The following is a 72,089-nucleotide window of genomic DNA, read 5'->3' as shown; positions in this document are numbered from 1 at the left end:
GAGGATTGAAGATTGAATATTGATGATTGAAGATTGAGGATTGAGGATTGAGTGTTGTGGATTCAGGACGAGGACTGAGGGTTGAGTATTGATGTTTGAGTTCTGAGGATTGAGGATTGAACATTGAGGATTCAGGATTGAGGATTGAGGATTGAGGATTGAAGATTGAGGATTGAGTATTGAGGGCTGTGGATTGAGGACGAGGACTGAGGGTTGAGTATTGATGTTTGAGGTCTGATGATTGAGGATTGAGGATTGAGGATCGGGGATTGAAGATTGAGTATTGAGGATTGAAGATTGAGTATTGAGGATTGAAGATTGAGGATTGAAGATTGAGGATTGAGGATTGAGGATGAGGGCTGATGGCTGAGGATTGAGGTTTACGGACTGAGGACTGAGGGTTGAGGGTTGAGAATTGAGGATTGAGGATTGAGGATTGAAGACTGAGGATTGGGTATTGAGGATTGAAGAATGAGGATTGAACATTGAGGATTGAGGATTGAGGATTGAGTATTGAGGATTGAGGATTGAAGATTGAATATTGATGATTGAAGATTAAGGATTGAGGATTGAGGATTGAGGACTGAGGATTGAAGATTGAGTATTGAGGATTGACGATTGAGGATTGAGGATTGAGGATTGAGGATTGAGGATTGAGGATTGAAGATTGAGGATTAGGGACTCAGGATTGAAGATAAAGGATTGGGGACTGAGGATTGAGGATTGAAGATTAGGTATTGAGGATTGAAGATTGAGGATTGAGGATTGAGGATTGAGGATTGAGGATTGAGGATTGAAGATTGAGGATTGAGTATTGAGGGCTGTGGATTGAGGACGAGGACTGAGTGTTGAGTATTGATGTTTGAGGTCTGATGATTGAGGATTGAGGATTGAGGATCGGGGATTGAAGATTGAGTATTGAGGATTGAAGATTGAGTATTGAGGATTGAAGATTGAGGATTGAACATTGAGGATTGAGGATTGAGGACGAGGGCTGATGGCTGAGGATTGAGGTTTAAGGACTGAGGACTGAGGGTTGAGGGTTGAGAATTGAGGATTGAGGATTGAGGATTGAAGATTGAGGATTGGGTATAGAGGATTGAAGAATGAGGATTGAGGATTGAAGATTGAGGATTGAGGGTTGAAGATTGTGTATTGAGGATAGAATGATGACGATTGAGGATTGAGGATTGATGATTGAGGATTGAGGATTGAGGATTGAAGATTGAGTATTGAGGATTGAAGATTGAAGATTGACGATTGAGGATTGAGGATTGAGGATTGAAGATTGAGGATTGGGGACTGAGCGTTGAGGGTAGAGTGATGAGAATTGATGTTTGTGGATAGAGATTTGAGGATTGCAGATTGAGTATTGAGTATTGAATACTATGAATTGAGGATATTCTGTTGGTGACTGAGGATTGACAACTGATTGTTGAGGACTCAGGGCTGAAGATTGAGGATTCAGGATTGAGGATTAAGGATTGAGGATTGAGGATTGAGGATTGAGGATTGATGATTGAGGATTGAGGATTGAGGATTGAAGATTGAGGATTGCGTATTGAGGATTGAACATTGAGGATTGAGGATTGAGGATTGAGGATTGAGGATTGAGGATTGAATATTGAATATTGATGCTTGAAGATTGAGGATTGAGTATTGAGGGTTGTGGACTGAGGACGAGGACTGAGGTTTGAGTATTAATGTTTGCGGTCTGAGGGTTGAGGATTGAGGATTGAGAATTGAGGATTGAGGATTGAGGATTGAAGATTGTGGATTGGGTATTGAGAATTGAAGAATGAGGATTGAGGATTGAGGATTGAGAATTGAGTATTGAGGATTGAAGATTGAGGATTGAGAATTGAGGATTGAAGATTGAGGATTGAGGATTGAGGATTGGGGATTGAAGATTGAGGATTGAGGATGAGGGCTGAGGGTTGAGGATTGAGGTTTGAGGTGCTGATGATTGAGGATTGAGGATTGAGAATTGAGGATTGAGGATTGTGGATTGAGGATTGAAGATTGTGTATTGAGGATTGATGATTGAGGATTGAGGATTGAGGATTAAGGATTGAGGATTGAGGATTGAGGATTGAGGATTGAGGATTGAGGATTGAGGATTGAAGATTGAGGATTGGGTATTGAGGATTAAACATTGAGGATTGTGTATTGAGGATTGATGATTGAGGATTGAGGATTGAGGATTAAGGATTGAGGATTGAAGATTGAGGATTGAGGATTGAGGATTGAGTATTGAGGATTGAGGATTGAAGATTGAGGATTGGGTATTGAGGATTGAACATTGAGGATTGAGCATTGAGGATTGAGTATTGAGTATTGAGGATTGAAGATTGAATATTGATGATTGAAGATTAAGGATTGAGGATTGAGGGTTGTGGATTGAGGACGAGGGCTGAGGTTTGAGTATTAATGTTTGCGGTCTGAGGGTTGAGGATTGAGGATTGAGAATTGAGGATTGAGGACTGAGGATTGAAGACTGTGGATTGGGTATTGAGGATTGAAGAATGAGGATTGAGGATTGAGGATTGAGGATTGAGTATTGAAGATTGAGTATGGAGGATTGAAGATTGAGCATTGAGGATTGAGGATCGAGGATTGAGGGTTGAGTATTCAGGATTGAAGATTGAGTATTGAGGATTGAATATTGAATATTGAGGATCGAGGATTGAGGATTGAGGATTGAGAATTGAGGATTGAAGATTGAGGATTGGGGTCTGAGGATTGAAGATTGAGTATTGAGGATTGAAGATTGAAGATTGACGATTGAGGATTGAGGATTGAGGATTGAAGATTGAGGATTGGGGACTGAGCGTTGAGGGTTGAGTGATGAGAATTGATGTTTGTGGATAGAGATTTGAGGATTGCAGATTTAGTATTGAGTATTGAAAACTGTGAATTGAGGATATTCTGTTGGTAACTGAGGATTGACAACTGACTGTTGAGGACTCAGGGCTGAAGATTGAGGATTCAGGATTGAGGATTAAGGATTGAGGATTGAGGATTGAGGATTGAGGATTGAGGATTGACGATTGAAGATTGAGGATTGGGTATTGAGGATTGAACATTGAGGATTGAGGATTGAGGATTGAGGACTGAGGATTGAGGATTGAGGATTGAATATTGAATATTGATGCTTGAAGATTGAGGATTGAGTATTGAGGGTTGTGGACTGAGGACGAGGACTGAGGTTTGAGCATTAATGTTTGCGGTCTGAGGGTTGAGGGTTGAGGATTGAGAATTGAGGATTGAGGATTGAGGATTGAAGATTGTGGATTTGGTATTGAGAATTGAAGAGTGAGGATTGAGGATTGAGGATTGAGGATTGAGTATTGAGGATTGAAGATTGAGGATTGAGAATTGAGGATTGAAGATTGGGGATTGAGGATTGAGGATTGAGGATTGAGGATTGAGGATTGAGAATTGAGGATTGAGGATTGTGGATTGAGGATTGAAGATTGTGCATTGAGGATTAATGATTGATGATTGAGGATTGAGGATTAAGGATGGAGGATTGAGGATTGAGGGTTGAGGATTGAGGATTGAGGATTGAGGATTGTGGATTGAGGATTGAAGATTGTGTATTGAGGATTGATGATTGAGGATTGAGGATTGAGGATTAAGGATTGAGGATTGTGGATTGAGGATTGAGGATTGAGGATTGAGGATTGAGGATTGAAGATTGAGGATTGGGTATTGAGGATTGAACATTGAGGATTGTGTATTGAGGATTGATGATTGAGGATTGAGGATTGAGGATTAAGGATTGAGGATTGAGGATTGAGGATTGAGGATTGAGGATTGAGGATTGAGGATTGAGGATTGAGGACTGAAGATTGAGGATTGGGGACTGAGCGTTGAGGGTTGAGTTATGAGAATTGATGTTTGTGGATATAGATTTGAGGATTGCAGATTGAGTATTGAGGATTGAAGGTTGAGGATTGAGGATTGAGGATTGAGGATTGAGGATGAGGGCCGAGGGCTGAGGATTGAGGCTTAAGGACTGAGGACTGAGGGTTGAGGATTGAGAATTGAGGATTGAGGATTGAGGATTGAAGATTGAGGATTGGGAATTGAGGATTGTAGAATGAGGATTGAGGATTGAGGATTGAGGATTGAGGATTGAAGATTGAGTATTGAGGATTGAAGACTGACCATTGAGGATTGAGGATTGATGATTGAGGATTGAGGATTAAGGATTGAAGATTGTGTATTGAGGATTGAAGATTGAAGATTGACGATTGAGGATTGAGGATTGAGGGTTGAAGACTGAGGATTGGGGACCGAGCGTTGAGGGTTGAGTGATGAGAATTGATGTTTGTGGATAGAGATTTGAGGATTGCAGATTGAGTATTGAGTACTGAAAACTGTGAATTGAGGATATTCTGTTGAGGACTGAGGATTGACAACTGACTGTTGAGGACTCAGGGCTGAAGATTGAGGTTTCAGGATTGAGGATTCAGGATTGAGGTTTGAGGACTGAGGATTGAGGATTGAGGATTGAGGATTGAGGATGGAAGATTGAGGATTGGGTATTGAGGATTGAACATTGAGGATTGGGGATTGAGTATTGAGGATTGAGGATTGAAGATTGAATATTGATGATTGAAGATTAAGGATTGAGGATTGAGGGTTGTGGATTGAGGACTGAGGATTGAAGATTGTGGATTGGGTATTGAGGATTGAGGATTGAAGATTGTGTATTGAGGATCGAAGGTTGAGAATTGAGGACTGAGGATTGAGGATTGAGGATTGAGGATTGAGGATTGAGGATAGAAGATTGAGTATTGAGGATTGTAGATTGAGGATTGGGGATTGAGGGTTGACGATTAAGGATTGAGTATAGAGGATTGAGAATTGAGGATTGAGGATTGAAGATTGAGTATTGAGGATTGAAGATTGAGGATTGAGGATTGAGGTTTGAGGATTGAGGATTGAGGATTGAGGACTGAGGATTGAAGATTGAGTATTGAGGATTGAAGATTGAGGATTGAGGATTGAGGATTGAGGATTGAGGATTGAGGATTGAAGATTGAGGATTAGGGACTGAGGATTGAAGATAAAGGATTGGGGACTGAGGATTGAGGATTGAAGATTAGGTATTGAGGATTGAAGATTGAGGATTGAGGATTGTGGATTGAGGATTGAGGATTGAGGATTGAAGATTGAGGATTGAGTATTGAGGGCTGTGGATTGAGGACGAGGACTGAGTGTTGAGTATTGATGTTTGAGGTCTGATGATTGAGGATTGAGGATTGAGGATCGGGGATTGAAGATTGAGTATTGAGGATTGAAGATTGAGTATTGAGGATTGAAGATTGAGGATTGAACATTGAGGATCGAGGATTGAGGATGAGGGCTGATGGCTGAGGATTGAGTTTTAAGGACTGAGGACTGAGGGTTGAGGGTTGAGAATTGAGGATTGAGGATTGAGGATTGAAGATTGAGGATTGGGTATTGAGGATTGAAGAATGAGGATTGAGGATTGAGGATTGAGGATTGAGGGTTGAAGATTGAGTATTGAGGATTGAAGGATGACGATTGAGGATTGAGGATTGATGATTGAGGATTGAGGATTGAGGATTGAAGATTGAGTGTTGAGGATTGAAGATTGAAGATTGACGATTGAGGATTGAGGATTGAGGATTGAAGATTGAGGATTGGGGACTGAGCGTTGAGGGTTGAGTGATGAGAATTGATGTTTGTGGATAGAGATTTGAGGATTGCAGATTGAGTATTGAGTACTGAAAACTGTGAATTGAGGATATTCTGTTGGTGACTGAGGATTGACAACTGATTGTTGAGGACTCAGGGCTGAAGATTGAGGATTCAGGATTGAGGATTAAGGATTGAGGATTGAGGATTGAGGATTGAGGATTGATGATTGAGGATTGAGGATTGAGGATTGAAGATTGAGGATTGGGTATTGAGGATTGAACATTGAGGATTGAGGATTTGGGATTGAGGATTGTGGATTGAGGATTGAAGATTGTGCATTGAGGATTGATGATTGATGATTTAGGATTGAGGATTAAGGATGGAGGATTGAGGATTGAGGATTGAGGATTGAGGATTGAGGATTGAGGATTGTGGATTGAGGATAGAAGATTGTGTATTGAGGATTGATGATTGAGGATTGAGGATTGAGGATTAAGGATTGAGGATTGAGGATTGAGGATTGAGGATTGAGGATTGAGGATTGAGGATTGAAGATTGAGGATTGGGTATTGAGGATTGAATCCTCAATCCTCAATATTCAATATTCAATCCTCAATACTCAATCTTCAATCCTGAATACTCAACCCTCAATCCTCGATCCTCAATCCTCAATCCTCAATCTTCAATCCTCCATACTCAATCTTCAATACTCAATCCTCAATCCTCAATCCTCAATACTCAATCCTCAATCCTCAATCTTCAATCCTCAATACTCAATCTGCAATCCTCAATCCTCAATCCTCAATCCTCAATCCCCATTCTTCAATCCTCAATACCGAATCCCCAATCTTCAATCCTCAATCCTCAATCCTCAATTCTCACTACTCAATCTTCAATCATCAATATTGAATCTTCAATCCTCAATCCTCGATCCTCAATCCTCAATGCTCAGCCCTCAATGTTCAATCCGCAATAACTAATCCTCAAATTTCAATCCTCAATCCACAATCCTCAATCCTCAATCCTCAATCCTCAATCCTCAGCCCTCAAACCTCAATCCTGAATCCTCAATCCTGAATCCTCAATACCCAATCTTTAATCCTCAATCCTCAGTCCTCAAACCACAATTCTGAAACCTCAATCCTGGATCCTCAATCTTCAATCCTCAATGTCCAACCCTCAATCTTCAATCCTCAATCCTCAATCCTCAATCCTCAATCCTCAATCTTCAATCCTCAATACTCAATATTCAATCCTCTATCCTCAATCCTCAATCCTCAATCCTCAATCCTCAATCCTCAATCCTCAATTTTCAATCCTCAATACTCAATCTGCAATCCTCAATCCTCAATACCTCAATCCTCAATCCTGATTCTTCAATCCTCAGTACCGAATCCACAATCTTCAATCCTGAATCCTCAATCCTCAATTCTCAGTCCTGAATCCTCAATCCTGAATCCTCAAGCTTCAGCCCTCAGTCCTCAACAATCAGTTGTCAATCCCCAATCGTCAATAGAATATCCTCAATTCACAGTTTTCAATACTCATTACTCAATTTGCAATCTTCAGATCTCTATCCACAAACATCAATTCTCATCACTCAACCCTCAATACTCAGTCACCAATCCTCAAGCTTCAAACCTAAATCCCCAATCCTCAATCATCAGTCCTCAATCTTCAATCCTCAATACTCAATCTTCAATCCTCAACCCTCAATCCTCAATCCTCAATCACCAATCCTCAATCCTCAATCCTCAATCCTCAATCGTCAATCTTCAATCCTCAATCCTCAATCCTCAATCCTCAGTCCCCAAACCTCAATCCTGAATCCTCAATCCTGAATCCTCAATCTTCGGCCCTCAGTCCTCAACAATCAGTTGTCAATCCTCAATCCTCAATAGAATATCCTCAGTTCAGAGCTTTCAATTCGCAATACTCAATCTGCAATCTTCAAATCTCTATCCACAAACTACAATTCACATCACTCAACACTCAACACTCAGTCCCCAATCCTGAATCTTCAATCCTCAATCCTCAATCCTCAATTCTCAATCCTCAACCCTCAGTCCTCAGTCCTTAAGCCTCAATCCTCAGCCCTCGGCCCTCATCCTCAATCCTCAATCCTCAATCCTCAATCCTCAACCTTCAATCCTCAATACTCAATCTGCAATCCTCAAATCTCTATCCACAAACATCAATTCTCATCACTCAACCCTCAACGCTCAGTCCCCAATCCTCAATCTTCAGTCCTCAATCCTCAATCCTCAATCGTCAATCTTCAACCTTCAATCCTCAATACTCAATCTTCAATCGTCAATCCTCAATACTCAATCTTCAATCCTCAAATCTCAACCCTCAATCCTCGATCCTGAACCCTCAATCCTCAATCTTCAATCCTCAATACTCAATCTTCAACCCTCAATCCTCAATCCTCAATCCTAAATCCTCATTCTTCAATCCTCAATACCCAATCCTCAATCTTCAATACTCAATCCTCAATCCTCAATCCTCAATCCTCAATCCTCAATCCTCAATCCTCAATCCTCAATCCTTAATACTCAATCCTCAATCCTCAATCATCAATACTCAATACTCAATCTTCAATCCTCAATCCTCAATCCTCAATTCTCAATCCTCAATCCTCAATTCTCAGAACTCAAACATCAATACTCAACCCTCAGTCCTCGTCCTGAATCCACAACACTCAATCCTCAATCCTCAATCTTCAATCATCAATATTCAATCTTCAACACTCAATCCTCAATCCTCAATCCTCAATCCTGAACCTTCAATCCTCAATACTCAATCTTCAATCCTCAATCCTCAGTCCTCAAACCTCAACTCTGAATCCTCAACCCTGAATCCTCAATCTTCAGCCCTGAGTCCTCAACAAACAGTTGTCAATCCTCAGTCCTCAACAGAATATCATCAATTCACAGTTTTCAATACTCAATACTCAATCTGCAATCCTCAAATCTCTATCCACAAACATCAATTCTCATCACTCAACCCTCAACGCTCAGTCCCCAATCCTCAATCTTCAATCCTCAATCCCCAATCCTCAATCGTCAATCTTCAATACTCAATCCTCAATCCTCAATCTTCAATCCTCAATACTCAATCCTCAATCCTCAATCCTCAATCCTCATTCTTCAATTCTCAATACCCAATCCACAATCTTCAATCCTCAATCCTCAATCCTCAATTCTCAATCCTCAACCCTCAACCCTCAGACCGCAAACATTAATACTCACACCTCAGTCCTCGTCCTCAGTCCACAACCCTCAATACTCAATCCTCAATCTTCAAGCATCAATATTCAATATTCAATCCTCAATCCTCAATCCTCAATCCTCAATCCTCAATCCTCAATGTTCAATCCTCAATACCCAATCCTCAATCTTCAATCGTCAATCCTCAATCCTCAATCCTCAATCCTCAATCCTCAATCCTTAATCCTCAATCCTGTATCCTCAATCTTCAGCCCTGAGTCCTCAACAGTCAGTTGTCAATCCTCAGTTACCAACAGAATATCCTCAATTCACAGTTTTCAATACTCAATACTCAATCTGCAATCCTCAAATCTCTATCCACAAACATCAATTCTCATCACTCAACCCTCAACGCTCAGTCCCCAATCCTCAATCTTCAATCCTCAATCCTCAATCCTCAATCGTCAATCTTCAACCTTCAATCCTCAATACTCAATCTTCAATCCTCAGACCCCAATCCTCAATCCTCGATCCTCAATCCTCAATCCTCAATCTTCAACCTCAATATTCAATCTTCAATACTCAATCCTCAATCCTCAATCCTCAATCCTCATTCTTCAATCCTCAATACCCAATCCACAATCTTCAATCCTCAGTCCTCAATCCTCAATTCTCAATCCTCAATCCTCAACCCTCAGACCGCAAACATTAATACTCAAACCTCAGCCCTCGTCCTCAATCCACAACCCTCAATCCTCAATCCTTAATCTTCAATCATCAATATTCAATCTTCAATCCTCAATCCTCAATACTCAATCCTCAATGCTCAATCCTCAATGTTCAATCCTCAATACCCAATCCTGAATCTTCAATCCTCAATCCTCAATCCTCAATCCTCAATCCTCAATCCTCAATCCTCAATCCTTAATCCTCAATCCTCAATCCTCAATCATCAATCCTCAATACACAATCCTCAATGTTCAATCCTCAATACCCAATCCTCAATCTTCAATCCTCAATCCTCAATCCTCAATCCTCAATCCTCAATCCTCAATCCTCAATCCTCAATCTTTAATCCTCAATCCTCAATCCTCAATCATCAATCCTCAATACACAATCTTCAATCCTCAATCCACAATCCTCAAACCTCAATTCTCAATCCTCAATCCTCAATCATCAGACCTCAAACCTCAATCCTCAACCCTCAGCCCTCATCCTCAATCCTCAATCTTCAATCCTCAATCCTCAATCCTCAATCCTCAATCTTCAATCCTCAATTCTCAATCCTCAATCTTCAATCCTCAATACTCAATCCTCAATCCTCAATCCTCAATCCTCATTCTTCAATTCTCAATACCCAATCCACAATCTTCAATCCTGAATCCTCAATCCTCAATTCTCAATCCTCAATCCTCAACCCTCAGACCGCAAACATTAATACTCAAACCTCAGTCCTCGTCCTCAGACCACAACCCTCAATACTCAATCCTCAATCTTCAAGCATCAATATTCAATATTCAATCCTCAATCCTCAATCCTCAATCCCCAATCCTCAATCCTCAATGTTCAATCCTCAATACCCAATCCTCAACCTTCAATCCTCAATCCTCAATCCTCAATCATCAATCCTCAATCCTCAATCCTCAATCCTCAATCCTTAATCCTCAATCCTGAATCCTCAACCTTCAGCCCTGAGTCCTCAACAATCAGTTGTCAATCCTCAGTCACCAACAGAATATCCTCAATTCACAGTTTTCAGTACTCAATACTCAATCTGCAATCCTCAAATCTCTATCCACAAACATCAATTCTCATCACTCAACCCTCAACGCTCAGTCCCCAATCCTCAATCTTCAATCCTCAATCCTCAATCCTCAATCGTCAATCTTCAATCTTCAATCCTCAATACTCAATCTTCAATCCTCAATCCTCAATCCTCAATCATCAATCCTCAATCCTCAATCGTCATCCTTCAATCCTCAATACTCAATCTTCAACCCTCAATCCTCAATCCTCAATCCTCAATCCTCATTCTTCAATCCTCAATACCCAATCCTCAATCTTCAATCCTCAATCCTTAATCCTCAATTCTCAAACCTCAATTCTCAATCCTCAATCCTCAATCATCAGACCTCAAACCTCAATCCTCAACCCTCAGCCCTCATCCTCAATCCTCAATCTTCAATCCTCAATCCTCAATCCTCAATCCTCAATCTTCAATCCTCAATTCTCAATCCTCAATCTTCAATCCTCAATACTCAATCCTCAATCCTCAATCCTCAATCCTCATTCTTCAATTCTCAATACCCAATCCACAATCTTCAATCCTCAATCCTCAATCCTCAATCCTCAATCCTCAATCCTCATTCTACAATCCTCAATTCCCAATCCTCAATCTTCAATCCTCAATCCTCAATCCTCAATTCTCAGTCCTCAACCCTCAGTCCTCAGTCCTTAAGCCTCAATCCTCAGCCCTCGGCCCTCATCCTCAATCCTCAATCCTCAATCCTCAATCCTCAACCTTCAATCCTCAATACTCAATCTGCAATCCTCAAATCTCTATCCACAAACATCAATTCTCATAACTCAACCCTCAACGCTCAGTCCCCAATCATCAATCTTCAGTCCTCAATCCTCAATCCTCAATCCTCAATCCTCAATCCTCAATCCTCAATCCTCAATCCTTAATCCTCAATCCTCAATCATCAATCATCAATCCTCAATACACAATCCTCAATGTTCAATCCTCAATACCCAATCCTCAATCTTCAATCCTCAATCCTCAATCCTCAATCCTCAATCCTCAATCCTCAATCCTCAATCCTTAATCCTCAATCCTCAATCCTCAATCATCAATCCTCAATACACAATCTTCAATCCTCAATCCACAATCCTCAATCCTCAATCCTCAATCCTCAATCCTCAATCCTCCATCCTTAATCCTCAATCCTCAATCATCAATCATCAATCCTCAATGCACAATCTTCAATCCTCAATCCACAATCCTCAATCCCCAATCCTCAATCCACAATGTTCAATCCTCAATCCTCAATCGTCATCCTTCAATCCTCAATACTCAATCTTCAACACTCAATCCTCAATCCTCAATCCTCAATCCTCATTCTTCAATCCTCAATACCCAATCCTCAATCTTCAATCCTCAATCCTCAATCCTCAATTCTCAATCCTCAATCCTCAACCCTCAGACCGCAAACATTAATACTCAAACCTCAGCCCTCGTCCTCAATCCACAACCCTCAATCCTCAATCCTTAATCTTCAATCATCAATATTCAATCTTCAATCCTCAATCCTCAATACTCAATCCCCAATCCTCAATGTTCAATCCTCAATACCCAATCCTCAATCTTCCATCCTCAATCCTCAATCCTCAATCCTCAATCCTCAGTCCTCAAACCTCAATCCTGAATCCTCAATCCTGAAACCTCAATCTTCAGCCCTGAGTCCTCAACAGTCAGTTGTCAATCCTCAGTCCTCAACAGAATATCCTAAATTCACAGTTTTCAATACTCAATACTCAATCGGCAATCCTCAAATCTCTATCCACAAACATAAATTCTCATCACTCAACCCTCAACGCTCGGTCCCCAATCCTCAGTCTTCAACCCTCAATCCTCAATCCTCAATCGTCAATCTTCAATCTTCAATCCTCAATACACAATCTTCAATCCTTAATCCTCAATCCTCAATCATCAATCCTCAATCCTCAATGGTCAGTCTTCAATCCTCAATACTCAATCTTCAATCCTCAATCCTCAATCCTCAATCCTCAATCCTCATTCTACAATCCTCAATTCCCAATCCTCAATCTTCAATCCTCAATCCTCAATCCTCAATTCTCAGTCCTCAACCCTCAGTCCTCAGTCCTTAAGCCTCAATCCTCAGCCCTCGGCCCTCATCCTCAATCCTCAATCCTCAATCCTCAATCCTCAACCTTCAATCCTCAATACTCAATCTGCAATCCTCAAATCTCTATCCACAAACATCAATTCTCATAACTCAACCCTCAACGCTCAGTCCCCAATCCTCAATCTTCAGTCCTCAATCCTCAATCCTCAATCCTCAATCCTCAATCCTCAATCCTCAATCCTCAATCCTTAATCCTCAATCCTCAATACTCAATCATCAATCCTCAATACACAATCCTCAATGTTCAATTGAGGATTGAGGATTGAGAATTGAGGATTGAAGATTGAGGATTGGGGTCTGAGGATTGAAGATTGAGTATTGAGGATTGAAGATTGAAGATTGACGATTGAGGATTGAGGATTGAGGATTGAATATTGAGGATTGGGGACTGAGCGTTGAGGGTTGAGTGATGAGAATTGATGTTTGTGGATAGAGATTTGAGGATTGCAGATTTAGTATTGAGTATTGAAAACTGTGAATTGAGGATATTCTGTTGGTAACTGAGGATTGACAACTGACTGTTGAGGACTCAGGGCTGAAGATTGAGGATTCAGGATTGAGGATTAAGGATTGAGGATTGAGGATTGAGGATTGAGGATTGAGGATTGACGATTGAAGATTGAGGATTGGGTATTGAGGATTGAACATTGAGGATTGAGGATTGAGGATTGAGGATTGAGGATTGAGGATTGAATATTGAATATTGATGCTTGAAGATTGAGGATTGAGTATTGAGGGTTGTGGGCTGAGGACGAGGATTGAGGTTTGAGTATTAATGTTTGCGGTCTGAGGGTTGAGGGTTGAGGATTGAGAATTGGGGATTGAGGATTGAGGATTGAAGATTGTGGATTGGGTATTGAGAATTGAAGAGTGAGGATTGAGGATTGATGATTGAGGATTGAGTATTGAGGATTGAAGATTGAGGATTGAGAATTGAGGATTGAAGATTGGGGATTGAGGATTGAGGATTGAGGATTGAGGATTGAGGATTGAGAATTGAGGATTGAGGATTGTGGATTGAGGATTGAAGATTGTGCATTGAGGATTAATGATTGATGATTGAGGATTGAGGATTAAGGATGGAGGATTGATGATTGAGGATTGAGGATTGAGGATTGAGGATTGAGGATTGTGGATTGAGGATTGAAGATTGTGTATTGAGGATTGATGATTGAGGATTGAGGATTGAGGATTAAGGATTGAGGATTGAGGATTGAGGATTGAGGATTGAGGATTAAGGATTGAGGATTGAAGATTGAGGATTGGGTATTGAGGATTGAACATTGAGGATTGTGTATTGAGGATTGATGATTGAGGATTGAGGATTGAGGATTAAGGATTGAGGATTGAGGATTGAGGATTGAGGATTGAGGATTGAGGATTGAGGATTGAGGACTGAAGATTGAGGATTGGGGACTGAGCGTTGAGGGTTGAGTTATGAGAATTGATGTGTGTGGATAGAGATTTGAGGATTGCAGATTGAGTATTGAGGATTGAAGGTTGAGGGTTGAGGATTGAGGATTGAGGATTGAGGATGAGGGCCGAGGGCTGAGGATTGAGGCTTAAGGACTGAGGACTGAGGGTTGAGGATTGAGAATTGAGGATTGAGGATTGAGGATTGAAGATTGAGGATTGGGAATTGAGGATTGTAGAATGAGGATTGAGGATTGAGGATTGAGGATTGAGGATTGAAGATTGAGTATTGAGGATTGAAGACTGACCATTGAGGATTGAGGATTGATGATTGAGGATTGAGGATTAAGGATTGAAGATTGTGTATTGAGGATTGAAGATTGAAGATTGACGATTGAGGATTGAGGATTGAGGGTTGAAGACTGAGGATTGGTGACCGAGCGTTGAGGGTTGAGTGATGAGAATTGATGTTTGTGGATAGAGATTTGAGGATTGCAGATTGAGTATTGAGTATTGAAAACTGTGAATTGAGGATATTCTGTTGAGGACTGAGGATTGACAACTGACTGTTGAGGACTCAGGGCTGAAGATTGAGGTTTCAGGATTGAGGATTCAGGATTGAGGTTTGAGGACTGAGGATTGAGGATTGAGGGTTGAGGATTGAGGATGGAAGATTGAGGATTGGGTATTGAGGATTGAACATTGAGGATTGGGGTTGAGTATTGAGGATTGAGGATTGAAGATTGAATATTGATGATTGAAGATTAAGGATTGAGGATTGAGGGTTGTGGATTGAGGACGAGGGCTGAGGTTTGAGTATTAATGTTTGCGGTCTGAGGGTTGAGGATTGCGGATTGAGAATTGAGGATTGAGGACTGAGGATTGAAGATTGTGGATTGGGTATTGCGGATTGAGGATTGAAGATTGTGTATTGAGGATCGAAGGTTGAGAACTGAGGACTGAGGATTGAGGATTGAGGATTGAGGATTGAGGATTGAGGATAGAAGATTGAGTATTGAGGATTGTAGATTGAGGATTGGGGATTGAGGGTTGACGATTAAGGATTGAGTATTGAGGATTGAGAATTGACGATTGAGGATTGAAGATTGAGTATTGAGGATTGAAGATTGAGGATTGAGGATTGAGGTTTGAGGATTGAGGATTGAGGATTGAGGACTGAGGATTGAAGATTGAGTATTGAGGATTGAAGATTGAGGATTGAGGATTGAGGATTGAGGATTGAGGATTGAGGATTGAAGATTGAGGATTAGGGACTGAGGATTGAAGATAAAGGATTGGGAACTGAGGATTGAGGATTGAAGATTAGGTATTGAGGATTGAAGATTGAGGATTGAGGATTGTGGATTGAGGATTGAGGATTCAGGATTGAAGATTGAGGATTGAGTATTGAGGGCTGTGGATTGAGGACGAGGACTGAGTGTTGAGTATTGATGTTTGAGGTCTGATGATTGAGGATTGAGGATTGAGGATCGGGGATTGAAGATTGAGTATTGAGGATTGAAGATTGAGTATTGAGGATTGAAGACTGAGGATTGAACATTGAGGATTGAGGATTGAGGATGAGGGCTGATGGCTGAGGATTGAGTTTTAAGGACTGAGGACTGAGGGTTGAGGGTTGAGAATTGAGGATTGAGGATTGAGGATTGAAGATTGAGGATTGGGTATTGAGGATTGAAGAATGAGGATTGAGGATTGAGGATTGAGGATTGAGGGTTGAAGATTGAGTATTGAGGATTGTAGGATGACGATTGAGGATTGAGGATTGATGATTGAGGATTGAGGATTGAGGATTGAAGATTGAGTATTGAGGATTGAAGATTGAAGATTGACGATTGAGGATTGAGGATTGAGGATTGAAGATTGAGGATTGGGGACTGAGCGTTGAGGGTTGAGTGATGAGAATTGATGTTTGTGGATAGAGATTTGAGGATTGCAGATTGAGTATTGAGTACTGAAAACTGTGAATTGAGGATATTCTGTTGGTGACTGAGGATTGACAACTGATTGTTGAGGACTCAGGGCTGAAGATTGAGGATTCAGGATTGAGGATTAAGGATTGAGGATTGAGGATTGAGGATTGAGGATTGATGATTGAGGATTGAGGATTGAGGATTGAAGATTGAGGATTGGGTATTGAGGATTGAACATTGAGGATTGAGGATTGGGGATTGAGGATTGTGGATTGAGGATTGAAGATTGTGCATTGAGGATTGATGATTGATGATTGAGGATTGAGGATTAAGGATGGAGGATTGAGGATTGAGGATTGAGGATTGAGGATTGAGGATTGAGGATTGAGGATTGTGGATTGAGGATTGAAGATTGTGTATTGAGGATTGATGATTGAGGATTGAGGATTGAGGATTAAGGATTGAGGATTGAGGATTGAGGACTGAGGATTGAGGATTGAGGATTGAGGATTGAGGATTGAGGATTGGGTATTGAGGATTGAACATTGAGGATTGTGTATTGAGGATTGATGATTGAGGATTGAGGATTCAGGATTAAGGATTGAGGATTGAGGATTGAGGATTGAGGATTGAGGATTGAGGATTGAGGATTGAGGACTGAAGATTGAGGATTGGGGACTGAGCGTTGAGGGTTGAGTTATGAGAATTGATGTTTGTGGATAGAGATTTGAGGATTGCAGATTGAGTATTGAGGATTGAAGGTTGAGGATTGAGGATTGAGGATTGAGGATTGAGGATGAGGGCCGATGGCTGAGGATTGAGGCTTAAGGACTGAGGACTGAGGGTTGAGGACTGAGAATTGAGGATTGATCATTGAGGAGTGAAGATTGAGGATTGGGAATTGAGGATTGTAGAATGAGGATTGAGGATTGAGGATTGAGGATTGAGGATTGAGGATTGAAGATTGAGTATTGAGGATTGAAGACTGACCATTGAGGATTGAGGATTGATGATTGAGGATTGAGGATTAAGGATTGAAGATTGTGTATTGAGGATTGAAGATTGAAGATTGACGATTGAGGATTGAGGATTGAGGGTTGAAGACTGAGGATTGGGGACCGAGCGTTGAGGGTTGAGTGATGAGAATTGATGTTTGTGGATAGAGATTTGAGGATTGCCGATTGAGTATTGAGTATTGAAAACTGTGAATTGAGGATATTCTGTTGAGGACTGAGGATTGACAACTGACTGTTGAGGACTCAGGGCTGAAGATTGAGGTTTCAGGTTTGAGGATTCAGGATTGAGGTTTGAGGACTGAGGATTGAGGATTGAGGATTGAGGATTGAGGATGGAAGATTGAGGATTGGGTATTGAGGATTGAACATTGAGGATTGGGGATTGAGTATTGAGGATTGAGGATTGAAGATTGAATATTGATGATTGAAGATTAAGGATTGAGGATTGAGCGTTGTGGATTGAGGACGAGGGCTGAGGTTTGAGTATTAATGTTTGCGGTCTGAGGGTTGAGGATTGCGGATTGAGAATTGAGGATTGAGGACTGAGGATTGAAGATTGTGGATTGGGTATTGAGGATTGAGGATTGAAGATTGTGTATTGAGGATCGAAGGTTAAGAATTGAGGGCTGAGGATTGAGGATTGAGGATTGAGGATTGAGGATTGAGGATAGAAGATTGAGTATTGAGGATTGTAGATTGAGGATTGGGGATTGAGGGTTGACGATTAAGGATTGAGTATTGAGGATTGAGAATTGAGGATTGAGGATTGAAGATTGAGTATTGAGGATTGAAGATTGAGGATTGAGGATTGAGGTTTGAGGATTGAGGATTGAGTATTGAGGACTGAGGATTGATGATTGAGTATTGAGGATTGAAGATTGAGGATTGAGGATTGAGGATTGAGGATTGAGGATTGAGGATTGAAGATTGAGGATTAGGGACTGAGGATTGAAGATAAAGGACTGGGGACTGAGGATTGAGGATTGAAGATTAGGTAATGAGGATTGAAGATTGAGGATTGAGGATTGTGGATTGAGGATTCAGGATTGAGGATTGAAGATTGAGGATTGAGTATTGAGGGCTGTGGATTGAGGACGAGGACTGAGTGTTGAGTATTGATGTTTGAGGTCTGATGATTGAGGATTGAGGATTGAGGATCGGGGATTGAAGATTGAGTATTGAGGATTGAAGATTGAGTATTGAGGATTGAAGATTGAGGATTGAACATTGAGGATTGAGGATTGAGGATGAGGGCTGATGTCTGAGGATTGAGTTTTAAGGACTGAGGACTGAGGGTTGAGGGTTGAGAATTGAGGATTGAGGATTGAGGACTGAAGATTGAGGATTGTGTATTGAGGATTGAAGAATGAGGATTGAGGATTGAGGATTGAGGATTGAGGGTTGAAGATTGAGTATTGAGGATTGAAGGATGACGATTGAGGATTGAGGATTGATGATTGAGGATTGAGGATTGAGGATTGAAGATTGAGTATTGAGGATTGAAGATTGAAGATTGACGATTGAGGATTGAGGATTGAGGATTGAAGATTGAGGATTGGGGACTGAGCGTTGAGGGTTGAGTGATGAGAATTGATGTTTGTGGATAGAGATTTGAGGATTGCAGATTGAGTATTGAGAACTGAAAACTGTGAATTGAGGATATTCTGTTGGTGACTGAGGATTGACAACTGATTGTTGAGGACTCAGGGCTGAAGGCTGAGGATTCAGGATTGAGGATTAAGGATTGAGGATTGAGGATTGAGGATTGAGGATTGATGATTGAGGATTGAGGATTGAGGATTGAAGATTGAGGATTGGGTATTGAGGATTGAACATTGAGGATTGAGGATTGGGGATTGAGGATTGATGATTGAGGATTGAATATTGAATATTGATGCTTGAAGATTGAGGATTGAGTATTGAGGGTTGTGGACTGAGGACGAGGACTGAGGTTTGAGTATTAATGTTTGCGGTCTGAGGGTTGAGGATTGAGGATTGAGAATTGAGGATTGAGGATTGAGGATTGAAGATTGTGGATTGGGTATTGAGAATTGAAGAATGAGGATTGAGGATTGAGGATTGAGGATTGAGTATTGAGGATTGAAGATTGAGGATTGAGAATTGAGGATTGAAGATTGAGGATTGAGGATTGAGGATTGAGGATTGAAGATTGAGGATTGAGGATGAGGGCTGAGGGTTGAGGATTGAGGTTTGAGGTCTGATGATTGAGGATTGAGGATTGAGAAATGAGGTTTGAGGATTGTGGATTGAGGATTGAAGATTGTGTATTGAGGATTGATGATTGAGGATTGAGGATTGAGGATTAAGGATTGAGGATTGAGGATTGAGGATTGAGGATTGAGGATTGAGGATTGAGGATTGAAGATTGAGGATTGGGTATTGAGGATTGAACATTGAGGATTGTGTATTGAGGATTGATGATTGAGGCTTGAGGATTGAAGATTAAGGATTGAGGATTGAGGATTGAGGATTGAGGATTGAGGATTGAGGATTGAGGATTGAAGATTGAGGATTGGGTATTGAGGATTGAACATTGAGGATTGAGCATTGAGGATTGGTATTGAGGATTGAGGATTGAAGATTGAATATTGATGATTGAAGATTAAGGATTGAGGATTGAGGGTTGTGGATTGAGGACGAGGGCTGAGGTTTGAGTATTAATGTTTGCGGTCTGAGGGTTGAGGATTGAGGATTGAGAATTGAGGATTGAGGACTGAGGATTGAAGATTGTGGATTGGGTATTGAGGATTGAAGAATGAGGATTGAGGATTGAGGATTGAGGATTGAGTATTGAAGATTGAGTATTGAGGATTGAAGATTGAGGATTGAGGATTGAGGATCGAGGATTGAGGGTTGAGGATTCAGGATTGAAGATTGAGTATTGAGGATTGAATATTGAATATTGAGGATTGAGGATTGAGGATTGAGGATTGAGAATTGAGGATTGAAGATTGAGGATTGGGGTCTGAGGATTGAAGATTGAGTATTGAGGATTGAAGATTGAAGATTGACGATTGAGGATTGAGGATTGAGGATTGAAGACTGAGGATTGGGGACTGAGCGTTGAGGGTTGAGTGATGAGAATTGATGTTTGTGGATAGAGATTTGAGGATTGCAGATTGAGTATTGAGTATTGAAAACTGTGAATTGAGGATATTCTGTTGGTAACTGAGGATTGACAACTGACTGTTGAGGACTCAGGGCTGAAGATTGAGGATTCAGGATTGACGATTAAGGATTGAGGATTGAGGATTGAGGATTGAGGATTGAGGATTGAGGATTGACGATTGAAGATTGAGGATTGGGTATTGAGGATTGAACATTGAGGATTGAGGATTGAGGATTGAGGATTGAGGATTGAGGATTGAATATTGAATATTGATGCTTGAAGATTGAGGATTGAGTATTGAGGGTTGTGGACTGAGGACGAGGACTGAGGTTTGAGTATTAATGTTTGCGGTCTGAGTGTTGAGGGTTGAGGATTGAGAATTGAGGATTGAGGATTGAGGATCGAGGATTGAGGGTTGAGGATTCAGGATTGAAGATTGAGTATTGAGGATTGAATATTGAATATTGAGGATTGAGGATTGAGGATTGAGGATTGAGAATTGAGAATTGAGGATTGAAGATTGAGGATTGGGGTCTGAGGATTGAAGATTGAGTATTGAGGATTGAAGATTGAAGATTGACGATTGAGGATTGAGGATTGAGGATTGAAGATTGAGGATTGGGGACTGAGCGTTGAGGGTTGAGTGATGAGAATTGATGTTTGTGGATAGAGATTTGAGGATTGCAGATTGAGTATTGAGTATTGAAAACTGTGAATTGAGGATATTTTGTTGGTAACTGAGGATTGACAACTGACTGTTGAGGACTCAGGGCTGAAGATTGAGGATTCAGGATTGAGGATTAAGGATTAAGGATTGAGGATTGAGGATTGAGGATTGAGGATTGAGGATTGACGATTGAAGATTGAGGATTGGGTATTGAGGATTGAACATTGAGGATTGAGGATTGAGGATTGAGGATTGAGGATTGAGGATTGAATATTGAATATTGATGCTTGAAGATTGAGGATTGAGTATTGAGGGTTGTGGACTGAGGACGAGGACTGAGGTTTGAGTATTAATGTTTGCGGTCTGAGTGTTGAGGGTTGAGGATTGAGAATTGAGGATTGAGGATTGAGGATTGAAGATTGTGGATTGGGTATTGAGAATTGAAGAATGAGGATTGAGGATTGAGGATTGAGGATTCAGTATTGAGGATTGAAGATTGAGGATTGAGAATTGAGGATTGAAGATTGGGGATTGAGGATTGAGGATTGAGGATTGAGGATTGAGGATTGAGAATTGAGGATTGAGGATTGTGGATTGAGGATTGAAGATTGTGTATTGAGGATTGATGATTGAAGATTGAGGATTGAGGATTAAGGATTGAGGATTGAGGATTGAGGATTGAGGATTGAGGATTGAGGATTGAGGATTGAAGATTGAGGATTGGTTATTGAGGATTGAACATTGAGGATTGAGGATTGAGGATTGAGGATTGAGTATTGAGGATTGAGGATTGAAGATTGAATATTGATGATTGAAGATTAAGGATTGAGGATTGAGGGTTGTGGATTGAGGACGAGGGCTGAGGTTTGAGTATTAATGTTCGCGGTCTGAGGGTTGAGGATTGAGGATTGAGAATTGAGGATTGAGGACTGAGGATTGAAGATTGTGGATTGGGTATTGACGATTGAAGAATGAGGATTGAGAATTGAGGATTGAGGATTGAGTATTGAAGATTGAGTATTGAGGATTGAAGATTGAGGATTGAGGATTGAGGATCGTGGATTGAGGGTTGAGGATTGAGGATTGAAGATTGAGTATTGAGGATTGAATATTGAATATTGAGGATTGAGGATGAGGGCTGAGGGCTGAGGATTGATGATTGAGGATTGAAGATTGAGGATTGTGTATTGAGGATTGATGAATGAGGATTGAGGATTGAGGATTGAGGATTGAGGATTGAAGATTGAGTATTGAGGATTGAAGACTGAAGATTGAGGATTGAGGACTGATGATTGAGGATTGAGAATTGAGGATTGAAGATTGAGTATTGAGGATTGAAGATTGAAGATTGACGATTGAGGATTGGGGATTGAGGATTGAAGATTGAGGATTGGGGACTGAGCGTTGAGGGTTGAGTGATGAGAATTGATGTTTGTGGATAGAGATTTGAGGATTGCAGATTGAGTATTGAGTATTGAAAACTGTGAATTGATGATATTCTGTTGAGGACTGAGGATTGACAACTGTTTGTTGAGGACTCAGGGCTGAAGATTGAGGATTCAGGGTTAATGATTCAGAATTGAGGTTTGAGGACTGAGGATTGAGGATTGAAGATTGAGTATTGAGGATTGAAGATTGAGGATTGAGGATTGAGGATTGAGGATTGAGTGTTGAAGATTGAATATTGATGATTGAAGATTGAGGATTGAGGATTGAGTGTTGTGGATTCAGGACGAGGACTGAGGGTTGAGTATTGATGTTTGAGTTCTGAGGATTGAGGATTGAGGATTGAGAATTGAGGATTGAGGATTGAGGATTGAAGATTGAGTATTGAGTATTGATGATTGAGGATTGAGGATTGAGTATTAAGGATTGAGGATTGAGGATTGAGGATTGAGGATTGAGGATTGAGGATTGAGGATTGAGGATTGAGGATTGAGGATTGAAGATTGACGATTGAGGATTGAGGATTGAGGATTGAGGATTGAGGATTGATGATTGAGGATTGAGGATTGAGGATTGAAGATTGAGTATTGAGGATTGAAGATAGAAGATTGACGATTGAGGATTGAGGATTGAGGATTGAAGATTGAGGATTGGGGACTGAGCGTTGAGGGTAGAGTGATGAGAATTGATGTTTGTGGATAGAGATTTGAGGATTGCAGATTGAGTATTGAGTATTGAATACTATGAATTGAGGATATTCTGTTGGTGACTGAGGATTGACTACTGATTGTTGAGGACTCAGGGCTGAAATTGAGGATTCAGGATTGAGGATTAAGGATTGAGGATTGAGGATTGAGGATTGAGGATTGATGATTGAGGATTGAGGATTGAGGATTGAAGATTGAGGATTGCGTATTGAGGATTGAACATTGAGGATTGAAGAATGAGGATTGAAGAATGAGGATTGAGGATTGAGGATTGAGGAATGAGGATTGAAGATTGAGTATTGAGGATTGAAGACTGACCATTGAGGATTGAGGATTGATGATTGAGGATTGAGGATTAAGGATTGAAGATTGTGTATTGAGGATTGAAGATTGACGATTGAGGATTGAGGATTGAGGGTTGAAGACTGAGGATTGGGGACCGAGCGTTGAGGGTTGAGTGATGAGAATTGATGTTTGTGGATAGAGATTTGAGGATTGCAGATTGAGTATTGAGTATTGAAAACTGTGAATTGAGGATATTCTGTTGAGGACTGAGGGTTGACAACTGACTGTTGAGGACTCAGATCTGAAGATTGAGGTTTCAGGATTGAGGATTCAGGATTGAGGTTTGAGGACTGAGGATTGAGGATTGAGGGTTGAGGATTGAGGATGGAAGATTGAGGATTGGGTATTGAGGATTGAACATTGAGGATTGGGGATTGAGTATTGAGGATTGAGGATTGAAGATTGAATATTGATGATTGAAGATTAAGGATTGAGGATTGAGGGTTGTGGATTGAGGACGAGGGCTGAGGTTTGAGTATTAATGTTTGCGGTCTGAGGGTTGAGGATTGCGGATTGAGAATTGAGGATTGAGGACTGAGGATTGAAGATTGTGGATTGGGTATTGAGGATTGAGGATTGAAGATTGTGTATTGAGGATCGAAGGTTGAGAATTGAGGACTGAGGATTGAGGATTGAGGATTGAGGATTGAGGATTGAGGATAGAAGATTGAGTATTGAGGATTGTAGATTGAGGATTGGGGATAGAGGGTTGACGATTAAGGATTGAGTATTGAGGATTGAGAATTGAGGATTGAGGATTGAAGATTGAGTATTGAGGATTGAAGATTGAGGATTGAGGATTGAGGTTTGAGGATTGAGGATTGAGGATTGAGGACTGAGGATTGAAGATTGAGTATTGAGGATTGAAGATTGAGGATTGAGGATTGAGGATTGAGGATTGAGGATTGAGGATTGAAGATTGAGGATTAGGGACTGAGGATTGAAGATAAAGGATTGGGAACTGAGGATTGAGGATTGAAGATTAGGTATTGAGGATTGAAGATTGAGGATTGAGGATTGTGGATTGAGGATTGAGGATTGAGGATTGAAGATTGAGGATTGAGTATTGAGGGCTGTGGATTGAGGACGAGGACTGAGTGTTGAGTATTGATGTTTGAGGTCTGATGATTGAGGATTGAGGATTGAGGATCGGGGATTGAAGATTGAGTATTGAGGATTGAAGATTGAGTATTGAGGATTGAAGATTGAGGATTGAACATTGAGGATTGAGGTTTGAGGATGAGGGCTGATGGCTGAGGATTGAGTTTTAAGGACTGAGGACTGAGGGTTGAGGGTTGAGAATTGAGGATTGAGGATTGAGGATTGAAGATTGAGGATTGGGTATTGAGGATTGAAGAATGAGGATTGAGGATTGAGGATTGAGGATTGAGGGTTGAAGATTGAGTATTGAGGATTGAAGGATGACGATTGAGGATTGAGGATTGATGATTGAGGATTGAGGATTGAGGATTGAAGATTGAGTATTGAGGATTGAAGATTGAAGGTTGACGATTCAGGATTGAGGATTGAGGATTGAAGATTGAGGATTGGGGACTGAGCGTTGAGGGTTGAGTGATGAGAATTGATGTTTGTGGATAGAGATTTGAGGATTGCAGATTGAGTATTGAGTACTGAAAACTGTGAATTGAGGATATTCTGTTGGTGACTGAGGATTGACAACTGATTGTTGAGGACTCAGGGCTGAAGATTGAGGATTCAGGATTGAGGATTAAGGATTGAGGATTGAGGATTGAGGATTGAGGATTGATGATTGAGGATTGAGGATTGAGGATTGAAGATTGAGGATTGGGTATTGAGGATTGAACATTGAGGATTGAGGATTGGGGATTGAGGATTGTGGATTGAGGATTGAAGATTGTGCATTGAGGATTGATGATTGATGATTGAGGATTGAGGATTAAGGATGGAGGATTGAGGATTGAGGATTGAGGATTGAGGATTGAGGATTGAGGATTGTGGATTGAGGATTGAAGATTGTGTATTGAGGATTGATGATTGAGGATTGAGGATTGAGGATTAAGGATTGAGGATTGAGGATTGAGGATTGAGGATTGAGGATTGAGGATTGAGGATTGAAGATTGAGGATTGGGTATTGAGGATTGAACATTGAGGATTGTGTATTGAGGATTGATGATTGAGGATTGAGGATTGAGGATTAAGGATTGAGGATTGAGGATTGAGGATTGAGGATTGAGGATTGAGGATTGAGGATTGAGGACTGAAGATTGAGGATTGGGGACTGAGCGTTGAGGGTTGAGTTATGAGAATTGATGTTTGTGGATAGAGATTTGAGGATTGCAGATTGAGTATTGAGGATTGAAGGTTGAGGATTGAGGATTGAGGATTGAGGATTGAGGATGAGGGCCGAGGGCTGAGGATTGAGGCTTAAGGACTGAGGACTGAGGGTTGAGGACTGAGAATTGAGGATTGAGGATTGAGGATTGAAGATTGAGGATTGGGAATTGAGGATTGTAGAATGAGGATTGAGGATTGAGGATTGAGGATTGAGGATTGAAGATTGAGTATTGAGGATTGAAGACTGACCATTGAGGATTGAGGATTGATGATTGAGGAGTGAGGATTAAGGATTGAAGATTGTGTATTGAGGATTGAAGATTGAAGATTGACGATTGAGGATTGAGGATTGAGGGTTGAAGACTGAGGATTGGGGACCGAGCGTTGAAGGTTGAGTGATGAGAATTGATGTTTGTGGATAGAGATTTGAGGATTGCCGATTGAGTATTGAGTATTGAAAACTGTGAATTGAGGATATTCTGTTGAGGACTGAGGATTGACAACTGACTGTTGAGGACTCAGGGCTGAAGATTGAGGTTTCAGGATTGAGGATTCAGGATTGAGGTTTGAGGACTGAGGATTGAGGATTGAGGATTGAGGATTGAGGATGGAAGATTGAGGATTGGGTATTGAGGATTGAACATTGAGGATTGGGGATTGAGTATTGAGGATTGAGGATTGAAGATTGAATATTGATGATTGAAGATTAAGGATTGAGGATTGAGCGTTGTGGATTGAGGACGAGGGCTGAGGTTTGAGTATTAATGTTTGCGGTCTGAGGGTTGAGGATTGCGGATTGAGAATTGAGGATTGAGGACTGAGGATTGAAGATTGTGGATTGGGTATTGAGGATTGAGGATTGAAGATTGTGTATTGAGGATCGAAGGTTAAGAATTGAGGGCTGAGGATTGAGGATTGAGGATTGAGGATTGAGGATTGAGGATAGAAGAATGAGTATTGAGGATTGTAGATTGAGGATTGGGGATTGAGGGTTGACGATTAAGGATTGAGTATTGAGGATTGAGAATTGAGGATTGAGGATTGAAGATTGAGTATTGAGGATTGAAGATTGAGGATTGAGGATTGAGGTTTGAGGATTGAGGATTGAGTATTGAGGACTGAGGATTGAAGATTGAGTATTGAGGATTGAAGATTGAGGATTGAGGATTGAGGATTGAGGATTGAGGATTGAGGATTGAAGATTGAGGATTAGCGACTGAGGATTGAAGATAAAGGACTGGGGACTGAGGATTGAGTATTGAAGATTAGGTATTGAGGATTGAAGATTGAGGATTGAGGATTGTGGATTGAGGATTGAGGATTGAGGATTGAAGATTGAGGATTGAGTATTGAGGGCTGTGGATTGAGGACGAGGACTGAGTGTTGAGTATTGATGTTTGAGGTCTGATGATTGAGGATTGAGGATTGAGGATCGGGAATTGAAGATTGAGTATTGAGGATTGAAGATTGAGTATTGAGGATTGAAGATTGAGGATTGAACATTGAGGATTGAGGATTGAGGATGAGGGCTGATGGCTGAGGATTGAGTTTTAAGGACTGAGGACTGAGGGTTGAGGGTTGAGAATTGAGGATTGAGGATTGAGGATTGAAGATTGAGGATTGGGTATTGAGGATTGAAGAATGAGGATTGAGGATTGAGGATTGAGGATTGAGGGTTGAAGATTGAGTATTGAGGATTGAAGGATGACGATTGAGGATTGAGGATTGATGATTGAGGATTGAGGATTGAGGATTGAAGATTGAGTATTGAGGATTGAAGATTGAAGATTGACGATTGAGGATTGAGGATTGAGGATTGATGATTGAGGATTGAGGATTGAGGATTGAAGATTGAGGATTGGGTATTGAGGATTGAACATTGAGGATTGAGGATTGGGGATTGAGGATTGAGGATTGAGGATTGAATATTGATTATTGATGCTTGAAGATTGAGGATTGAGTATTGAGGGTTGTGGACTGAGGACGAGGACTGAGGTTTGAGTATTAATGTTTGCGGTCTGAGGGTTGAGGATTGAGGATTGAGAATTGAGGATTGAGGATTGAGGATTGAAGATTGTGGATTGGGTATTGAGAATTGAAGAATGAGGATTGAGGATTGAGGATTGAGGATTGAGTATTGAGGATTGAAGATTGAGGATTGAGAATTGAGTATTGAAGATTGAGGATTGAGGATTGAGGATTGAGGATTGAGGATTGAAGATTGAGGATTGAGGATGAGGGCTGAGGGTTGAGGATTGAGGTTTGAGGTCTGATGATTGAGGATTGAGGATTGAGAATTGAGGTTTGAGAATTGAGGATTGAGGATTGAGGATTGAAGATTGAGGATTGGGTATTGAGGATTGAAGAATGAGGATTGAGGATTGAGGATTGAGGATTGAGGGTTGAAGATTGAGTATTGAGGATTGAAGGATGACGATTGAGGATTGAGGATTGATGATTGAGGATTGAGGATTGAGGATTGAAGATTGAGTATTGGGGATTGAAGATTGAAGATTGACGATTGAGGATTGAGGATTGAGGATTGAAGATTGAGGATTGGGGACTGAGCGTTGAGGGTTGAGTGATGAGAATTGATGTTTGTGGATAGAGATTTGAGGATTGCAGATTGAGTATTGAGTACTGAAAACTGTGAATTGAGGATATTCTGTTGGTGACTGAGGATTGACAACTGATTGTTGAGGACTCAGGGCTGAAGGTTGAGGATTCAGGATTGAGGATTAAGGATTGGGGATTGAGGATTGAGGATTGAGGATTGAGGATTGATGATTGAGGATTGAGGATTGAGGATTGAAGATTGAGGATTGGGTATTGAGGATTGAACATTGAGGATTGAGGATTGGGGATTCAGGATTGAGGATTGAGGATTGAATATTGAATATTGATGCTTGAAGATTGAGGATTGAGTATTGAGGGTTGTGGACTGAGGACGAGGACTGAGGTTTGAGTATTAATGTTTGCGGTCTGAGGGTTGAGGATTGAGGATTGAGAATTGAGGATTGAGGGTTGAGGATTGAAGATTGTGGATTGGGTATTGAGCATTGAAGAATGAGGATTGAGGATTGAGGATTGAGGATTGAGTATTGAGGATTGAAGATTGAGGATTGAGAATTGAGGATTGAAGATTGAGGATTGAGGATTGAGGATTGAGGATTGAAGATTGAGGATTGAGGATGAGGGCTGAGGGTTGAGGATTGAGGTTTGAGGTCTGATGATTGAGGATTGAGGATTGAGAATTGAGGTTTGAGGATTGTGGATTGAGGATTGAAGATTGTGTATTGAGGATTGATGATTGAGGATTGAGGATTGAGGATTAAGGATTGAGGATTGAGGATTGAGGATTGAGGATTGAGGATTGAGGATTGAGGATTGAAGATTGAGGATTGTGTATTGAGGATTGATGATTGAGGCTTGAGGATTGAGGATTAAGGATTGAGGATTGAGGATTGAGGATTGAGGATTGAGGATTGAGGATTGAGGATTGAAGATTGAGGATTGGGTATTGAGGATTGAACATTGAGGATTGAGCATTGAGGATTGAGTATTGAGGGTTGAGGATTGAAGATTGAATATTGATGATTGAAGATTAAGGATTGAGGATTGAGGGTTGTGGATTGAGGACGAGGGCTGAGGTTTGAGTATTAATGTTTGCGGTCTGAGGGTTGAGGATTGAGGATTGAGAATTGAGGATTGAGGACTGAGGATTGAAGATTGTGGATTTGGTATTGAGAATTGAAGAGTGAGGATTGAGGATTGAGGATTGAGGATTGAGTATTGAGGATTGAAGATTGAGGATTGAGAATTGAGGATTGAAGATTGAGTATTGAGGATTGAATATTGAATATTGAGGATTGAGGATTGGGTATTGAGGATTGAACATTGAGGATTGAGGATTGAGGATTGAGGATTGAGGATTGAGGATTGAGTATTGAATATTCATGCTTGAAGATTGAGGATTGAGTATTGAGGGTTGTGGACTGAGGACGAGGACTGAGGTTAGAGTATTAATGTTTGCGGTCTGAGGGTTGAGGATTGAGGATTGAGAATTGAGGATTGAGGATTGAGGATTGAGGATTGAAGATTGTGGATTGGGTATTGAGAATTGAAGAATGAGGATTGAGGATTGAGGATTGAGGATTGAGTATTGAGGATTGAAGATTGAGGATTGAGAATTGAGGATTGAAGATTGAGGATTGAGGATTGAGGATTGAGGATTGATGATTGAGGATTGAGGATGAGGGCTGAGGGTTGAGGATTGAGGTTTGAGGTCTGATGATTAAGGATTGAGGATTGAGAATTGAGGATTGAGGATTGTGGATTGAGGATTCAAGATTGTGTATTGAGGATTGATGATTGAGGATTGAGGATTGAGGATTAAGGATTGAGGATTGAGGATTGAGGATTGAGGATTGAGGATTGAGGATTGAGGATTGAAGATTGAGGATTGGGTATTGAGGATTGAACATTGAGGATTGAGGATTGAGGATTGAGTATTGAGGATTGAGGATTGAAGATTGAATATTGATGATTGAAGATTAAGGATTGAGGATTGAGGGTTGTGGATTGAGGACGAGGGCTGAGGTTTGAGTATTAATGTTTGCGGTCTGAGGGTTGAGGATTGAGGATTGAGAATTGAGGATTGAGGACTGAGGATTGAAGATTGTGGATTGGGTATTGAGGATTGAAGAATGAGGATTGAGGATTGAGGATTGAGGATTGAGGATTGAGTATTGTAGATTGACGATTGAGGATTGAGGATTGAGGATTGAAGACTGAGGATTGGGGACCGAGCGTTGAGGGTTGAGTGATGAGAATTGATGTTTGTGGATAGAGATTTGAGGATTGCAGGTTGAGTATTGAGTATTGAAAGCTGTGAATTGAGGATATTCTGTTGAGGACTGAGGATTGACAACTGACTGTTGAGGACTCTGGGCTGAAGATTGAGGTTTCAGGATTGAGGATTCAGGATTGAGGTTTGAGGACTGAGGATTGAGGATTGAGGATTGAGGATTGAGAATGGAAGATTGAGGATTGGGTATTGAGGATTGAACATTGAGGATTGAGGATTGAGTATTGAGGATTGAGGATTGAAGATTGAGGATTGAGTATTGAGGGCTGTGGATTGAGGACGAGGACTGAGGGTTGAGTATTGATGTTTGAGGTCTGATGATTGAGGATTGAGGATTGAGGATCGGGGATTGAAGATTGAGTATTGAGGATTGAAGATTGAGTATTCAGGATTGAAGATTGAGGATTGAAGATTGAGGATTGAGGATTGAGGATGAGGGCTGACGGCTGAGGATTGAGGTTTAAGGACTGAGGACTGAGGGTTGAGGGTTGAGAATTGAGGATTGAGGATTGAGGATTGAAGATTGAGGATTGTGTATTGAGGATTGAAGAATGAGGATTGAGGATTGAGGATTGAGGATTGAGGATTGAAGATTGAGTATTGAGGATTGAAGACTGAAGATTGAGGATTGAGGACTGATGATTGAGGATTGAAGATTGAGGATTAGCGACTGAGGATTGAAGATAAAGGACTGGGGACTGAGGATTGAGTATTGAAGATTAGGTATTGAGGATTGAAGATTGAGGATTGAGGATTGTGGATTGAGGATTGAGGATTGAGGATTGAAGATTGAGGATTGAGTATTGAGGGCTGTGGATTGAGGACGAGGACTGAGTGTTGAGTATTGATGTTTGAGGTCTGATGATTGAGGATTGAGGATTGAGGATCGGGGATTGAAGATTGAGTATTGAGGATTGAAGATTGAGTATTGAGGATTGAAGATTGAGGATTGAACATTGAGGATTGAGGATTGAGGATGAGGGCTGATGGCTGAGGATTGAGTTTTAAGGACTGAGGACTGAGGGTTGAGGGTTGAGAATTGAGGATTGAGGATTGAGGATTGAGGATTGAAGATTGAGGATTGGGTATTGAGGATTGAAGAATGAGGATTGAGGATTGAGGATTGAGGATTGAGGGTTGAAGATTGAGTATTGAGGATTGAAGGATGACGATTGAGGATTGAGGATTGATGATTGAGGATTGAGGATTGAGGATTGAAGATTGAGTATTGAGGATTGAAGATTGAAGATTGACGATTGAGGATTGAGGATTGAGGATTGATGATTGAGGATTGAGGATTGAGGATTGAAGATTGAGGATTGGGTATTGAGGATTGAACATTGAGGATTGAGGATTGGGGATTGAGGATTGAGGATTGAGGATTGAATATTGATTATTGATGCTTGAAGATTGAGGATTGAGTATTGAGGGTTGTGGACTGAGGACGAGGACTGAGGTTTGAGTATTAATGTTTGCGGTCTGAGGGTTGAGGATTGAGGATTGAGAATTGAGGATTGAGGACTGAGGATTGAAGATTGTGGATTGGGTATTGAGAATTGAAGAATGAGGATTGAGGATTGAGGATTGAGGATTGAGTATTGAGGATTGAAGATTGAGGATTGAGAATTGAGTATTGAAGATTGAGGATTGAGGATTGAGGATTGAGGATTGAGGATTGAAGATTGAGGATTGAGGATGAGGGCTGAGGGTTGAGGATTGAGGTTTGAGGTCTGATGATTGAGGATTGAGGATTGAGAATTGAGGTTTGAGAATTGAGGATTGAGGATTGAGGATTGAAGATTGAGGATTGGGTATTGAGGATTGAAGAATGAGGATTGAGGATTGAGGATTGAGGATTGAGGGTTGAAGATTGAGTATTGAGGATTGAAGGATGACGATTGAGGATTGAGGATTGATGATTGAGGATTGAGGATTGAGGATTGAAGATTGAGTATTGGGGATTGAAGATTGAAGATTGACGATTGAGGATTGAGGATTGAGGATTGAAGATTGAGGATTGGGGACTGAGCGTTGAGGGTTGAGTGATGAGAATTGATGTTTGTGGATAGAGATTTGAGGATTGCAGATTGAGTATTGAGTACTGAAAACTGTGAATTGAGGATATTCTGTTGGTGACTGAGGATTGACAACTGATTGTTGAGGACTCAGGGCTGAAGGTTGAGGATTCAGGATTGAGGATTAAGGATTGGGGATTGAGGATTGAGGATTGAGGATTGAGGATTGATGATTGAGGATTGAGGATTGAGGATTGAAGATTGAGGATTGGGTATTGAGGATTGAACATTGAGGATTGAGGATTGGGGATTCAGGATTGAGGATTGAGGATTGAATATTGAATATTGATGCTTGAAGATTGAGGATTGAGTATTGAGGGTTGTGGACTGAGGACGAGGACTGAGGTTTGAGTATTAATGTTTGCGGTCTGAGGGTTGAGGATTGAGGATTGAGAATTGAGGATTGAGGGTTGAGGATTGAAGATTGTGGATTGGGTATTGAGCATTGAAGAATGAGGATTGAGGATTGAGGATTGAGGATTGAGTATTGAGGATTGAAGATTGAGGATTGAGAATTGAGGATTGAAGATTGAGGATTGAGGATTGAGGATTGAGGATTGAAGATTGAGGATTGAGGATGAGGGCTGAGGGTTGAGGATTGAGGTTTGAGGTCTGATGATTGAGGATTGAGGATTGAGAATTGAGGTTTGAGGATTGTGGATTGAGGATTGAAGATTGTGTATTGAGGATTGATGATTGAGGATTGAGGATTGAGGATTAAGGATTGAGGATTGAGGATTGAGGATTGAGGATTGAGGATTGAGGATTGAGGATTGAAGATTGAGGATTGTGTATTGAGGATTGATGATTGAGGCTTGAGGATTGAGGATTAAGGATTGAGGATTGAGGATTGAGGATTGAGGATTGAGGATTGAGGATTGAGGATTGAAGATTGAGGATTGGGTATTGAGGATTGAACATTGAGGATTGAGCATTGAGGATTGAGTATTGAGGGTTGAGGATTGAAGATTGAATATTGATGATTGAAGATTAAGGATTGAGGATTGAGGGTTGTGGATTGAGGACGAGGGCTGAGGTTTGAGTATTAATGTTTGCGGTCTGAGGGTTGAGGATTGAGGATTGAGAATTGAGGATTGAGGACTGAGGATTGAAGATTGTGGATTTGGTATTGAGAATTGAAGAGTGAGGATTGAGGATTGAGGATTGAGGATTGAGTATTGAGGATTGAAGATTGAGGATTGAGAATTGAGGATTGAAGATTGAGTATTGAGGATTGAATATTGAATATTGAGGATTGAGGATTGGGTATTGAGGATTGAACATTGAGGATTGAGGATTGAGGATTGAGGATTGAGGATTGAGGATTGAGTATTGAATATTCATGCTTGAAGATTGAGGATTGAGTATTGAGGGTTGTGGACTGAGGACGAGGACTGAGGTTAGAGTATTAATGTTTGCGGTCTGAGGGTTGAGGATTGAGGATTGAGAATTGAGGATTGAGGATTGAGGATTGAGGATTGAAGATTGTGGATTGGGTATTGAGAATTGAAGAATGAGGATTGAGGATTGAGGATTGAGGATTGAGTATTGAGGATTGAAGATTGAGGATTGAGAATTGAGGATTGAAGATTGAGGATTGAGGATTGAGGATTGAGGATTGATGATTGAGGATTGAGGATGAGGGCTGAGGGTTGAGGATTGAGGTTTGAGGTCTGATGATTAAGGATTGAGGATTGAGAATTGAGGATTGAGGATTGTGGATTGAGGATTCAAGATTGTGTATTGAGGATTGATGATTGAGGATTGAGGATTGAGGATTAAGGATTGAGGATTGAGGATTGAGGATTGAGGATTGAGGATTGAGGATTGAGGATTGAAGATTGAGGATTGGGTATTGAGGATTGAACATTGAGGATTGAGGATTGAGGATTGAGTATTGAGGATTGAGGATTGAAGATTGAATATTGATGATTGAAGATTAAGGATTGAGGATTGAGGGTTGTGGATTGAGGACGAGGGCTGAGGTTTGAGTATTAATGTTTGCGGTCTGAGGGTTGAGGATTGAGGATTGAGAATTGAGGATTGAGGACTGAGGATTGAAGATTGTGGATTGGGTATTGAGGATTGAAGAATGAGGATTGAGGATTGAGGATTGAGGATTGAGGATTGAGTATTGTAGATTGACGATTGAGGATTGAGGATTGAGGATTGAAGACTGAGGATTGGGGACCGAGCGTTGAGGGTTGAGTGATGAGAATTGATGTTTGTGGATAGAGATTTGAGGATTGCAGGTTGAGTATTGAGTATTGAAAGCTGTGAATTGAGGATATTCTGTTGAGGACTGAGGATTGACAACTGACTGTTGAGGACTCTGGGCTGAAGATTGAGGTTTCAGGATTGAGGATTCAGGATTGAGGTTTGAGGACTGAGGATTGAGGATTGAGGATTGAGGATTGAGAATGGAAGATTGAGGATTGGGTATTGAGGATTGAACATTGAGGATTGAGGATTGAGTATTGAGGATTGAGGATTGAAGATTGAGGATTGAGTATTGAGGGCTGTGGATTGAGGACGAGGACTGAGGGTTGAGTATTGATGTTTGAGGTCTGATGATTGAGGATTGAGGATTGAGGATCGGGGATTGAAGATTGAGTATTGAGGATTGAAGATTGAGTATTCAGGATTGAAGATTGAGGATTGAAGATTGAGGATTGAGGATTGAGGATGAGGGCTGACGGCTGAGGATTGAGGTTTAAGGACTGAGGACTGAGGGTTGAGGGTTGAGAATTGAGGATTGAGGATTGAGGATTGAAGATTGAGGATTGTGTATTGAGGATTGAAGAATGAGGATTGAGGATTGAGGATTGAGGATTGAGGATTGAAGATTGAGTATTGAGGATTGAAGACTGAAGATTGAGGATTGAGGATTGAGGATTGAGGATTGAAGATTGAGGATTGGGTATTGAGGATTGAACATTGAGGATTGAGGATTGAGGATTGAGGATTGAGGATTGAGGATTGAGTATTGAATATTCATGCTTGAAGATTGAGGATTGAGTATTGAGGGTTGTGGACTGAGGACGAGGACTGAGGTTAGAGTATTAATGTTTGCGGTCTGAGGGTTGAGGATTGAGGATTGAGAATTGAGGATTGAGGATTGAGGATTGAGGATTGAAGATTGTGGATTGGGTATTGAGAATTGAAGAATGAGGATTGAGGATTGAGGATTGAGGATTGAGTATTGAGGATTGAAGATTGAGGATTGAGAATTGAGGATTGAAGATTGAGGATTGAGGATTGAGGATTGAGGATTGATGATTGAGGATTGAGGATGAGGGCTGAGGGTTGAGGATTGAGGTTTGAGGTCTGATGATTAAGGATTGAGGATTGAGAATTGAGGATTGAGGATTGTGGATTGAGGATTCAAGATTGTGTATTGAGGATTGATGATTGAGGATTGAGGATTGAGGATTAAGGATTGAGGATTGAGGATTGAGGATTGAGGATTGAGGATTGAGGATTGAGGATTGAAGATTGAGGATTGGGTATTGAGGATTGAACATTGAGGATTGAGGATTGAGGATTGAGTATTGAGGATTGAGGATTGAAGATTGAATATTGATGATTGAAGATTAAGGATTGAGGATTGAGGGTTGTGGATTGAGGACGAGGGCTGAGGTTTGAGTATTAATGTTTGCGGTCTGAGGGTTGAGGATTGAGGATTGAGAATTGAGGATTGAGGACTGAGGATTGAAGATTGTGGATTGGGTATTGAGGATTGAAGAATGAGGATTGAGGATTGAGGATTGAGGATTGAGGATTGAGTATTGTAGATTGACGATTGAGGATTGAGGATTGAGGATTGAAGACTGAGGATTGGGGACCGAGCGTTGAGGGTTGAGTGATGAGAATTGATGTTTGTGGATAGAGATTTGAGGATTGCAGGTTGAGTATTGAGTATTGAAAGCTGTGAATTGAGGATATTCTGTTGAGGACTGAGGATTGACACCTGACTGTTGAGGACTCTGGGCTGAAGATTGAGGTTTCAGGATTGAGGATTCAGGATTGAGGTTTGAGGACTGAGGATTGAGGATTGAGGATTGAGGATTGAGAATGGAAGATTGAGGATTGGGTATTGAGGATTGAACATTGAGGATTGAGGATTGAGTATTGAGGATTGAGGATTGAAGATTGAGGATTGAGTATTGAGGGCTGTGGATTGAGGACGAGGACTGAGGGTTGAGTATTGATGTTTGAGGTCTGATGATTGAGGATTGAGGATTGAGGATCGGGGATTGAAGATTGAGTATTGAGGATTGAAGATTGAGTATTCAGGATTGAAGATTGAGGATTGAAGATTGAGGATTGAGGATTGAGGATGAGGGCTGACGGCTGAGGATTGAGGTTTAAGGACTGAGGACTGAGGGTTGAGGGTTGAGAATTGAGGATTGAGGATTGAGGATTGAAGATTGAGGATTGTGTATTGAGGATTGAAGAATGAGGATTGAGGATTGAGGATTGAGGATTGAGGATTGAAGATTGAGTATTGAGGATTGAAGACTGAAGATTGAGGATTGAGGACTGATGATTGAGGATTGAGGATTGAGGATTGAAGATTGAGTATTGAGGATTGAAGATTGAAGATTGACGATTGAGGATTGGGGATTGAGGATTGAAGATTGAGGATTGAATATTGAATATTCATGCTTGAAGATTGAGGATTGAGTATTGAGGTTTGTGGACTGAGGACGAGGACTGAGGTTTGAGTATTAATGTTTGCGGTCTGAGGGTTGAGGGTTGAGGATTGAGAATTGAGGATTGAGGATTGGGGATTCAAGATTGTGGATTGGGTATTGAGAATTGAAGAATGAGGATTGAGGATTGAGGATTGAGGATTGAGTATTGAGTATTGAAGATTGACGATTGAGGATTGAGGATTGAGGATTGAAGACTGAGGATTGGGGACCGAGCGTTGAGGGTTGAGTGATGAGAATTGATGTTTGTGGATAGAGATTTGAGGATTGCAGGTTGAGTATTGAGTATTGAAAACTGTGAATTGAGGATATTCTGTTGAGGACTGAGGATTGACAACTGACTGTTGAGGACTCTGGGCTGAAGATTGAGGTTTCAGGATTGAGGATTCAGGATTGAGGTTTGAGGACTGAGGATTGAGGATTGAGGATTGAGGATTGAGAATGGAAGATTGAGGATTGGGTATTGAGGATTGAACATTGAGGATTGAGGATTGAGTATTGAGGATTGAAGATTGAGGATTGAGTATTGAGGGCTGTGGATTGAGGACGAGGACTGAGGGTTGAGTATTGATGCTTGAGGTCTGATGATTGAGGATTGAGGATTGAGGATCGGGGATTGAAGATTGAGTATTGAGGATTGAAGATTGAGTATTCAGGATTGAAGATTGAGGATTGAAGATTGAGGATTGAGGATTGAGGATGAGGGCTGATGGCTGAGGATTGAGGTTTAAGGACTGAGGACTGAGGGTTGAGGGTTGAGAATTGAGGATTGAGGATTGAGGATTGAAGATTGAGGATTGTGTATTGAGGATTGAAGAATGAGGATTGAGGATTGAGGATTGAGGATTGAGGATTGAAGATTGAGTATTGAGGATTGAAGACTGAAGATTGAGGATTGAGGATTGAGGATTGAGGATTGAAGATTGAGGATTGGGTATTGAGGATTGAACATTGAGGATTGAGGATTGAGGATTGAGGATTGAGGATTGAGGATTGAGTATTGAATATTCATGCTTGAAGATTGAGGATTGAGTATTGAGGGTTGTGGACTGAGGACGAGGACTGAGGTTAGAGTATTAATGTTTGCGGTCTGAGGGTTGAGGATTGAGGATTGAGAATTGAGGATTGAGGATTGAGGATTGAGGATTGAAGATTGTGGATTGGGTATTGAGAATTGAAGAATGAGGATTGAGGATTGAGGATTGAGGATTGAGTATTGAGGATTGAAGATTGAGGATTGAGAATTGAGGATTGAAGATTGAGGATTGAGGATTGAGGATTGAGGATTGATGATTGAGGATTGAGGATGAGGGCTGAGGGTTGAGGATTGAGGTTTGAGGTCTGATGATTAAGGATTGAGGATTGAGAATTGAGGATTGAGGATTGTGGATTGAGGATTCAAGATTGTGTATTGAGGATTGATGATTGAGGATTGTGGATTGAGGATTAAGGATTGAGGATTGAGGATTGAGGATTGAGGATTGAGGATTGAGGATTGAGGATTGAAGATTGAGGATTGGGTATTGAGGATTGAACATTGAGGATTGAGGATTGAGGATTGAGTATTGAGGATTGAGGATTGAAGATTGAATATTGATGATTGAAGATTAAGGATTGAGGATTGAGGGTTGTGGATTGAGGACGAGGGCTGAGGTTTGAGTATTAATGTTTGCGGTCTGAGGGTTGAGGATTGAGGATTGAGAATTGAGGATTGAGGACTGAGGATTGAAGATTGTGGATTGGGTATTGAGGATTGAAGAATGAGGATTGAGGATTGAGGATTGAGGATTGAGGATTGAGTATTGAAGATTGACGATTGAGGATTGAGGATTGAGGATTGAAGACTGAGGATTGGGGACCGAGCGTTGAGGGTTGAGTGATGAGAATTGATGTTTGTGGATAGAGATTTGAGGATTGCAGGTTGAGTATTGAGTATTGAAAGCTGTGAATTGAGGATATTCTGTTGAGGACTGAGGATTGACAACTGACTGTTGAGGACTCTGGGTTGAAGATTGAGGTTTCAGGATTGAGGATTCAGGATTGAGGTTTGAGGACTGAGGATTGAGGATTGAGGATTGAGGATTGAGAATGGAAGATTGAGGATTGGGTATTGAGGATTGAACATTGAGGATTGAGGATTGAGTATTGAGGATTGAGGATTGAAGATTGAGGATTGAGTATTGAGGGCTGTGGATTGAGGACGAGGACTGAGGTTTGAGTATTGATGTTTGAGGTCTGATGATTGAGGATTGAGGATTGAGGATCGGGGATTGAAGATTGAGTATTGAGGATTGAAGATTGAGTATTCAGGATTGAAGATTGAGGAATGAAGATTGAGGATTGAGGATTGAGGATGAGGGCTGACGGCTGAGGATTGAGGTTTAAGGACTGAGGACTGAGGGTTGAGGGTTGAGAATTGAGGATTGAGGATTGAGGATTGAAGATTGAGGATTGTGTATTGAGGATTGAAGAATGAGGATTGAGGATTGAGGATTGAGGATTGAGGATTGAAGATTGAGTATTGAGGATTGAAGACTGACCATTGAGGATTGAGGATTGATGATTGAGGATTGAGGATTGAGGATTGAAGATTGAGTATTGAGGATTGAAGATTGAAGATTGACGATTGAGGATTGAGGATTGAGGATTGAAGACTGAGGATTGGGGACCGAGCGTTGAGGGCTGAGTGATGAGAATTGATATTTGTGGATAGAGATTTGAGGATTGCAGATTGGGTATTGAGTATTGAAAACTGTGAATTGAGGATATTCTGTTGAGGACTAAGGATTGACAACTGACTGTTGAGGACTCAGGGATGAAGATTGAGGTTACAGGATTGAGGATTCAGGATTGAGGTTTGAGGACTGAGGATTGAGGATTGAGGATTGAGGATTGAGGATGGAAGATTGAGGATTGGGTATTGAGGATTGAACATTGAGGATTGAGTATTGAGGATTGAGGATTGAGGATTGAAGATTGAGGATTGAGTATTGAGGGCTGTGGATTGAGGACGAGGACTGAGGGTTGAGTATTGATGTTTGAGGTCTGATGATTGAGGATTGAGGATTGAGGATCGGGGATTGAAGACTGAGTATTGAGGATTGAAGATTGAGTATTGAGGATTGAAGATTGAGGATTGAAGATTGAGGATTGAGGATTGAGGATTGAGGACTGAGGGCTGAGGATTGAGGGTTGAAGATTGAGGATTAAGGATTGAGGATTGGGGATTGAGGATCTAGGATTGGAGATTGGTTATTGAGGATTGAAGGTTGAGGATTGAGGATTGAGGATTGAGAATTTAGAATTGAGGATGAGGACTGAGGGTTTAGGATTGAGGTTTGAGGGACGAGGATTGTGGATTGAGGATTGAGGACTGCGGATTGACGATTGAGTATTGAATATTAAGGATTGATGACTGAGGATTGAGGATTGAGGATTGAGTATTGAAGACTGAGGATTGATGGTTGAGGATTGAGGATTGAGGATTGAGGATTGAGGATTGAGGGTTGAGGATTGAGGATTGAGGACTGAGGGCTGAGGATTGAGGATTGAGAATTGAGGATTGAGGGTTGAGGATTGAAGATTGAGGATTGTGTATTGATTAATGAAGAATGAGTGTTGAGGATTGAGGATTGAAGATTGAGGATTGAGGATTGAGGATTGAATATTCAGTATAGGGGATCGAAGATTGAGAATTGAGGATTGAGGATTGAGGATTGGGGACAGAGTGTTGAAGGTTGAGTGATGAGAATTGATGTTTGTGGATAGAGATTTGAAGATTGCAGATTGAGTATTGAGTATTGAAAGGTGTGAACTGAGGATATTCTATTGAGGTCTGAGGATTGACACCTGATTGTTGAGGAATCAGGTCTGACGATTGAGGATTCAGGTTTGAGGATTGACGATTGAGGATTGAAGATTGAGGATTGGGTATTGAGGATTGAAGAATGAGGATTGAGGATTGAGGATTGAGGATTGAGGGTTGAAGGTTGAGTATTGAGGATTGAAGATTGAGGATTGAGGATTGAGGATAGAGGATTGAGGGTTGAGGATTGAGGATTGAGGATTGAGGATTGAGGATTGAGTATTGAAGATTGAGTATTGAGGATTGAAGGTTGAGGGTTGAGGATTGAGGTCTGAGGATTGAGGATTGATGATTGAGGATTGGGGATTGAGGATTGACGATTGAGGATTAAGTATTGAGGATTGAGAATTGAGGATTGTGGATTGAAGATTGAGTATTGAGGATTGAAGATTGAGGATGGAGGATTCAGCATTGAGCATTGAGGACTGAGGGGTGACGATTGGGTATTGAAGGTTGAGGATTGTGGACTGAGGACGAGGACTGAGGTTTGAGTATTAATGTTTGCGGTCTGAGGGTTGAGGGTTGAGGATTGAGAATTGAGGATTGAGGATTGGGGATTCAAGATTGTGGATTGGGTATTGAGAATTGAAGAATGAGGATTGAGGATTGAGGATTGAGGATTGAGTATTGAGGATTGAAGATTGAGGATTGAGAATTGAGGATTGAAGATTGAGGATTGAGGATTGAGGATTGAGGATTGATGATTGAGGATTGAGGATGAGGGCTGAGGGTTGAGTATTAATGTTTGCGGTCTGAGGGTTGAGGATTGAGGATTGAGAATTGAGGATTGAGGATTGAGGATTGAAGATTGTGGATTGGGTATTGAGAATAGAAGAATGAGGATTGAGGATTGAGGATTGAGGATTGAGTATTGAGGATTGAAGATTGAGGATTGAGAATTGAGGATTGAAGATTGAGGATTGAGCATTGAGGATTTTGGATTGAGCATTGAGGACAGAAGATTGAGGACGGGGGATTAAGGGTTGAAGATTGAGGATTAAGGATTGAGGATTGGGGATTGAGGATCTAAGATTGGAGATTGGTTATTGAGGATTGAAGGTTGAAGATTGAGGATTGAGGATTGAGAATTTAGAATTGAGGATGAGGACTGAGGGTTTAGGATTGAGGTTTGAGGAACGAGGATTGAGGATTGAGGATTGAGGACTGCGGATTGACGATTGAGTATTGAATATTGACGATTGAGGATTGAGGATTGAGGATTGAAGATTGAGGATTGGGGACTGAGCGTTGAGGGTTGAGTGATGAGAATTGATGTTTGTGGATAGAGATTTGAGGATTGCAGATTGAGTATTGAGTATTGAAAACTGTGAACTGTGGATATTCTGTTGGTGACTGAGGATCGACAACTGATTGTTGAGGACTCGGGGCTGAATATTGAGGATTCAGGATTGAGGATTCTGGATTGAAGTTTGAGGACTGAGGATTGAGGATTGAGGATTGAGGATTGAGGATTGAGGATGGAAGATTGAGGATTGAGGATTGAGGATTGAGGATTGAGGATTGAGGATTGAAGATTGAGGATTGGGTATTGAGGATTGAAGAATGAGGATTGAGGATTGAGGATTGAGGATTGAGGGTTGAAGATTGAGTATTGAGGATTGAAGATTGAGGATTGAGGGTTGAGGATCGAGGATTGAGGGTTGAGGATGGAGGATTGAAGATTGAGTATTGAGGATTGACGATTGAAGATTGAGTATTGAGGATTGAAGGTTGAACATTGACGATTGAGGATTGAGGATTGAGGACTGAAGATTGAGGATTGGGGACTGAGCGTTGAGGGTTGAGTGATGAGAATTGCTGTTTGTGGATAGAGACTTGAGGATTGCAGATTGAGTATTGAGGATTGAAGGTTGAGGATTGAGGATTCAGGTTTGAGGATTGAGGATGAGGGCCGAGGGCTGAGGATTGAGGCTTAAGGACTGAGGACTGAGGGTTGAGGATTGAGAATTGAGGATTGAGGATTGAGGATTGAAGATTGAGGATTGGGAATTGAGGATTGTAGAATGAGGATTGAGGATTGAGGATTGAGGATTGAGGATTGAAGATTGAGTATTGAGGATTGAAGACTGACCATTGAGGATTGAGGATTGATGATTGAGGATTGAGGATTGAGGATTGAAGATTGAGTATTGAGGATTGAAGATTGAAGATTGACGATTGAGGATTGAGGATTGAGGATTGAAGACTGAGGATTGGGGACCGAGCGTTGAGGGCTGAGTGATGAGAATTGATATTTGTGGATAGAGATTTGAGGATTGCAGATTGGGTATTGAGTATTGAAAACTGTGAATTGAGGATATTCTGTTGAGGACTAAGGATTGACAACTGACTGTTGAGGACTCAGGGATGAAGATTGAGGTTACAGGATTGAGGATTCAGGATTGAGGTTTGAGGACTGAGGATTGAGGATTGAGGATTGAGGATTGAGGATGGAAGATTGAGGATTGGGTATTGAGGATTGAACATTGAGGGTTGAGTATTGATGATTGAGGATTGAGGATTGAAGATTGAGGATTGAGTATTGAGGGCTGTGGATTGAGGACGAGGACTGAGGGTTGAGTATTGATGTTTGAGGTCTGATGATTGAGGATTGAGGATTGAGGATCGGGGATTGAAGACTGAGTATTGAGGATTGAAGATTGAGTATTGAGGATTGAAGATTGAGGATTGAAGATTGAGGATTGAGGATTGAGGATTGAGGACTGAGGGCTGAGGATTGAGGGTTGAAGATTGAGGATTAAGGATTGAGGATTGGGGATTGAGGATCTAGGATTGGAGATTGGTTATTGAGGATTGAAGGTTGAGGATTGAGGATTGAGGATTGAGAATTTAGAATTGAGGATGAGGACTGAGGGTTTAGGATTGAGGTTTGAGGGACGAGGATTGTGGATTGAGGATTGAGGACTGCGGATTGACGATTGAGTATTGAATATTAAGGATTGATGACTGAGGATTGAGGATTGAGGATTGAGTATTGAAGACTGAGGATTGATGGTTGAGGATTGAGGATTGAGGATTGAGGATTGAGGATTGAGGGTTGAGGATTGAGGATTGAGGACTGAGGGCTGAGGATTGAGGATTGAGAATTGAGGATTGAGGGTTGAGGATTGAAGATTGAGGATTGTGTATTGATTAATGAAGAATGAGTGTTGAGGATTGAGGATTGAAGATTGAGGATTGAGGATTGAGGATTGAATATTCAGTATAGGGGATCGAAGATTGAGAATTGAGGATTGAGGATTGAGGATTGGGGACAGAGTGTTGAAGGTTGAGTGATGAGAATTGATGTTTGTGGATAGAGATTTGAAGATTGCAGATTGAGTATTGAGTATTGAAAGGTGTGAACTGAGGATATTCTATTGAGGTCTGAGGATTGACACCTGATTGTTGAGGAATCAGGTCTGACGATTGAGGATTCAGGTTTGAGGATTGACGATTGAGGATTGAAGATTGAGGATTGGGTATTGAGGATTGAAGAATGAGGATTGAGGATTGAGGATTGAGGATTGAGGGTTGAAGATTGAGTATTGAGGATTGAAGATTGAGGATTGAGGATTGAGGATAGAGGATTGAGGGTTGAGGATTGAGGATTGAGGATTGAGGATTGAGGATTGAGTATTGAAGATTGAGTATTGAGGATTGAAGGTTGAGGATTGAGAATTGAGGATTGTGGATTGAAGATTGAGTATTGAGGATTGAAGATTGAGGATGGAGGATTCAGCATTGAGCATTGAGGACTGAGGGGTGACGATTGGGTATTGAAGGTTGAGGATTGTGGACTGAGGACGAGGACTGAGGTTTGAGTATTAATGTTTGCGGTCTGAGGGTTGAGGGTTGAGGATTGAGAATTGAGGATTGAGGATTGGGGATTCAAGATTGTGGATTGGGTATTGAGAATTGAAGAATGAGGATTGAGGATTGAGGATTGAGGATTGAGTATTGAGGATTGAAGATTGAGGATTGAGAATTGAGGATTGAAGATTGAGGATTGAGGATTGAGGATTGAGGATTGATGATTGAGGATTGAGGATGAGGGCTGAGGGTTGAGTATTAATGTTTGCGGTCTGAGGGTTGAGGATTGAGGATTGAGAATTGAGGATTGAGGATTGAGGATTGAAGATTGTGGATTGGGTATTGAGAATAGAAGAATGAGGATTGAGGATTGAGGATTGAGGATTGAGTATTGAGGATTGAAGATTGAGGATTGAGAATTGAGGATTGAAGATTGAGGATTGAGCATTGAGCATTTTGGATTGAGCATTGAGGACAGAAGATTGAGGACGGGGGATTAAGGGTTGAAGATTGAGGATTAAGGATTGAGGATTGGGGATTGAGGATCTAAGATTGGAGATTGGTTATTGAGGATTGAAGGTTGAAGATTGAGGATTGAGGATTGAGAATTTAGAATTGAGGATGAGGACTGAGGGTTTAGGATTGAGGTTTGAGGAACGAGGATTGAGGATTGAGGATTGAGGACTGCGGATTGACGATTGAGTATTGAATATTGACGATTGAGGATTGAGGATTGAGGATTGAAGATTGAGGATTGGGGACTGAGCGTTGAGGGTTGAGTGATGAGAATTGATGTTTGTGGATAGAGATTTGAGGATTGCAGATTGAGTATTGAGAATTGAAAACTCTGAACTGAGGATATTCTGTTGGTGACTGAGGATCGACAACTGATTGTTGAGGACTCAGGGCTGAAGATTGAGGATTCAGGATTGAGGATTCTGGATTGAAGTTTGAGGACTGTGGATTGAGGATTGAGGATTGATGATTGAGGATGGAAGATTGAGGATTGAGGATTGAGGATTGAGGGTTGAGGATTGAGGATTGAAGATTGAGGATTGGGTATTGAGGATTGAAGAATGAGGATTGAGGATTGAGGATTGAGGATTGAGGGTTCAAGATTGAGTATTGAGGATTGAAGATTGAGGATTGAGGGTTGAGGATCGAGGATTGAGGGTTGAGGATTGAGGATTGAAGATTGAGTATTGAGGATTGACGATTGAAGATTGAGTATTGAAGATTGAGTATTGAGGATTGAAGGTTGAGGGTTGAGGATTGAGGTCTGAGGATTGAGGATTGATGATTGAGGATTGGGGATTGAGGATTGACGATTGAGGATTGAGCATTGATGCCTGAGGATTGAAGATTGAGGTTTGAGGATTGAGGGTTGTGGATTGAGGACGAGGACTGAGGGTTGAGTATTGATGTTTGAGGTCTGAGGACTGAGGATTGAGCATTGAGAATTGAGGACTGAGGATTGAGGATTGAGAATTGAGGATTGAGGATAGAAGATTGAGTATTGAGGATTGAAGATTGAGGATTGAGGATTGAGAATTGAGGATTGAGGATTGAAGATTGAGTATTGAGGATTGAAGATTGAGGATTGAGGATTGAGGTTTGAGGATTGAGGATTGAGGATTGAGGTTTGAGGATTGAGGATTGAGGATTGAGGATTAAGGATTGAAGATTGAGGATGGAGGATTGAGGATTGAGGATTGAGGATTGAGGACTGAAGATTGAGTATTGGAGCTTCAGGATTGACGATTGAGGATTGAGGATTGTGTATTGAGGATTGAGGATTGCGGATTGAAGGTTGAGTATTGAGGATTGAAGATAGAGGATTGAGGATTGAGGATCGAAGATTGAGGACTGAGTGTTGAGGGTTGATTGATGAGAGTTGATGTGTGTGGATTGAGATTTGAAGATTGAAGATTTGGGATTGAGTGTTGAAAACTGTGAATTGACGATGTTCTATTGAGGATTGAGGATTGAGTCTTGACGGTTGAGGATTGAGGATTGAGGATGCAGGATTGAAGAGAGAGGACTGAGTGTTGAGGATTGAGTGTTAAGAATTGATGTTTGAGGATTGAGATTTGACTATTGAATATTGTGGATTGTGTATTGAACCATGAGAATTCAGGATATTCTATTGAGTATTGAGAATTCAGGATTGATGGTTGAGTATTGAGGATTTATGGTTGAGGGTTGTGTGTTGAATATTGAGAATTGAGGATTGAGGATTGAGGATTGAGGATTGAGGATTGAGGATAGGTGATTGAGTATTGATGACTGAGTGTTGAGGGTTGAGGATTGAGGATGAGGACTGACGGTTGAGGATTGAGATTTGAGGATTGGGGATTGAGGATTGAGGTCTGAGGATTGAGGATTTTGGATTGAGCATTGAGGATAGAAGATTGAGGACTGGGGATTGAGGGTTGAAGTTTGAGGATTAAGGATTGAGGATTGGGGATCGAGGATCTAGGATTGGAGATCGATTATTGAGGATTGAAGGTTGAGGATTGAGTATTGAGGATTGAGAATTGAGAATTGAGGATGTGGACTGAGGGTTCAGGATTGAGGTTTGAGGAACGAGGATTGAGGATTGAGGATTGAGGATTGAGTATTGAGGATTGAAGATTGAGGATTGAGAATTGAGGATTGAAGGTTGAGGATTGAGGATTGAGGATTGAGGGTTGAAGATTGAGGATTGAGGATGAGGGCTGAGGGTTGAGGGTTGAGGATTGAGAATTGAGGATTGAGGATTGAGGATTGAAGATTGTGGATTGGGTATTGAGAATTGAAGAATGAGGATTGAGGATTGAGGATTGAGGATTGAGTATTGAGGATTGAAGATTGAGGATTGAGAATTGAGGATTGAAGATTGAGGATTGAGCATTGAGGATTTTGGATTGAGCATTGAGGATAGAAGATTGAGGACTGGGGATTGAGGGTTGAAGATTGAGGATTAAGGATTGAGGACTGGGGATTGAGGATCTAAGATTGGAGATTGGTTATTGAGGATTGAAGGTTGAGGATTGAGGATTGAGGATTGAGAATTTAGAATTGAGGATGAGGACTGAGGGTTTAGGATTGAGGTTTGAGGAACGAGGATTGAGGATTGAGGATTGAGGACTGCGGATTGACGATTGAGTATTGAATATTGACGATTGAGGATTGAGGATTGAGGATTGAAGATTGAGGATTGGGGACTGAGCGTTGAGGGTTGAGTGATGAGAATTGATGTTTGTGGACAGAGATTTGAGGATTGCAGATTGAGTATTGAGGGTTGAAGGTTGAGGATTGAGGATTGAGGATTGAGGATTGAGGATGAGGGCCGAGGGCTGAGGATTGAGTCTTAAGGACTGAGGACTGAGGGTTGAGGATTGAGAATTGAGGATTGAGGATTGAGGATAGAAGATTGAGGGCTGGGGATTGAGGGTTGAAGATTGAGGATTAAGGATTGAGGATTGGGGATTGAGGATCTAGGATAGGAGATTGGTTATTGAGGATTGAAGGTTGAGGATTCAGTATTGAGGATTGAGAATTTAGAATTGAGGATGAGGACTGAGGGTTTAGGATTGAGGTTTGAGGAACGAGGATTGTGGATTGAGGATTGAGGACTGCGGATTGACGATTGAGTATTGAATATTAAGGATTGATGACTGAGGATTGAGGATTGAGGATTGAGTATTGAAGACTGAGGATTGATGGTTGAGGATTGAGGATTGAGGATTGAGAATTGAGGATTGAGGGTTGAGGATTGAGGATTGAGGATTGAGGATTGAAGATTGATGATTGGGGACTGAGCGTTGAGGGTTGAGTGATGAGAATTGATGTTTGTGGACAGAGATTTGAGGATTGCAGATTGAGTATTGAGGATTGAAGGTTGAGGATTGAGGATTGAGGATTGAGGATTGAGGATGAGGGCCGAGGGCTGAGGATTGAGGCTTAAGGACTGAGGACTGAGGGTTGAGGATTGAGAATTTAGAATTGAGGATGAGGACTGAGGGTTTAGGATTGAGGTTTGAGGAACGAGGATTGTGGATTGAGGATTGAGGACTGCGGATTGACGATTGAGTATTGAATATTAAGGATTGATGACTGAGGATTGAGGATTGAGGATTGAGTATTGAAGACTGAGGATTGATGGTTGAGGATTGAAGATTGAGGATTGAGAATTGAGGATTGAGAATTTAGGATTGAGGATTGAGGATTGAGGATTGAGGATTAAAGCTTGAGTATTGAGGATGGAGGATTGAGGATTGAGGATTGAGGATTGAGGACTGAAGATTGAGGATTGGAGCTTCAGGATTGACGATTGAGGATTGAGGATTGTGGATTGAGGATTGAGGATTGCGGATTGAAGGTTGAGTATTGAGGATTGAAGATAGAGGATTGAGGATTGAGGATCGAAGATTGAGGACTGAGTGTTAAGGGTTGATTGATGAGAGTTGATGTGTGTGGATTGAGATTTGAAGATTGAAGATTTGGGATTGAGTGTTGAAAACTGTGAATTGAGGATGTTCTATTGAGGATTGAGGATTGAGTCTTGACGGTTGAGGATTGAGGATTGAGGATGCAGGATTGAAGAGAGAGGACTGAGTGTTGAGGATTGAGTGTTAAGAATTGATGTTTGAGGATTGAGATTTGACTATTGAATATTGTGGATTGTGTATTAAACCATGAGAATTCAGGATATTCTATTGAGTATTGAGAATTCAGGATTGATGGTTGAGTATTGAGGACTGATGGTTGAGGGTTGTGTGTTGAATATTGAGAATTGAGGATTGAGGATTGAGGATTGAGGATTGAGGATTGAGGATAGGTGATTGAGTATTGATGACTGAGTGTTGAGGGTTGAGGATTGAGGACGAGGACTGACGGTTGAGGACTGAGATTTGAGGATTGGGGATTGAGGATTGAGGTCTGAGGATTGAGGATTTTGGATTGAGCATTGAGGATTGAAGATTGAGGACTGGGGATTGAGGGTTGAAGTTTGAGGATTAAGGATTGAGGATTGGGGATTGAGGATCTAGGATTGGAGATCGATTATTGAGGATTGAAGGTTGAGGATTGAGTATTGAGGATTGAGAATTGATAATTGAGGATGTGGACTGAGGGTTGAGGATTGAGGTTTGAGGAACGAGGATTGAGGATTGAGGATTGAGGATTGAGTATTGAGGATTGAAGATTGAGGATTGAGAATTGAGGATTGAAGATTGAGGATTGAGGATTGAGGATTGAGGGTGGATGATTGAGGATTGAGGATGAGGGCTGAGGGTTGAGGATTGAGGTTTGTGGTCTGATGATTGAGGATTGAGGATTGAGAATTGAGGATTGAGGATTGTGGATTGAAGATTGAGGATTGGGTATTGGGGATTGAACATTGAGGATTGTGTATTGAGGATTGATGATTGAGGATTGAGGATTGAGGATTAAGGATTGAGGATTGATGATTGAGGATTGAGGATTGAGGATTGAGGATTGAGGATTGAAGATTGAGGATTGGGTATTGAGGATTGAACATTGAGGATTGAGGATTGAGGATTGAGTATTGAGGATTGAGGATTCAAGATTGAATATTGATGATTGAAGGTTAAGGATTGAGGATTGAGGGTTGTGGATTGAGGACGAGGGCTGAGGTTTGAGTATTAGTGTTTGCGGTCTGAGGGTTGAGGATTGAGGATTGAGAATTGAGGATTGAGGACTGAGGATTGAAGATTGTGGATTGGGTATTGAGGATTGAAGAATGAGGATTGAGTATTGAGGATTGAGGATTGAGTATTGAAGATTGAGTATTGAGGATTGAAGATTGAGGATTGAGGATTGAGGATCGAGGATTGAGGGTTGAGGATTGAGGATTGAAGATTGAGTATTGAGGATTGAATATTGAATATTGAGGATTGAGGATTGAGGATTGAGGATTGAGAATTAAGGATTGAAGATTGAGGATTGGGGACTGAGGATTGAAGATTGAGTATTGAGGATTGAAGATTGAAGACTGACGATTGAGGATTGAGGATTGAGGATTGACGATTAAGGATTGGGGACAGAGCGTTGAGGGTTGAGTGATGAGAAGTAATTGATGTTTGTGGATAGATATTTGAGGATTGCAGATTGAGTATTGAGGATTGAAGGTTGAGGATTGAGGATTGAGGATTGAGCATTGAGGATGAGGGCTGAGGGCTGAGGATTGGGGTTTAAGGACTGAGGACTGAGGGTTGAGGATTGAGAATTGAGGATTGAGGATTGAGGATTGAAGATTGAGGATTGTGTATTGAGGATTGAAGAATGAGGATTGAGGATTGAGGATTGAGGATTGAGGATTGAAGATTGAGTATTGAGGATTGAAGACTGAAGATTGAGGATTGAGGACTGATGATTGAGGATTGAGGATTGAGGATTGAAGATTGAGTATTGAGGATTGAAGATTGAAGATTGACGATTGAGGATTGGGGATTGAGGATTGAAGATTGAGGATTGGGGACTGAGCGTTGAGGGTTGAGTGATGAGAATTGATGTTTGTGGATAGAGATTTGAGGATTGCAGATTGAGTATTGAGTATTGAAAACTGTGAATTGAGGATATTCTGCTGGTGACTGAGGATTGACAACTGACTGTTGAGGACTCAGGGCTGAAGATTGAGGATTCAGGATTGAGGATTAAGGATTGAGGATTGAGGATTGATGATTGAGGATTGAGGATTGAGGATTGAAGATTGAGGATTGGGTATTGAGGATTGAACTTTGAGGATTGAGGATTGAGGATTGAGGATTGAGGATTGAGGATTGAATATTGAATATTCATGCTTGAAGATTGAGGATTGAGTATTGAGGGTTGTGGACTGAGGACGAGGACTGAGGTTTGAGTATTAATGTTTGCGGTCTGAGGGTTGAGGGTTCAGGATTGAGAATTGAGGATTGAGGATTGAGGATTGACGATTGTGGATTGGGTATTGAGAATTGAAGAATGAGGATTGAGGATTGAGTATTAAGGATTGAAGATTGAGGATTGAGAATTGAGGATTGAAGATTGAGGATTGAGGATTGAGGATTGATGATTGAGGATTGAGGATTGAGGATTGAAGATTGAGGATTGGGTATTGAGGATTGAACATTGAGGATTGATGATTGAGGATTGAGGATTGAGGATTAAGGATTGAGGATTGAGGATTGAGGATTGAGGATTGAGGATTGAGGATTGAGGATCGAAGATTGAGGATTGGGTATTGAGGATTGAACATTGAGGATTGAGGATTGAGGATTGAGTATTGAGGATTGAGTATTGAAGATTGAATATTGATGATTGAAGATTAAGGATTGAGGATTGAGAGTTGTGGATTGAGGACGAGGGCTGAGGTTTGAGTATTAATGTTTGCGGTCTGAGGGTTGAGGATTGAGGATTGAGAATTGAGGATTGAGGACTGAGGATTGAAGATTGTGGATTGGGTATTGAGGATTGAAGAATGAGGATTGAGGATTGAGGATTGAGGATTGAGGATTGAGTATTGAAGATTGACGATTGAGGATTGAGGATTGAGGATTGAAGACTGAGGATTGGGGACCGAGCGTTGAGGGTTGAGTGATGAGAATTGATGTTTGTGGATAGAGATTTGAGGATTGCAGGTTGAGTATTGAGTATTGAAGACTGTGAATTGAGGATATTCTGTTGAGGACTGAGGATTGACAACTGACTGTTGAGGACTCTGGGCTGAAGATTGAGGTTTCAGGATTGAGGATTCAGGATTGAGGTTTGAGGACTGAGGATTGAGGATTGAGGATTGAGGATTGAGAATGGAAGATTGAGGATTGGGTATTGAGGATTGAACATTGAGGATTGAGGTTTGAGTATTGAGGATTGAGGATTGAAGATTGAGGATTGAGTATTGAGGGCTGTGTATTGAGGACGAGGACTGAGGGTTGAGTATTGATGTTTGAGGTCTGATGATTGAGGATTGAGGATTGAGGATCAGGGATTGAAGATTGAGTATTGAGGATTGAAGATTGAGGATTGAAGATTGAGGATTGAGGATTGAGGATGAGGGCTGATGGCTGAGGATTGAGGTTTAAGGACTGAGGACTGAGGGTTGAGGGTTGAGAATTGAGGATTGAGGATTGAGGATTGCAGATTGAGTATTGAGTATTGAAAACTGTGAATTGAGAATATTCTGTTGGTGTCTGAGGATTGACAACTGATTGTTGAGGACTCAGGGCTGAAGATTGAGTATTCAGGATTGAGGATTCTGGATTGAAGTTTGAGGACTGAGGATTGAGGATTGAGGATTGAGGATTGAGGATTGAGGATTGAGGAAGGAAGATTGAGGATTGGGTATTGAGGATTGAACATTGAGGATTGAGGATTGAGGATTGAGGATTGAGGATTGAAGGTTGAATATTGATGATTGAAGATTGAGAATTGAGTATTGATGGCTGTGGGTTGAGGACGAGGACTGAGGGTTGAGTATTGATGTTAGAGGTCTGATAATTGAGGATTGAGGATTGAGAACTGAGGATAGAGGACTGAGGATTGAGGATTGAAGATTGAGTATTGAGGATTGATGATTGAGGATTCAGGATTGAGGATTAAGGATTGAGGATTGAGGATTGAGGATTGAGGATTGATGATTGAGGATTGAGGATAGAGGATTGAAGATTGAGGATTGGGTATTGAGGAATGAACATTGAGGATTGAGGATTGAGGATTGAGGATTGAGGATTGAGGATTGAATATTGAATATTGATGCTTGAAGATTGAGGATTGAGTATTGAGGGTTGTGGACTGAGGACGAGGACTGAGGTTTGAGTATTAATGTTTGCGGTCTGAGGGTTGAGGATTGAGGATTGAGAATTGAGGATTGAGGATTGAGGATTGAAGATTGTGGATTGGGTATTGAGAATTGAAGAATGAGGATTGAGGATTGAGGATTGAGGATTGAGTATTGAGGATTGAAGATTGAGGATTGAGAATTGAGGATTGAAGATTGAGGATTGAGCATTGAGGATATTGGATTGAGCATTGAGGACAGAAGATTGAGGACTGGGGATTGAGGGTTGAAGATTGAGGATTAAGGATTGAGGATTGGGGATTGAGGATCTAAGATTGGAGATTGGTTATTGAGGATTGAAGGTTGAGGATTGAGGATTGAGGATTGAGAATTTAGAATTGAGGATGAGGACTGAGGGTTTAGGATTGAGGTTTGAGGAACGAGGATTGAGGATTCAGGATTGAGGACTGCGGATTGACGATTGAGTATTGAATATTGACGATTGAGGATTGAGGATTGAGGATTGGGGACTGAGCGTTGAGGGTTGAGTGATGAGAATTGATGTTTGTGGATAGAGATTTGAGGATTGCAGATTGAGTATTGAGTATTGAAAACTGTGAACTGAGGATATTCTGTTGGTGACTGAGGATTGACAACTGATTGTTGAGGACTCAGGGCTGAAGATTGAGGATTCATGATTGAGGATTCTGGATTGAAGTTTGAGGACTGCGGATTGAGGATGGAAGATTGAGGATTGAGGATTGAGGATTGAGGATTGAGGATTGAGGATTGAGAATGGAAGGTTGAGGATTGGGTATTGAGGATTGAACATTGAGGATTGAGGATTGAGTATTGAGGATTGAGGATTGAAGATTGAGGATTGAGGATTGAAGATTGAGTATTCAGGATTGAAGATTGAGGATTGAAGATTGAGGATTGAGGATTGAGGATGAGGGCTGATGGCTGAGGATTGAGGTTTAAGGACTGAGGACTGAGGGTTGAGGGTTGAGAATTGAGGATTGAGGATTGAGGATTGAAGATTGAGGATTGAGGATTGAGGATTGAGGATTGATGATTGAGGATTGAGGATGAGGGCTGAGGGTCGAGGATTGAGGTTTGAGGTCTGATGATTGAGGATTGAGGATTGAGAATAGAGGATTGAGGATTGTGGATTGAGGATTGAAGATTGTGTATTGAGGATTGATGATTGAGGATTGAGGATTGAGGATTAAGGATTGAGGATTGAGGATTGAGGATTGAGGATTGAGGATTGAGGATTGAGGATTGAGGATTGAAGATTGAGGATTGGGTATTGAGGATTTAACATTGAGGATTGAGGATTGAGGATTGAGTATTGAGGATTGAGGATTGAAGATTGAATATTGGTGATTGAAGATTAAGGATTGAGGATTGAGGGTTGTGGACTGAGGACGAGGGCTGAGGTTTGAGTATTAATGTTTGCGGTCTGAGGGTTGAGGATTGAGGATTGAGAATTGAGGATTGAGGACTGAGGATTGAAGATTGTGGATTGGGTATTGAGGATTGAACATTGAGGATTGAGGATTGAGGATTGAGTATTGAGGATTGAGGATTGAAGATAGAATATTGATGATTGAAGATTAAGGATTGAGGATTGAGGGTTGTGGATTGAGGACGAGGGCTGAGGTTTGAGTATTAATGTTTGCGCTCTGAGGGTTGAGGATTGAGGATTGAGAATTGAGGATTGAGGATTGAGGATTGAAGATTGTGGATTGGTTATTGAGAATTGAAGAATGAGGATTGAGGATTGAGGATTGAGGATTGAGTATTGAGGATTGAAGATTGAGGATTGAGAATTGAGGATTGAAGATTGAGGATTGAGCATTGATGATTTTGGATTGAGCATTGAGGATAGAAGATTGAGGACTGGGGATTGAGTGTTGAAGATTGAGGATTAAGGATTGAGGATTGGGGATTGAGGATCTAGGATTGGAGATTGGTTATTGAGGATTGAAGGTTGAGGATTGAGGATTGAGGATTGAGAATTTAGAATTGAGGATGAGGACTGAGGGTTTAGGGTTGAGGTTTGAGGAACGAGGATTGTGGATTGAGGATTGAGGACTGCGGATTGACGATTGAGTATTGAATATTAAGGATTGATGACTGAGGATTGAGGATTGAGGATTGAGTATTGAAGACTGAGGATTGATGGTTGAGGATTGAGGATTGAGGATTGAGGATTGAGGATTGAGGATTGAGGGTTGAGGATTGAGGATTGAGGACTGAGGGCTGAGGATTGAGGATTGAGAATTGAGGATTGAGGGTTGAGGATTGAAGATTGAGGATTGTGTATTGAGGAATGAAGAATGAGTGTTGAGGATTGAGGATTGAAGATTGAGGATGGAGGATTGAGTATTGAGGATTGAGGACTGAGGAGTGACGATTGGGTATTGAAGGTTGAGGATTGAGGATTGAGGATTGAGGATTGATTATTGAGGATTGAAGATTGAGGATTAGGGACTGAGGATTGAAGATTGAGGATTGAGGACTGAGGATTGAGGATTGAAGATTGAGTATTGAGGATTGAAGATTGAGGATTGAGGATTGACGATTGAGGATTGAGCATTGATGCCTGAGGATTGAAGATTGAGGTTTGAGGATTGAGGGTTGTGAATTGAGGACGAGGACTGAGGGTTGAGTATTGATGTTTGAGGTCTGAGGACTGAGGATTGAGGATTGAGAAATGAGGACTGAGGATTGAGGATTGAAGATTGAGGATTGGGTATTGAGGATTGAAGAATGAGGATTGAGGATTGAGAATTTAGGATTGAGGATTGAAGATTGAGTATTGAGGATCGAAGGTTGAGGATTGAGTATTGAGGATTGAGGATTGTGGATTGAGGATTGAGGATAGAAGATTGAGTATTGAGGATTGAAGATTGAGGATTGGGGATTGAGGATTGACGATTGAGGATTGAGTATTGAGGATTGAGAATTGAGGATTGAGGATTGAAGATTGAGTATTGAGGATTGAAGATTGAGGATTGAGGATTGAGGTTTGAGGATTGAGGATTGAGGATTGAGGATTAAGGATTGAAGATTGAGTGTTGAGGATTGAAGATTGAGGATTGAGGGTTGAGGATTGAGGATTGTGTATTGAAGATTGACTATTGAGGATTGAAGATTGAGGATGGAGGATTGAGGAGTGAGAATCTAGGATTGAGGATTGAGGATTGAAGCTTGAGTATTGAGGATGGAGGATTGAGGATTGAGGATTGAGGATTGAATATTGAATATTGATGCTTGAAGATTGAAGATTGAGTATTGAGGGTTGTGGACTGAGGACGAGGACTGAGGTTTGAGTATTAATGTTTGCGGTCTGAGGGTTGAGGATTGAGGATTGAAGATTGTGGATTGGGTATTGAGAATTGAAGAATGAGGATTGAGGATTGAGGATTGAGGATTGAGTATTGAGGATTGAAGATTGAGGATTGAGGATTGAGGATAGAAGATTGAGTATTGAGGATTGAAGATTGAGGATTGAGGACTGCGAATTGACGATTGAGTATTGAATATTGACGATTGAGGATTGAGGATTGAGGATTGAAGATTGAGGATTGGGGACTGAGCGTTGAGGGTTGAGTGATGAGAATTGATGTGTGTGGATAGGGATTTGAGGATTGAAGATTGAGTATTGAGTATTGAAAACTGTGAACTGAGGATATTCTGTTGGTGACTGAGGATTGACAACTGATTGTTGAGGACTCAGGGCTGAAGATTGAGGATTCAGGATTGAGGATTCTGGATTGAAGTTTGAGGACTGAGGATTGAGGATTGAGGATTGAGGATTGAGGATTGAGGATGGAAGATTGAGGATTGAGGATTGAGGATTGAGGATTGAGGATAGAAGATTGAGGATTGGGTATTGAGGATTGAAGAATGAGGATTGAGGATTGAGGATTGAGGATTGAGGGTTGAAGATTGAGTATTGAGGATTGAAGATTGAGGATTGAGGATTGAGGATTGAGGATTGAGGATTGAAGATTGAATATTGATGATTGAAGATTAAGGATTGAGGATTGAGGGTTGTGGATTGAGGACGAGGGCTGAGGTTTGAGTATTAATGTTTGCGGTCTGAGGGTCGAGGATTGAGGATTGAGAATTGAGGATTGAGGACTGAGGATTGAAGATTGTGGATTGGGTATTGAGGATTGAAGAATGAGGATTGAGGATTGAGGATTGAGTATTGAGGATTGAGTATTGAAGATTGACGATTGAGGATTGAGGATTGAGGATTGAAGACTGAGGATTGGGGACCGAGCGTTGAGGGTTGAGTGATGAGAACTGATGTTTGTGGATAGAGAGTTGAGGATTGCAGGCTGAGTATTGAGTATTGAGAACTGTGAATTGAGGATATTCTGTTGAGGACTGAGGATTGACAACTGACTGTTGAGGACTCAGGGCTGAAGATTGAGGTTACAGGATTGAGGATTCAGGATTGAGGTTTGAGGACTGAGGATTGAGGGTTGAGGATTGAGGATTGAGGATGGAAGATTGAGGATTGGGTATTGAGGATTGAACATTGAGGATTGAGGATTGAGGATTGAGGATTGAGGATTGAAGATTGAGGATTGAGTATTGAGGGCTGTGGATTGAGGACGAGGACTGAGGGTTGAGTATTGATGTTTGAGGTCTGATGATTGAGGATTGAGGATTGAGGATCGGGGATTGAAGATTGAGTATTGAGGATTGAAGATTGAGTATTGAGGATTGAAGATTGAGGATTGAAGATTGAGGATTGAGGATTGAGGATGAGGGCTGATGGCTGAGGATTGAGGTTTAAGGACTGAGGACTGAGGGTTGAGGGTTGAGAATTGAGGATTGAGGATTGAGGATTGAAGATTGAGGATTGGGTATTGAGGATTGAAGAATGAGGATTGAGGATTGAGGATTGAGGATTGAGGGTTGAAGATTGAGTATTGAGGATTGAAGGATGACGATTGAGGATTGAGGATTGATGATTGAGGATTGAGGATTGAGGATTGAAGATTGAGTATTGAGGATTGAAGATTGAAGATTGACGATTGAGGATTGAGCATTGAGGATTGAAGATTGAGCATTGGGGACTGAGCGTTGAGGGTTGAGTGATGATAATTGATGTTTGTGGATAGAGATTTGAGGATTGCAGATTGAGTATTGAGTATTGAAAACTGTGAATTGAGGATATTCTGTTGGTGACTGAGGATTTACAACTGATTGTTGAGGACTCAGGGCTGAAGATTGAGGATTCGGGATTGAGGATTGAGGATTGAGGGTTGAAGATTGAGGATTGGGTATTGAGGATTGAAGAATGAGGATTGAGGATTGAGGATTGAGGATTGAAGATTGAGGATTGAGTATTGAGGGCTGTGGATTGAGGACGAGGACTGAGGGTTGAGTATTGATGTTTGAGGTCTGATGATTGAGGATTGAGGATTGAGGATCGGGGATTGAAGATTGAGTATTGAGGATTGAAGATTGAGTATTGAGGATTGAAGATTGAGGATTGAAGATTGAGGATTGAGGATTGAGGGTTGAAGATTGAGTATTGAGGATTGAAGGATGACGATTGAGGATTGAGGATTGATGATTGAGGATTGACGATTGAGGATTGAAGATTGAGTATTGAGGATTGAAGATTGAAGATTGACGATTGAGGATTGAGTATTGAGGATTGAAGATTGAGGATTGGGGACTGAGCGTTGAGGGTTGCGTGATGAGAACTGATGTTTGTGGATAGAGATTTGAGGATTGCAGATTGAGTATTGAGTATTGAAATCTGTGAATTGAGGATATTCTGTTGGTGACTGAGGATTTACAACTGATTGTTGAGGACTCAGGGCTGAAGATTGAGGATTCAGGATTGAGGATTGAGGATTGAGGATTGATGATTGAGGATTGGGTATTGAGGATTGAAGATTGAGGATTGGGTATTGAGGATTGAACATTGAGGATTGAGGATTGAGGATTGAGGATTGAGGATTGAGGATTGAGGATTGAGTATTGAAGATTGAGTATTGAGGATTGAAGGTTGAGGGTTGAGGATTGAGGTCTGAGGATTGAGGATTGAAGATTGAGGATTGGGGATTGAGGATTGACGATTGAGGATTAAGTATTGAGGATTGAGAATTGAGGATTGAGGATTGAAGATTGAGTATTGAGGATTGAAGATTGAGGATGGAGGATTGAGGATTGAGGATTGAGGACTGAGGAGTGACGATTGGGTATTGAAGGTTGAGGATTGAGGATTGAGGATTGAGGATTGATTAATGAGGATTGAAGATTGAGGATTAGGGACTGAGGATTGAAGATTGAGGATTGAGGATTGAGGATTGAGGATTGAGTATTGAGGATTGAAGATTGAGGATTGAGAATTGAGGATTGAAGATTGAGGATTGGGTATTGAGGATTGAACATTGAGGATTGAGGATTGAGGATTGAAGATTGTGGATTGGGTATTGAGAATTGAAGAATGAGGATTGAGGATTGAGGATTGAGGATTGAGTAATGAGGATTGAAGATTGAGGATTGAGAATTGAGGATTGAAGATTGAGCATTGAGGATTGAGGATTGAGGATTGATGATTGAGGATTGAGGATGAGGGCTGAGGGTTGAGGATTGAGGTTTGAGGTCTGATGATTGAGGATTGAGGATTGAGAATTGAGGATTGAGGATTGTGGATTGAGGATTGAAGATTGTGTATTGAGGATTGATGATTGAGGATTGAGGATTGAGGATTAAGGATTGAGGATTGAGGATTAAGGATTGAGGATTGAGGATTGAGGATTGAGGATTGAAGATTGAGGATTGGGTATTGAGGATTGAACATTGAGGATTGAGGATTGAGGATTGAGTATTGAGGATTGAGGATTGAAGATTGAATATTGATGATTGAAGATTAAGGATTGAGGATTGAGGGTTGTGGATTGAGGACGAGGGCTGAGGTTTGAGTATTAATGTTTGCGGTCTGAGGGTCGAGGATTGAGGATTGAGAATTGAGGATTGAGGACTGAGGATTGAAGATTGTGGATTGGGTATTGAGGATTGAAGAATGAGGATTGAGGATTGAGGATTGAGTATTGAGGATTGAGTATTGAAGATTCACGATTGAGGATTGAGGATTGAGGATTGAAGACTGAGGATTGGGGACCGAGCGTTGAGGGTTGAGTGATGAGAACTGATGTTTGTGGATAGAGAGTTGAGGATTGCAGGCTGAGTATTGAGTATTGAGAACTGTGAATTGAGGATATTCTGTTGAGGACTGAGGATTGACAACTGACTGTTGAGGACTCAGGGTTGAAGATTGAGGTTACAGGATTGAGGATTCAGGATTGAGGTTTGAGGACTGAGGATTGAGGGTTGAGGATTGAGGATTGAGGATGGAAGATTGAGGATTGGGTATTGAGGATTGAACATTGAGGATTGAGGATTGAGGATTGAGGATTGAGGATTGAGGATTGAAGATTGAGGATTGAGTATTGAGGGCTGTGGATTGAGGACGAGGACTGAGGGTTGAGTATTGATGTTTGAGGTCTGATGATTGAGGATTGAGGATTGAGGATCGGGGATTGAAGATTGAGTATTGAGGATTGAAGATTGAGTATTGAGGATTGAAGATTGAGGATTGAAGATTGAGGATTGAGGATTGAGGATGAGGGCTGATGGCTGAGGATTGAGGTTTAAGGACTGAGGACTGAGGGTTGAGGGTTGAGAATTGAGGATTGAGGATTGAGGATTGAAGATTGAGGATTGGGTATTGAGGATTGAAGAATGAGGATTGAGGATTGAGGATTGAGGATTGAGGGTTGAAGATTGAGTATTGAGGATTGAAGGATGACGATTGAGGATTGAGGATTGATGATTGAGGATTGAGGATTGAGGATTGAAGATTGAGTATTGAGGATTGAAGATTGAAGATTGACGATTGAGGATTGAGCATTGAGGATTGAAGATTGAGGATTGGGGACTGAGCGTTGAGGGTTGAGTGATGATAATTGATGTTTGTGGATAGAGATTTGAGGATTGCAGATTGAGTATTGAGTATTGAAAACTGTGAATTGAGGATATTCTGTTGGTGACTGAGGATTTACAACTGATTGTTGAGGACTCAGGGCTGAAGATTGAGGATTCAGGATTGAGGATTGAGGATTGAGGATTGAAGATTGAGGATTGGGTATTGAGGATTGAAGAATGAGGATTGAGGATTGAGGATTGAGGATTGAAGATTGAGGATTGAGTATTGAGGGCTGTGGATTGAGGACGAGGACTGAGGGTTGAGTATTGATGTTTGAGGTCTGATGATTGAGGATTGAGGATTGAGGATCGGGGATTGAAGATTGAGTATTGAGGATTGAAGATTGAGTATTGAGGATTGAAGATTGAGGATTGAAGATTGAGGATTGAGGATTGAGGATGAGGTCTGATGGCTGAGGATTGAGGTTTAAGGACTGAGGACTGAGGGTTGAGGGTTGAGAATTGAGGATTGAGGATTGAGGATTGAAGATTGAGGATTGGGTATTGAGGATTGAAGAATGAGGATTGAGGATTCAGGATTGAGGATTGAGGGTTGAAGATTGAGTATTGAGGATTGAAGGATGACGATTGAGGATTGAGGATTGATGATTGAGGATTGAGGATTGAGGATTGAAGATTGAGTATTGAGGATTGAAGATTGAAGATTGACGATTGAGGATTGAGCATTGAGGATTGAAGATTGAGGATTGGGGACTGAGCGTTGAGGGTTGAGTGATGATAATTGATGTTTGTGGATAGAGATTTGAGGATTGCAGATTGAGTATTGAGTATTGAAAACTGTGAATTGAGGATATTCTGTTGGTGACTGAGGATTTACAACTGATTGTTGAGGACTCAGGGCTGAAGATTGAGGATTCAGGATTGAGGATTGAGGATTCAGGATTGAAGATTGAGGATTGGGTATTGAGGATTGAAGAATGAGGATTGAGGATTGAGGATTGAGGATTGAGGGTTGAAGATTGCGTATTGAGGATTGAAGATTGAGGATTGAGGATTGAGGATTGAAGATTGAGTATTGAGGATTGAAGGTTGAGGGTTGAGGATTGAGGTCTGAGGATTGAGGATTGAAGATTGAGGATTGGGGATTGAGGATTGACGATTGAGGATTAAGTATTGAGGATTGAGAATTGAGGATTGAGGATTGAAGATTGAGTATTGAGGATTGAAGATTGAGGATGGAGGATTGAGGATTGAGGATTGAGGACTGAGGAGTGACGATTGGGTATTGAAGGTTGAGGATTGAGGATTGAGGATTGAGGATTGATTAATGAGGATTGAAGATTGAGGATTAGGGACTGAGGATTGAAGATTGAGGATTGAGGATTGAGGATTGAGGATTGAGTATTGAGGATTGAAGATTGAGGATTGAGAATTGAGGATTGAAGATTGAGGATTGGGTATTGAGGATTGAACATTGAGGATTGAGGATTGAGGATTGAAGATTGTGGATTGGGTATTGAGAATTGAAGAATGAGGATTGAGGATTGAGGATTGAGGATTGAGTAGTGAGGATTGAAGATTGAGGATTGAGAATTGAGGATTGAAGATTGAGCATTGAGGATTGAGGATTGAGGATTGATGATTGAGGATTGAGGATGAGGGCTGAGGGTTGAGGATTGAGGTTTGAGGTCTGATGATTGAGGATTGAGGATTGAGAATTGAGGATTGAGGATTGTGGATTGAGGATTGAAGATTGTGTATTGAGGATTGATGATTGAGGATTGAGGATTGAGGATTAAGGATTGAGGATTGAGGATTAAGGATTGAGGATTGAGGATTGAGGATTGAGGATTGAAGATTGAGGATTGGGTATTGAGGATTGAACATTGAGGATTGAGGATTGAGGATTGAGTATTGAGGATTGAGGATTGAAGATTGAATATTGATGATTGAAGATTAAGGATTGAGGATTGAGGGTTGTGGATTGAGGACGAGGGCTGAGGTTTGAGTATTAATGTTTGCGGTCTGAGGGTCGAGGATTGAGGATTGAGAATTGAGGATTGAGGACTGAGGATTGAAGATTGTGGATTGGGTATTGAGGATTGAAGAATGAGGATTGAGGATTGAGGGTTGAGTATTGAGGATTGAGTATTGAAGATTGACGATTGAGGATTGAGGATTGAGGATTGAAGACTGAGGATTGGGGACCGAGCGTTGAGGGTTGAGTGATGAGAACTGATGTTTGTGGATAGAGAGTTGAGGATTGCAGGCTGAGTATTGAGTATTGAGAACTGTGAATTGAGGATATTCTGTTGAGGACTGAGGATTGACAACTGACTGTTGAGGACTCAGGGCTGAAGATTGAGGTTACAGGATTGAGGATTCAGGATTGAGGTTTGAGGACTGAGGATTGAGGGTTGAGGATTGAGGATTGAGGATGGAAGATTGAGGATTGGGTATTGAGGATTGAACATTGAGGATTGAGGATTGAGGATTGAGGATTGAGGATTGAGGATTGAAGATTGAGGATTGAGTATTGAGGGCTGTGGATTGAGGACGAGGACTGAGGGTTGAGTATTGATGTTTGAGGTCTGATGATTGAGGATTGAGGATTGAGGATCGGGGATTGAAGATTGAGTATTGAGGATTGAAGATTGAGTATTGAGGATTGAAGATTGAGGATTGAAGATTGAGGATTGAGGATTGAGGATGAGGGCTGATGGCTGAGGATTGAGGTTTAAGGACTGAGGACTGAGGGTTGAGGGTTGAGAATTGAGGATTGAGGATTGAGGATTGAAGATTGAGGATTGGGTATTGAGGATTGAAGAATGAGGATTGAGGATTGAGGATTGAGGATTGAGGGTTGAAGATTGAGTATTGAGTATTGAAGGATGACGATTGAGGATTGAGGATTGATGATTGAGGATTGAGGATTGAGGATTGAAGATTGAGTATTGAGGATTGAAGATTGAAGATTGACGATTGAGGATTGAGCATTGAGGATTGAAGATTGAGGATTGGGGACTGAGCGTTGAGGGTTGAGTGATGATAATTGATGTTTGTGGATAGAGATTTGAGGATTGCAGATTGAGTATTGAGTATTGAAAACTGTGAATTGAGGATATTCTGTTGGTGACTGAGGATTTACAACTGATTGTTGAGGACTCAGGGCTGAAGATTGAGGATTCAGGATTGAGGATTGAGGATTGAGGATTGAAGATTGAGGATTGGGTATTGAGGATTGAAGAATGAGGATTGAGGATTGAGGATTGAGGATTGAAGATTGAGGATTGAGTATTGAGGGCTGTGGATTGAGGACGAGGACTGAGGGTTGAGTATTGATGTTTGAGGTCTGATGATTGAGGATTGAGGATTGAGGATCGGGGATTGAAGATTGAGTATTGAGGATTGAAGATTGAGTATTGAGGATTGAAGATTGAGGATTGAAGATTGAGGATTGAGGATTGAGGATGAGGTCTGATGGCTGAGGATTGAGGTTTAAGGACTGAGGACTGAGGGTTGAGGGTTGAGAATTGAGGATTGAGGATTGAGGATTGAAGATTGAGGATTGGGTATTGAGGATTGAAGAATGAGGATTGAGGATTCAAGATTGAGGATTGAGGGTTGAAGATTGAGTATTGAGGATTGAAGGATGACGATTGAGGATTGAGGATTGATGATTGAGGATTGAGGATTGAGGATTGAAGATTGAGTATTGAGGATTGAAGATTGAAGATTGACGATTGAGGATTGAGCATTGAGGATTGAAGATTGAGGATTGGGGACTGAGCGTTGAGGGTTGAGTGATGATAATTGATGTTTGTGGATAGAGATTTGAGGATTGCAGATTGAGTATTGAGTATTGAAAACTGTGAATTGAGGATATTCTGTTGGTGACTGAGGATTTACAACTGATTGTTGAGGACTCAGGGCTGAAGATTGAGGATTCAGGATTGAGGATTGAGGATTGAGGATTGAAGATTGAGGATTGGGTATTGAGGATTGAAGAATGAGGATTGAGGATTGAGGATTGAGTATTGAGGGCTGTGGATTGAGGACGAGGACTGAGGGTTGAGTATTGATGTTTGAGGTCTGATGATTGAGGATTGAGGATTGAGGATCGGGGATTGAAGATTGAGTATTGAGGATTGAAGATTGAGTATTGAGGATTGAAGATTGATGATTGAAGATTGAGGATTGAGGATTGAGGGTTGAAGATTGAGTATTGAGGATTGAAGGATGACGATTGAGGATTGAGGATTGATGATTGAGGATTGACGATTGAGGATTGAAGATTGAGTATTGAGGATTGAAGATTGAAGATTGACGATTGAGGATTGAGTATTGAGGATTGAAGATTGAGGATTGGGGACTGAGCGTTGAGGGTTGCGTGATGAGAACTGATGTTTGTGGATAGAGATTTGAGGATTGCAGATTGAGTATTGAGTATTGAAATCTGTGAATTGAGGATATTCTGTTGGTGACTGAGGATTTACAACTGATTGTTGAGGACTCAGGGCTGAAGATTGAGGATTCAGGATTGAGGATTGAGGATTGAGGATTGATGATTGAGGATTGGGTATTGAGGATTGAAGATTGAGGATTGGGTATTGAGGATTGAACATTGAGGATTGAGGATTGAGGATTGAGGATTGAGGATTGAGGATTGAGGATTGAGTATTGAAGATTGAGTATTGAGGATTGAAGGTTGAGGGTTGAGGATTGAGGTCTGAGGATTGAGGATTGAAGATTGAGGATTGGGGATTGAGGATTGACGATTGAGGATTAAGTATTGAGGATTGAGAATTGAGGATTGAGGATTGAAGATTGAGTATTGAGGATTGAAGATTGAGGATGGAGGATTGAGGATTGAGGATTGAGGACTGAGGAGTGACGATTGGGTATTGAAGGTTGAGGATTGAGGATTGAGGATTGAGGATTGATTAATGAGGATTGAAGATTGAGGATTAGGGACTGAGGATTGAAGATTGAGGATTGAGGATTGAGGATTGAGGATTGAGTATTGAGGATTGAAGATTGAGGATTGAGAATTGAGGATTGAAGATTGAGGATTGGGTATTGAGGATTGAACATTGAGGATTGAGGATTGAGGATTGAAGATTGTGGATTGGGTATTGAGAATTGAAGAATGAGGATTGAGGATTGAGGATTGAGGATTGAGTAATGAGGATTGAAGATTGAGGATTGAGAATTGAGGATTGAAGATTGAGCATTGAGGATTGAGGATTGAGGATTGATGATTGAGGATTGAGGATGAGGGCTGAGGGTTGAGGATTGAGGTTTGAGGTCTGATGATTGAGGATTGAGGATTGAGAATTGAGGATTGAGGATTGTGGATTGAGGATTGAAGATTGTGTATTGAGGATTGATGATTGAGGATTGAGGATTGAGGATTAAGGATTGAGGATTGAGGATTAAGGATTGAGGATTGAGGATTGAGGATTGAGGATTGAAGATTGAGGATTGGGTATTGAGGATTGAACATTGAGGATTGAGGATTGAGGATTGAGTATTGAGGATTGAGGATTGAAGATTGAATATTGATGATTGAAGATTAAGGATTGAGGATTGAGGGTTGTGGATTGAGGACGAGGGCTGAGGTTTGAGTATTAATGTTTGCGGTCTGAGGGTCGAGGATTGAGGATTGAGAATTGAGGATTGAGGACTGAGGATTGAAGATTGTGGATTGGGTATTGAGGATTGAAGAATGAGGATTGAGGATTGAGGATTGAGTATTGAGGATTGAGTATTGAAGATTCACGATTGAGGATTGAGGATTGAGGATTGAAGACTGAGGATTGGGGACCGAGCGTTGAGGGTTGAGTGATGAGAACTGATGTTTGTGGATAGAGAGTTGAGGATTGCAGGCTGAGTATTGAGTATTGAGAACTGTGAATTGAGGATATTCTGTTGAGGACTGAGGATTGACAACTGACTGTTGAGGACTCAGGGCTGAAGATTGAGGTTACAGGATTGAGGATTCAGGATTGAGGTTTGAGGACTGAGGATTGAGGGTTGAGGATTGAGGATTGAGGATGGAAGATTGAGGATTGGGTATTGAGGATTGAACATTGAGGATTGAGGATTGAGGATTGAGGATTGAGGATTGAGGATTGAAGATTGAGGATTGAGTATTGAGGGCTGTGGATTGAGGACGAGGACTGAGGGTTGAGTATTGATGTTTGAGGTCTGATGATTGAGGATTGAGGATTGAGGATCGGGGATTGAAGATTGAGTATTGAGGATTGAAGATTGAGTATTGAGGATTGAAGATTGAGGATTGAAGATTGAGGATTGAGGATTGAGGATGAGGTCTGATGGCTGAGGATTGAGGTTTAAGGACTGAGGACTGAGGGTTGAGGGTTGAGAATTGAGGATTGAGGATTGAGGATTGAAGATTGAGGATTGGGTATTGAGGATTGAAGAATGAGGATTGAGGATTGAGGATTGAGGATTGAGGGTTGAAGATTGAGTATTGAGGATTGAAGGATGACGATTGAGGATTGAGGATTGATGATTGAGGATTGAGGATTGAGGATTGAAGATTGAGTATTGAGGATTGAAGATTGAAGATTGACGATTGAGGATTGAGCATTGAGGATTGAAGATTGAGGATTGGGGACTGAGCGTTGAGGGTTGAGTGATGATAATTGATGTTTGTGGATAGAGATTTGAGGATTGCAGATTGAGTATTGAGTATTGAAAACTGTGAATTGAGGATATTCTGTTGGTGACTGAGGATTTACAACTGATTGTTGAGGACTCAGGGCTGAAGATTGAGGATTCAGGATTGAGGATTGAGGATTGAGGATTGAAGATTGAGGATTGGGTATTGAGGATTGAAGAATGAGGATTGAGGATTGAGGATTGAGGATTGAAGATTGAGGATTGAGTATTGAGGGCTGTGGATTGAGGACGAGGACTGAGGGTTGAGTATTGATGTTTGAGGTCTGATGATTGAGGATTGAGGATTGAGGATCGGGGATTGAAGATTGAGTATTGAGGATTGAAGATTGAGTATTGAGGATTGAAGATTGAGGATTGAAGATTGAGGATTGAGGATTGAGGATGAGGTCTGATGGCTGAGGATTGAGGTTTAAGGACTGAGGACTGAGGGTTGAGGGTTGAGAATTGAGGATTGAGGATTGAGGATTGAAGATTGAGGATTGGGTATTGAGGATTGAAGAATGAGGATTGAGGATTCAGGATTGAGGATTGAGGGTTGAAGATTGAGTATTGAGGATTGAAGGATGACGATTGAGGATTGAGGATTGATGATTGAGGATTGAGGATTGAGGATTGAAGATTGAGTATTGAGGATTGAAGATTGAAGATTGACGATTGAGGATTGAGCATTGAGGATTGAAGATTGAGGATTGGGGACTGAGCGTTGAGGGTTGAGTGATGATAATTGATGTTTGTGGATAGAGATTTGAGGATTGCAGATTGAGTATTGAGTATTGAAAACTGTGAATTGAGGATATTCTGTTGGTGACTGAGGATTTACAACTGATTGTTGAGGACTCAGGGCTGAAGATTGAGGATTCAGGATTGAGGATTGAGGATTGAGGATTGAAGATTGAGGATTGGGTATTGAGGATTGAAGAATGAGGATTGAGGATTGAGGATTGAGGATTGAGGGTTGAAGATTGAGTATTGAGGATTGAAGATTGAGGATTGAGGATTGAGGATTGAAGATTGAGTATTGAGGATTGAAGGTTGAGGGTTGAGGATTGAGGTCTGAGGATTGAGGATTGAAGATTGAGGATTGGGGATTGAGGATTGACGATTGAGGATTAAGTATTGAGGATTGAGAATTGAGGATTGAGGATTGAAGATTGAGTATTGAGGATTGAAGATTGAGGATGGAGGATTGAGGATTGAGGATTGAGGACTGAGGAGTGACGATTGGGTATTGAAGGTTGAGGATTGAGGATTGAGGATTGAGGATTGATTAATGAGGATTGAAGATTGAGGATTAGGGACTGAGGATTGAAGATTGAGGATTGAGGATTGAGGATTGAGGATTGAGTATTGAGGATTGAAGATTGAGGATTGAGAATTGAGGATTGAAGATTGAGGATTGGGTATTGAGGATTGAACATTGAGGATTGAGGATTGAGGATTGAAGATTGTGGATTGGGTATTGAGAATTGAAGAATGAGGATTGAGGATTGAGGATTGAGGATTGAGTAGTGAGGATTGAAGATTGAGGATTGAGAATTGAGGATTGAAGATTGAGCATTGAGGATTGAGGATTGAGGATTGATGATTGAGGATTGAGGATGAGGGCTGAGGGTTGAGGATTGAGGTTTGAGGTCTGATGATTGAGGATTGAGGATTGAGAATTGAGGATTGAGGATTGTGGATTGAGGATTGAAGATTGTGTATTGAGGATTGATGATTGAGGATTGAGGATTGAGGATTAAGGATTGAGGATTGAGGATTAAGGATTGAGGATTGAGGATTGAGGATTGAGGATTGAAGATTGAGGATTGGGTATTGAGGATTGAACATTGAGGATTGAGGATTGAGGATTGAGTATTGAGGATTGAGGATTGAAGATTGAATATTGATGATTGAAGATTAAGGATTGAGGATTGAGGGTTGTGGATTGAGGACGAGGGCTGAGGTTTGAGTATTAATGTTTGCGGTCTGAGGGTCGAGGATTGAGGATTGAGAATTGAGGATTGAGGACTGAGGATTGAAGATTGTGGATTGGGTATTGAGGATTGAAGAATGAGGATTGAGGATTGAGGGTTGAGTATTGAGGATTGAGTATTGAAGATTGACGATTGAGGATTGAGGATTGAGGATTGAAGACTGAGGATTGGGGACCGAGCGTTGAGGGTTGAGTGATGAGAACTGATGTTTGTGGATAGAGAGTTGAGGATTGCAGGCTGAGTATTGAGTATTGAGAACTGTGAATTGAGGATATTCTGTTGAGGACTGAGGATTGACAACTGACTGTTGAGGACTCAGGGCTGAAGATTGAGGTTACAGGATTGAGGATTCAGGATTGAGGTTTGAGGACTGAGGATTGAGGGTTGAGGATTGAGGATTGAGGATGGAAGATTGAGGATTGGGTATTGAGGATTGAACATTGAGGATTGAGGATTGAGGATTGAGGATTGAGGATTGAGGATTGAAGATTGAGGATTGAGTATTGAGGGCTGTGGATTGAGGACGAGGACTGAGGGTTGAGTATTGATGTTTGAGGTCTGATGATTGAGGATTGAGGATTGAGGATCGGGGATTGAAGATTGAGTATTGAGGATTGAAGATTGAGTATTGAGGATTGAAGATTGAGGATTGAAGATTGAGGATTGAGGATTGAGGATGAGGGCTGATGGCTGAGGATTGAGGTTTAAGGACTGAGGACTGAGGGTTGAGGGTTGAGAATTGAGGATTGAGGATTGAGGATTGAAGATTGAGGATTGGGTATTGAGGATTGAAGAATGAGGATTGAGGATTGAGGATTGAGGATTGAGGGTTGAAGATTGAGTATTGAGTATTGAAGGATGACGATTGAGGATTGAGGATTGATGATTGAGGATTGAGGATTGAGGATTGAAGATTGAGTATTGTGGATTGAAGATTGAAGATTGACGATTGAGGATTGAGCATTGAGGATTGAAGATTGAGGATTGGGGACTGAGCGTTGAGGGTTGAGTGATGATAATTGATGTTTGTGGATAGAGATTTGAGGATTGCAGATTGAGTATTGAGTATTGAAAACTGTGAATTGAGGATATTCTGTTGGTGACTGAGGATTTACAACTGATTGTTGAGGACTCAGGGCTGAAGATTGAGGATTCAGGATTGAGGATTGAGGATTGAGGATTGAAGATTGAGGATTGGGTATTGAGGATTGAAGAATGAGGATTGAGGATTGAGGATTGAGGATTGAAGATTGAGGATTGAGTATTGAGGGCTGTGGATTGAGGACGAGGACTGAGGGTTGAGTATTGATGTTTGAGGTCTGATGATTGAGGATTGAGGATTGAGGATCGGGGATTGAAGATTGAGTATTGAGGATTGAAGATTGAGTATTGAGGATTGAAGATTGAGGATTGAAGATTGAGGATTGAGGATTGAGGATGAGGTCTGATGGCTGAGGATTGAGGTTTAAGGACTGAGGACTGAGGGTTGAGGGTTGAGAATTGAGGATTGAGGATTGAGGATTGAAGA

Source organism: Calliopsis andreniformis, unplaced genomic scaffold, assembly GCF_051401765.1.
Source record: "Calliopsis andreniformis isolate RMS-2024a unplaced genomic scaffold, iyCalAndr_principal scaffold0041, whole genome shotgun sequence".
In the NCBI taxonomy this organism is placed as follows: domain Eukaryota; kingdom Metazoa; phylum Arthropoda; class Insecta; order Hymenoptera; family Andrenidae; genus Calliopsis; species Calliopsis andreniformis.
This window is presented reverse-complemented; position numbering follows the sequence as displayed.